The sequence below is a fragment of the Diospyros lotus genome, chromosome 7, assembly GCF_014633365.1.
Source record: "Diospyros lotus cultivar Yz01 chromosome 7, ASM1463336v1, whole genome shotgun sequence".
Classification (NCBI taxonomy): domain Eukaryota; kingdom Viridiplantae; phylum Streptophyta; class Magnoliopsida; order Ericales; family Ebenaceae; genus Diospyros; species Diospyros lotus.
Window position 1 is genome coordinate 15,361,726 of NC_068344.1, and position 72,089 is coordinate 15,433,814.

At 40.2% G+C, this 72,089-nt stretch overlaps 1 long non-coding RNA gene across 1 annotated transcript; it reads right to left on the bottom strand.

Moving 5' to 3' along the window:
• Positions 1–40,866: 40,866 nt before the first annotated feature.
• On the bottom strand, positions 40,867–41,817 carry LOC127806952 (uncharacterized). Its single transcript, XR_008024543.1, has 3 exons — positions 41,535–41,817; positions 41,162–41,453; positions 40,867–41,072 (listed from the first exon to the last, which is right to left on the bottom strand). It is a non-coding gene; the product is annotated as an uncharacterized LOC127806952 (long non-coding RNA).
• Between the last annotated feature and the right edge of the window lie 30,272 nt (positions 41,818–72,089).

The window sequence follows — 72,089 nt, forward strand, 5'->3', positions numbered from 1 at the left end:
ACTTATAAATTTTGGCCCGAATGCATTCTGTCAATAAATTATTTCATTTATTTGACAGATTAAAAGTTTGGCCTTATCAATTATATAAAAAAATTCAAAAATTCAAATATCACATACTTACTCAAGTTATAATTAACCCCAGTTCACTCCTAAAATATTCAAACTTTTCTCTATCAAGAGGTTTTGTAAAGATATCTGCTACTTGATGATTTGTATCTATGAATTCAAGACTTATGTCTCCTTAGTGCTCCATATAAATCATGCTCAATGCTCATACCACAATGTATGCATGTAATCTCATAGATAAATGCTAATCATGTCATAATCAATTGCTAACATGATATATGATTTTGATCAGCTATATTGAGATACAAAGATTCTGTAATTTCTGAGTATGGGCATGGTATATTGGAGTTTATCATATCTTGGCATAAAAATTCAATATTTAAAGTATTGAATATTTATATTAAATTTAAGACTTGCATTAAGAATTTATTGGAAGCCATTCGGATGATTCAAGAGAGTCATTCGAATGCAAGGAAGGACATTCGAATATCCAGCGCAATACTGGGGGTACATTCGAATGAGGGATGAAGGTCATTCGAATGATATCTGATGATAATCGAGTAACAGCTAAAGCACAAAAGAGGCATTCGAATGAATTTGGCAAGATGCAAACATTTGAACGGGCATAATGGGACACATTTGAATGCAACAATAACCCATTCGAATGAGATGAATGGACTACTCCAGGGTCATTCGAATGATAGAAAACTCATTCGAATGTTATAACAAAGGCTATTCAAAACTTGAAGGACTCATTCGAATGACAAGAAAAGTCATTCAAATGATATGACACTTTTTGAGAACTTATTCGGATATCTCTCAAGACTCATTCGAATACTACTAGACTCATTCGAATGACAAAGGATTTGAATGTAATACCCCGAGAGCCCAGAGAAGTTAGAATATATCGAGGATAGTGTAAGAAAGGAAACAACACCAGCTGGATACCTTTTGGGCTGAATGTTGGCAAAAGAACTCCCAAGTTAAGCGTGCTTGACCTGGGGTAATCCAGGGATGGGTGACCCCCCTGGGAAGTTCGTGTAGGCCCATCAGGGTAAGTTGTTCCGGTTCTTCCTATCGCTCGATATGGGATGTTACAAATGGTATCAGAGCCGACCCTTGGCGAAAGCGGTCCGATGAGGGCGGGGAGTGGCGCCGGGGCTTGAGGGCCTGTACAAGGAGCGGCTTCTGGCAGGCTTCTAGGATGGCAGCCCCCAAGGGGAGAAGGTCTGGGACCAGTTGTAAGGTCGCATGACGAGGACGTCATGTGCTTAAGGGGGGAGAATGTAATACCCCGAGAGCCCAGAGAAGTTAGAATATATCGAGGATAGTGTAAGAAAGGAAACAACACCAGCTGGATACCTTTTGGGCTGAATGTTGGCAAAAGAACTCCCAAGTTAAGCGTGCTTGACCTGGGGTAATCCAGGGATGGGTGACCCCCCTGGGAAGTTCGTGTAGGCCCATCAGGGTAAGTTGTTCCGGTTCTTCCTATCGCTCGATATGGGATGTTACATTGAATGACTGGAAACTCAAATGAAACAAAGCTTAACGTTTGCCAGCATGTATATGAGCATAACATTGCATTATGCACACGAGGCGGCTTGTCTACGAGGATCCCACCAGTTTTAGTTATAGCTCAATATATGAGTTACTCGCCTAATCTCGACCAGGAGGCTATTGGCATATTGCCCATAGTATGTGCTTACAATTTTTATGGTTCCAAGATTCAGATCAGTCAGGTATGTATTATAGTTATGTGGGCCTATGGCCAAAGTTGCCTTACCTGCATTTTAGTTTACAGATTACGTGCATTGATACTTTATTCATGCATTGTTTAGTGGATATTATTTTCCTTAATATCAGCTCAGTTAGTATTTCCATTCAGTATCGATATTTCTCCATTCAGCTTTAGTTATTATTTCCAGCTTATTACTTGTTGAGCTTTGTAACTCACCTTGTACTCTTCACCATTCCAGGTCCTAGTGAGGGAGTACCAGATGTGGGCCTAGCAGCAGTGGTCAATAGTGTGTGTACGTGGAGCCGCTCAAAACAAAAGATGTATGGGAGTTTGTTAGTTATAGCGTCTTGTCAGTTTAGAATTAGTTTATATTTTAGTTGAGGAATTTTCCCTTCGGTAGTAGATTATGTTTCCTGATTATTTTGGACTCAGAGCTTTTATTTCAGTTGTTTGAGATGTTCATTTGAGTTATTTATGGTATCAGATTCCAATTATGTTGAGTTTTATTCAGTCTTTTCCCAGTAACACCTCTTCTTGGTAGTTCTAGGAGAGGGGGTGTTACAGTATTGGTATCAGTGCAATGTTTTGAGGAGTCTCCAATACACACATAGGATGTTGGGTAGAATTAAAACTTATGTTCGTCAGTTAGATAAGTTGGCCCAATTTATAGTATTCTAACCCTAAGTGATGATGCATGAAGATGAGTAATAGAGGTGGACGACCCTAGACTTGTAATCAGACTGCTTCTACGCCATATGAGGTTCTAATACCCACACCAGGCTCACCAGGGGAGTTTAGTAATGACTTGCGATAGGGTATGGCAGAGATGCAAGGCATGTTGGAGGATTGATGAAGCTAGTCGATACCCTAGTTACAAATCAGGCGAGGCAACCGCAAGTACCCCAAGAAGCAGGAGGCAGTGGAGGCGATCCGCTAATTACTCCAATAGTTCTAGTTGTAAGGGAAAATACCAAGAGCCAATTACTAAAGGATTTTATGGCCTTCAGACCAGTAGCGTTCCATGGAGGCACAGATGCAGTAGCGACAGAGAATTGGAAGTTATCGATAAAGAAGCATCTTCGATCTATTGGATGTTCAGACGACCGAAGGGTGCGACTTAGCACATTCATGTTTAGAGGCGACGCCGAAAGATGGTGGGAGATTGCCCGCCAGAGGTTTGGGAATTTAGAGCCCACATGGATCGAGTTTCAGCAAGTGTTCAATGATGCTTATTGCCCAGCGTGGGTCAAGGAGTAGAAAGTCTATGAGTTTGTTGAGTTGGTGCAAGGTACTAATACAGTGGCCCAGTACGAGTAAGAGTTTATAGCCTTATCTCGTTATGCCCCAGATTTAGTGTCACTGAAGCAAAGAAGGCTGCCAAGTTTCAGCAAGGATTGTGTGCGGATATCTGTCATGCCTTCGGAAGAGCTTTGAGAGTGGATTATGCCACGGTAGTCAAGCGAGCGTATGCTATCAAGCGGGATCGCAACGAGTGGAGAAGAACACAAGCAGATAAGAAGGGATTAGGTACATCTCAGGGTACATCGAATAACAAGAAGAGGAAGTGGACAGCTGGACAAGGAAATAAGATAGAGAATAATCCACAGTATGAGAGGAAGCACGAGGGACCGTGCCTAGCTAGAAAGAGAGTATGTTACAAGTGCGGATAAGAAGGGCATAGGAAGAAGGATTGCCCGAGGACTCAAGCAGCACTCCCTACACTAGAGGTGACTTGTTCCGATGGGGATAAAAAGGACACACAGCTAATCGGTGTACACAACCACCCCAGAATAGAGGCTAACAGGAAAATCAGAGGCCACCAGCAGTCAGGGGGCCAAGAGGAGCACCCATACCAGCACAGCCGGTAGCACAGCATCCACCGCCCATAGAGAGACAAGTGCAGGGTAAAGTTTACACCCTCACTACAATTGAGGCAGAGCAGGGCGACGAAACTATCCAATGTATTTTATCCCTATATGGTCATGATGTGCGTGCATTATTTGATACTGGTTCCACACATTCTTTTATTGCACTACACACAATATGTTATGTTCCCCATTCTCAGATTTCTTTACCGTATCATTTGATTGTTTCTACACTGGGAGATAAGATTATGGTGGCTAGAGAAATGTTTGAGAATTGTGAGATTGAGTCCATGATAAGAAGCTATTGGGAGATTTGGTAGTTCTTGATGTTAGGGATTTTGATTTGATCCTTGGCATGGATTGGGTATCACGACACTATGTAAGAGTTAACTGTTGACGGAAGATTATCGACTTTGAACTACCTCAACAGCCGGTTCTTATATACAGAGGAGTCAAGCCAGTCTACGATTCCTATGATTTCAGTGATGAAAGTTGAGAAGCTGATGCGTGATGAATGTGAAGCTTACCTAGCTTTTGTGACCACGGTCAAGGGAAGCAAAAGAGAGTTATCCGAGGTGCCAGTAGCATGTGATTTTCCATATGTTTTCCCTAATGAGCTACCAGGATTATCTCTTTGGAGAGGAGCAGAGTTTGCTATTGAGTTATTGCATGGTACACAGCCTATTTCTAAGGCTCCATATCAAATGACACCCAATGAATTAAAAGAGTTGAAGGCCCAGTTAGAATAATTAATAGAGAAGGGTTTCATCCGACCTAGTTCATCCTCGTGGGGCACACCAGTATTATTTGTGAGGAAGAAAGATGGATCTTTGAGATTGTGTATTGACTATCGCCAATTGAACCAGGTGACAATAAAGAATAAGTACCCCTTACCACGAGTGGATGACTTATTAGATTAGTTGTGAAGAGCTAAGGTGTTCTCAAAGATAGATTTGAGATCAGGTTACCATTAGGTGCGAGTAAGAGATGATGACATTCAAAAGGATGCTTTCAAGACTCGCTATGGACACTACGAGTTCGTGGTGATGCCATTTGGGTTGACGAATGCCCCATCTATTTTTATGGATCTGATGAATCATGTTTTGCGTGAGTACCTAGATCGATTCATTATTGTCTTCATCGACGATATTCTAGTCTACTCATCTAATGTGGAGGAGCATACAGAGCATCTTACCTTGGTACTACAGAGGTTCAGGGAAGAGCAACTATACCCCAAGTTCAGCAAGTGTGAGTTTTGGCTCACTTAGATTGGATTTCTAGGTCATGTGGTGTCTGGAGACGATATTTCAGTGGATCTAGACAAAACCCAAGCAGTTATGGATTGGCCGAGACCTACGACAATGACAGAGATACGTAGTTTTCTAGGTCTTGTAGGCTATTATAGGCGATTCATTGAGGGATTTGCTCGTCTATCTTCTCCGATGAAAGCTAACAAGAAAATGTGAGAAGTTCGAATGGAATGATGCATGTGAACGTGCTTTCCAGGAATTAAAGTTGAAGTTGACTACCGCACCAGTTTTAGCCATTCCAAGAAGTTGAGAGAAATATTCCATTTACAATGATGCCTCCCATTCAGGTTTGGGTTGCGTATTGATGCAAGAGGGTCGAATTAATGCTTATGATTCAAGACAATTGAAGAAACATGAAGTGAACTACCCTACTCATGATTTGGAGTTGGCAGCGGTAGTATTTGCATTGAAGATATGGCGACACTATTTATATGGTGAGAAAGTTAAAATTTATACAGATCATAAGAGTTTACATTATCTTCTATCCCAGAAAGAATTGAATATGAGGCAGAGACGTTGGGTCAAGTTATTTAAAGACTTCGACTATGAGATTCTATACCAAGGAAGGCTAATGTAGTAATTGATGCTTTGAGTCGACGATGAGCTTTTATGGCTACAATGATGGTTCAAGAATAGAAGTTATTGGGGCAATTGAGTGCTCTATCTATTTCAGCCCCATAGGATAGTATAGTGATGAGTTGCGCTTACATGAGAATACAACCTGAGTTATTTGATTTACTCAAGACCCAGCAATCAAAAGATGAGAAGTTGGCACTGATTGTGGCAAATATTGAAAAAATTTCTCCTTTAGGATATACTCTACGAAGTGATGGTATACTTTTATTTTAGGGACGTATTTGTATACCTGATGATGAAAATCGTAAGCAAGAAATTTTAAATGAAGCACACAAGATTCGTTATACTATTCATCCAGGTGTTATGAAAATGTACCATGACCTAAAGCAACAGTATTGGTGGAGTGGTATGAAAAAAGATGTAGCTAAATATATTGTACAGTGTTTAGTATGCCAACAAGTTAAAACGGAACATCAGAAACTCGAAGGTTTATTACTTCCATTAATTATTCCGGAGTGGAAATGGGATAATGTTGCTATGGATTTTGTGATGGGTTTACCTAGGACGACTAGAGGCTATGATGTTATATGGGTGATTGTGGATCATTTGACTAAATCGTCCCATTTTCTTCCTATCAAGAAGACTTATCCTTTGAACAGATTTGCAAGGATCTATATTGAGGAGATCGTGAAATTGCACGATGTTCCATCCAGTATTGTATCAGATCGAGATCCTCGTTTTACTTCTCACTTTTAGGGAGCTTTGCATGATGCATTAGGATCTCAGTTGAAGTTCAGCACGGCATTTCATCCACAGACTGATGGCCAATCAGAGAAAACTATCAGGACTCTTGAAGACATGTTGAGAGCTTGTGTTCTAGATTTCCAAGGTAGTTGGGATAAGCATCTACCTTTGGTAGAATTTTCTTACAATAATAGTTTACACTCAAGTATTAGAATGTCACCATATGAGGCTTTGTATGGGTGACCGTGTCGATCGCCGATATGTTGGGAAGAAATTGGTGACAATGCTTTATTAGGTCTTGAGACTGTGGAGCAAACGACAAAAAAGATCCAAGTAATCAAAGCAAGAATGAAAACAACCCAAAACAGACAGAAAAGTTATGCAAACAAGTGACGACGAGACCTCGAGTTTGAGGTAGGTGACCATGTTTGGTTGAGAGTCATGCCTATTAAAGGTGTGCGAAGATTTGTCGTAACATGGAAGCTTAGTCCCCGTTACATTAGTCCATTTGAGATTTTGAAACGGATATGGACTTTGGCATATGAGTTAGCTTTGCCACCTCAGTTGTCCCATGTTCATAATGTGTTTCACGTTTCGATGTTGAGGACGTATGTGCCAGATCCTCAACATGTAATTGATTTTTAGAATCTAGAAGTTAGAGAAGACGTTTCTTATGAAGATATGCCTATCAATATTCTAGAACGAAAGGAAAAGACTTTGAGAACCGATCAATTCCTTTTGTGAAAGTGCAATGGCAGCGACACTCATTAGAAAAGGCGACATGGGAATTAAAAGAAGAGATGAGGAGTCTTCACCCCTCGTTATTCGAGTAAACAGGTACGAATTTAGAGGACCAAATTCTTTTAAGGAGGGGAGAAATTGTAACTGTAATACCCCAAAATTTAATATAAAGGTTGGATGATGCAATAAAGTGTTTTAATGGAAGTTTTGGATTTAAGTGCAAATGGAAATGGTTTTAAGGACCTAAATGCAAATATCATAATTGGTAAGAAAGGATAACTTGTCTCCAACAATAAGAATATTTTCAATGATAAATGTTTATTTAAGAAGCTTTGAGTTGGAGAAATGGGATTGGAAGGTTAACCTAAAAGTCTTAAAGTTTTGAGATAACAATAATTACTTTCACCCTTAAAATCAAAAGTAATGAAACTTGGAAGGTTTGCATTGGCTTGCAAAAGAAGAGGATAATGGAGCTTATCCTAAATCCACATGAAGGAGTATTTGGAGGTTTAAGATTGGAAGAAAGGAGAAGCTTCCTTTGGAAGATGGAATCAAAGTAGGAAATATTCAAAGGAAGTAATGATTGATTCTTACCCCAAAAGTCTTAAGTGGCATGAGTTGGAAGGCTATGAGTGGCTTGGAAGAGAAGAGATAAGGGTCTTTGAGTGTTCTTATCATGAAAGCCACCTGAAAGGGAAATTGATTGGAAGGAAGTAAAGGCTTGAAGGAGAAGATGAAATCAAAATCAAAGGATGTCATGATTGATTTTTACCCTAAAGTCTAAACTTGGAGAATTAAGATTGGCTAGGAGTTGCTTGCAAGGAAAGAGGATGGTAAGGGTTATCTTGAAAGTGTAGTTGGAAGCTTAGGATTGGAGGAAGTGGAAGCTTGCTTGAGAAGATTGGAAGAATTTTCAAAGTGTGATGATTACTTGGGTGGAAAATAAGTAACTTGGAGGCCAAGTTAAATCTTGAGAAATTTGGGCATTTAAAGGCTATATAAAGGGAAGGAATTAAGGCCACGAGAAGCTAAGGGAAGAGGAAAGAAAGCAAGTGCAAGGAAAGAACAAAGAAAAAGCAAAGAAGGAAGGAAAGAGAGACCTAGATGGAAAATTTCCAAAACAGAAGGGAATTCGAAGAGCTAAGCTAATTTTCCTTTTTTAGGATCGTAGATCATGAAAATAGGAGTCCGTAGGTTCAAACGGAGAGCAAATCGGAGTTAAAATGAGCAAAATATGGCCGTTTTAATTTTGGGTTGCAAAATAGAGAAGGGGTAGCGCGTGGCCACCCTTTCGGGGGCGTATGAGGGCGCATCCGGGCTCCGATTGGCTTGAAATTTTCACCGTTGTTCTCCTATTTTAATTACCTACAACCCTGTGTAAAAATATTTAAGATTTGGTTCACTGAAATCCGTGATTTCTACAGAAACAGCCCCTAGTGCTCGAAATCGGGCTGTAAACCGTGCTATCGAAGAGAAACGATCAAGGTGAGTGGTTCTCGTGCATGCTTCCTCTTGATCATTCTTGGATTCATTTTTGAGTGGTTCTTGTGCATGTTTTCTCTTGATCCTTCTTGGTTTCATTTATGAGTGATTCTTATTCCTATTGATCACTCTTGGTTTTCACTTGTGGATGGTTTGTTGCTTACATCTTATGTTTTCTTTGTTTCGAGCATATCCTTTCTACTTTGTTGCATCAAGTTTGACCATAACATGTTTCATGCGTGGTTTGTGATCATATTCCTTCTGCTTTGTCATACATCTTGTCATTTGGTGGATGTGGCTAGTTGGTGGCTTGTCGTGTGTGAACTACCACGGCGGCCTGTGTAAGGGGGCTGATCACGTGGGCTTGTGTAAGGGGGCTACCTCGAGCTTGTGTAAGGGGGCCGAGGGGTTCATACATGGCAAGTAAGGAGGATATCTTGTGCCTATGTAAGAGGGCCGAGAGGTTACATCTCACGCGTATGTTGTTTTTAAGCAAATCTTGCCTATTGCACATGCATCTTGGTATTTGTATTTGTGGCTATTTGTTGGGGTATCACAAGGGATCTCGTGCTCTTACGGTGAGCTATGATCTTGGGAGATTTTGTTCTTATTTCTACATGTCTCTTGGTAAAGCTGCATATTACTCTTGCATGCACTATTTCTTTCTTTCTTACCACTCACTTAGATGTAATAATCTAAGTCGGGTGTTTCTTACCCCTGGGGCATTCATCGTCCCAGCTTTATCAGAAGTATCAAGCGTTTCAGGCTCTAGGTTCCAGTGCGAGCAAGGATTTAGAGGTGGTGCTTGGCTAATTTAGAGTTGGATTTATTTGTGTACCTGTGTAATCCCAATATTGTAATGTAAATAGCAGTTAAGATACTTAAGGATGTATTTGTGAAGCTGCTATAATTTTCTGATATGTGGGTACGTGATGGACTTTTATTTAAACTTGAGGAAATCCTAGATATTCAGGTTCGATCCGTGCTTCCGTTGATAAAGGATTTCCAATAACGCCCGTAGGAGATATCTTCTTATATTTCATGTTGTTTTGTATTTGAAAAAGTAGGGCGTTACAGTAATCACCCATTAGAGGGTTTATATTTTATTTAGAAATTATTGAATTTCTCAATTATTTTTGTTTGAGAGATCTTGCCAATTAATTATTTAATATGGCAATTTAGATTTTTAATTGAGAAAATAGCATTTAAGTAGCATTTAATTCTATCTAATTAGTGTGGAAATTAAATGCAAAGATACGAAGGTCATTTAAGAATTTGTAATTAGAATTTAATTATTTAATTAATTAAAGTTATTAAGGAAGTAGGAGTCCATACGTGAGATGGTTTTGGTTTAAAGACTCCAAGTTATAATAGAAGTTCGAGAAAGGCTTAGGGCTGCCTATATATATATGACCATAGCCATAGTTTTTCTCATGCCGCATTGAAGAATAGAAGCTAAGAAGCTATACAAAGAGTTTAAGTTGCAATAGTGATCCTCGTCGGAAGCATTTGATTCGATTAGAGTTAGCATAAGGCAAGTTTCCTCTCCTTGTAATCCTTTATTACGGGAGTATATTAGACTTCGATCTCAGTTATTCCAGATTGATTGCTCTAGTTATCAAGTTGTAGCAGTTTCAGTTTCAGATACGTCATATATATATACGTATACAGTGAGTTTATATCAGTTCATGCATGATTTCTTTACAACGATTCAATTAAATATCATCGTTGAATCATCCCTAAAGTTGTTTCATATCAGTGGGGACTTGTTTTCTCAAGTTTTAATTCGGAATGGTGTACTAATGTTAAGTTTTTTATTCAAGATATGGTCTTAGTTATGATAAGCTTTGTTTCGTTTGAGTTTTTAGTCATTCGAATCCTTTATCATTCGAATGAGTCTAGTAGTATTCGAATGAGTTCCTTGTGTGTCGCATCATTCGAATGAGTCTTGAGAGATATCTGAATAAGTTCTCAGAAAGTATCATATCATTCGAATGAGTCTTCTTTTCATTCGAATGAGGTCTTGAAGTTTCGAATAGCCTTTGTTATAGCATTCAAATGAGTTTTTTGTCATTCAAATGACCCTGGAGTAGTCCATTCATCTCATTTGAATGGGTTACTATTGCATTCAAATGTGTCCCATTATGCCCATTCAAATGTTTACATCTTGCCAAATTCATTCGAATGAATTTGAGAGGCATTCGAATGCCTCTCTTATGCTTTAGTTGTTACCCGATTATCATCAGATATCATTTGAATGACTTTTATCCCTCATTAGAATGTACCCCCAATATTGTGCTGGATATTCGAATGTCCTTCCTTGCATTCGAATGACTCTCTTGAATCATCCGCATGGTTTCTAGTAAATTCTTAATGCAAGTCTTAAATTTAATATAAATATTTAATACTTCAAATATTGAATTTTTATTCCAAAATATGATAAACTCCAATATGCCACGCCCATACTCAGAAATTACAGAATCTTTATATCTCAATATAACTGATGAAAATCATATACCATATTAGCAATTGATTATGACATGATTAGTTAACATTTATCTGTGAGATTACGTGCATACATTGTGGTATGAGCATTGAGCATGATTTATATGGAGCACTACATATTGTGTGTCAGTATGTATATGAGCATAGCATTGCATTATGCGCGCCAGTCGGTTTGTCCGCGGGGATCCCACAACTTTTAGTTATAGCTCAATATATGAGTTGCTCGCCTAATGTCGACTAGGGGGCTAGGGGCATATTCTCATAGTATGTGTAATACCCGGTATTACATGATATTGAAAATAACTAAATTTTGATTATTTTGGCGGGACCTCAGGTGATCCGGGAAGCCCAAGGGTCAATCTCGAGAAGTTAATTAATGAAATTTGTCGAATTGGCGGCTAGGAGTGCCTCGAGACTTGGATCTCCAGGAAAGAGGGCAAGAGATTGGTGAGCGTCTCGAGATGAGGATAATGACGCTGGAAGCGGTCCGATCGGGAATAATTTTTGGAATAAATTTTGTATAAGCCCGAATGAGTGTCAATACCGAATGGTCGTAGAGGACCTCCGGGAAGCTGAGGGGACCCTAAGGGTGGTCTGATTTTGCGAGTAAGGCAATCCTGAAGCGTTTCCGGGTCGAACAGAGGTCCCATGCAGGCGTAGGGACGAAAACGATATTCTCGACTAAATGTCGGTAATTAATATTCGAGGGATTCAAGAATCTAAGTGGCTTGAGAGTAATTAATTTAGATCTTGGAGGCCCAAAGGATATTATTAAATTCCTAAGTGGAATTAAGGGTTCTCTAGTGTAATTAATGAGATATATGAGGGGTTAATATGTAATATATATATTTATATATGTGTATATATATATATATCGTGAGTGAGTGCTGTGAACGTTTCAAAATTTGAAATTAAAAACAGAGAGGGAGAAGAGAGATTGCGAGGGAGTTGAGAGTAGGGAGCCAAGGTTGAGAGAGATCGTGAGAGCGGAGAGAGATTGAGGGAAGAAAGAAGCTGTCCGATTGAAGGCAGCCCAAAGCAAGCAGCCTCGGCCATGGCCGCGGCTTGAAGCAGCCGCAATGGTGGCCATGGCTGAGCGATCAGCAACAGCACAATTAGTGGCCGTGATGGGCAGGGCAGATGCAACGAGCGCAGGGCGGTCAGCGAGAGGGTGAGGAGGCGCTTGGAAGCAATGGGGATGGCCGGAGGTGCGGCCATGGCAGCAGCGAAGCTGCTGTTGCAGCAGCCAGGCTCAGCCATGGCAGCACTTGGCGACTTCAAGCGACGACCCGGCAGCTGGTGGTGATCGAGGGTGATGGGAAGAGGCGGTCGACGAGGGTCGTGGCGTCCAGCGGCAACAGGGAGTGCAGGCGATGGCTGAAGACAGCGCAGTGGCTGCACGCTGGTGCTGCTCTGAGCGTGAGGCTAAGCTTGAGGTGGTGGCGGCTGTTGACGGCGGCGCTGTGCGCGATGGTTGGAGGCTCGGGAGGCCGGCCGAGGCAAGGCCAATGGTGGCCAACGGCGTGAGCAGGTGGCTGGGCTGGCGAGCAGGTGCGGCCGCGCGAGGTAGAAGACGATGAACAGTGCCACGCGGGAAGAAGGAAAAATAAAAGAAATAAAGAAATAAAAGAAAATAAAAGAAAGGGAAATAAAGGAGAAAAAATAAGGAAAAATAGCCGAAAAATCTAAAAAATTGGGGAAAGCCCTGGAAATTAATTTGGGGCTCGAGGAGTGGGTCAGAGGTTCGATATGGGAATTCGAGGGCATTATGGCGGTCCAATAGGCGATGCCAATGTGGGCAATTAGCCTATTTACTCTTTCAGATTAACTGAGGTGAGTTAATTAATTCTTTTCAAAATATTTTCTTTATGTGAGATATTAAATTGTGTAGAGTAATTAATTGTTGGATTACACCCTGGGTTAGGGTTGTTTGGAATTTATTGACAGCTGGTATATGCCGTGTTTAGTGTTGTTTGGAGATAGTGTTGATGGGTGATTTTGCGGTGTAAGCAAAAATGAAGGTGTTGGTTAATGCTTGATATGGTGGGATTTTGCCTATTTGTCTCTAAGTTCGACCGGGAAGGCAGTGATCCTAGAGGAACTTGAGATTCAGGCTGGAATTCGTGTCGAGGCAGAGATGAAGCTTCGAGCCAGGTAAGGGATGACCCCATGTGAAGGTGGCCTTGCGAGTTGGTAAATTTGTCTGATAATATTTTTATGTTGCATTGCATGTTGTGGTTAATATTTGCGTGATGCGAGATCTAGTGGACCTGTGGCCATATGGAGGACTAGTGTTGTGGGGGTTGATAGGTTGATGCCTCAAACCTTGGTAGGTTGTGAGGATGTGTGGGCCTAGCCTCATTTGCATGGATTAGGTATACATAAACATCTTTATATTCATATTTACATGCATTGCACCCTTACTGAGTCTTTGTGACTCGTGAGGTTTTATCTCATGTGTAGATGTTGCAAGTCCAGATGCAAGCAGGGATGGCGCCGGGAGGCTGTTGTGGCAATTAGCCTTGTTGCCTGAGATGTGTTGTTGTGTATTCCCCTGTAATTTTTATATGTATTCATGTAATTGAATGTAAGCGATATTGAGCACTAGATGTATTTAATCGTTGAAATCATCGTAGTGTGATAAATGATTGTGAGATTGTTCGTGGTATATGGCTTAGTTGGAGAAGCCAAGTTTCGGACCGAGTAACCACAGCGAGGTATGTTCTCATAAATCCCCAATACTCAGCGATGTGGTTGTTATGCTAGCTTTGTGCCTGGGTCACCTTTGGCTTGCGATGAGGCGAGCTGGAGAGAGGTGAAGCTCACTCGGGTTTCGGGTCCCGGTCCGCTGAGTTTTCTTATTTTAGTTGGGACTGATTCCTAAGTGGAGCGAAGGGAAGGACGAAGCCTAGTTCCCACCTAGGGCGTTTCTTGTTGAAACATAGTCCAACCCTTCAGTTTTGGTTTGATGGGTGAGTAATCCGGTCGATTATTTACCGGTGGCGCCCGTAAGTGGGAGCGGGTCATTACAGTTGGTATTAGAGCATGGCTAGCTGTATGAGTGGGGAAGGCTAGCGTGCTTGGGTGTTATGTATGATCGGTTAAGTGATTGATGTGAGCAATTACCAGAGTTTTGAGTCGAGGATTATCCGGCATGATTTGAACGTAAGTTAGAATGTCTTAACTGCTGAGTTGGGTCGAGAACAGTTGGTTTGGATGTGAGATTGATTTCATCACCTTGAAAGTTGGACATGTGGTCCGAGGACCCTAAGGGACTGGGTCGAGTCATTGAGGCCTGCAATGGTTTGAATGATATGTTTGGATATTCCTATTTTAGGGATGAGAAAATATTCTGGATTGAGATAACATACCTGTGAGAGGTATACGGGTTGAGCAAAGAAGAACCGAAAACCCAAGTGTGGGTGTCGGTGTCAGGAAAAACCTGAATATTGGAATTTGGGTATATGGTATGTTCTAAGGATGACAACTCCTTGAGATTGAAGTGTTGAGGCTCGTGTGGGGACACGAAGCCGAGGCATGACTAGTCCGAGAAGCGATTAGTGGAGCATCTCTATGTCAGGGATTTGCCGAGCATGTTCGAGGGAATAGAGTTGTCCCTTGGAAGTGGTGCAGTAAGGCTTGTGCACTTGAGATATAGTGAGCTAAAGTAGGATTTAGCTCGGGGCTCAAGGAAATGAGTCATCAGCGGGCTATGTGACGAGCTCCTGGGAGTAAGGTAAATTGCAGTGAGGCTCTATGGGGAGCATGCATGGAAGGCATCTATATGTCATGGCCAGTGAAGGCATGAAGTAAGTAGAATCAGGAAGGACTCTGAGGGGAGTCAGGATGCTAGATATATGTAATGCAAGGTGATTGTATTGTTAGGATGATCTTGGAGGGGATGTGCCTAGGGTATGAGTGGACCCTAGCAGGTTTTTGTATGTGATGGAAATCCTAAGTAGGTCGAACTGGAATCCAGGGGAATCCAGATTTGGGATTAAGAGGTTGGGCATGCGTAGATATGCGCGTGGGAGCCATGGGGTTGGAAGTCCTGGTTGGGAAATGCCAAGAGACCGTTCGTGTGAATGATGGATGAGGGGCCAATCTAAACTCTCATTGACGCTTGGGGTCAGGAGGGATGCCTAAGGTCGGGAGATGAGAGGTGAATAGACCCTCATTATGATGCCTGGGGTCAGGATGATGCCTAAGGTCACGAGACCCTTGATGGGAGACGTGGAGGTCACCCAATGAAGGGCGCGAGCGGTGTGTGGGCTGAGGGTAATAAGTTGTGGCAACAGGACATCCGTGGACTATGCGCGCACAAGAAATGCCCAACTTTGGATGCCAAGTGGGTAGGGGCATGATAAGCAATGTGGAGGCCTCAGAATTTTAGTTCCAAGTCATGGAAGCCCAAGCGAGGCGTGCGGGAAGGCCAGGCCGGGCATAGTGACTGAATGCATACATGGGTGTGCAAGGAGAGACAAGAGGTCTCAATTTACCTAGAGGATAATGGTAGGTGCTCTATGGTTTTGGGTGCCGGAGCTTGAGGTATGATCTCGTGGGGCAAGATCATGAGGCTTTAAGTTGTGAAGTGGTTTGAGAGTCTCTTAAGCGGTAAGAGATGTAGAGTCCTGAGGAGCGGGCTCATGGTATAATCTTGAGGTTATCAAGGCAAGGATAACCAAGCAAAATGGCTTTGGTAAGATGGTAGTGGAACCATCGTGGTTCGGGGAGGCTTTAAGTAGCTTTGATGCTATGGGTGCAAGGCTCGGTGTGACGGATCTGATGCTATGGACCATGTGGCAGAGGACTAATGAGTTGGCTCGCGTTGAGGGCAAGTGGCCATGGGCTTGAGCAATTTAGTGAACTGTAGATGACGGTCAGATGCCGAAGATTTGGAGCAACACCTTAGGAAATTTGGTCAGGTGAGATCGAGAATCTCTTGTAAGGGATAGGACATTTAGAGTAGTTCTAAGGAGGAATCACGAAATGCGGTAATGATCCGATAGATTTTTGCCGAGTAGGAAGCCTAGTAAGGATAGTGGCTGCGAGCGTGGCGAGGTAATCATGGCGGGTTTGATATCAGAGGTAGGACTGGAAGGCTGAAAGTCAAACTACGGGGTGCGAAGCAAATCAGTGATGGACCTGAGCCATGCTGTTGGAAACTGTTGTTGGGCCAGTGTAAGGGAGCAACACGGTAATGATGATTGGGTGTTGACTCTCTAAAGCACAGGGCAACACGATGGGGAACCAGTGTTGGGCTAGTGTATGGCAGTGACACGGTAAAGATGGCCAGGTGTTGGCTCACCTAAAGCATAGGGCAACACAGTGATTATACAGATGGTCGGGGGCTATAGATCTGCGAGAGGCACAGTAGGGGTGTCGAAAGCTGTGGTCGATTCCACAACTCAACTGCGAGTAATAAGAGATGTTAGGGTGTTACACCAAGTAAGGGTTATGCCCTTTATTTCGATAAGTAGTGTCGAAGTGGTTTGGCGAATGTTTGGGTGTTGTAGCGTTTCGAGATGTTTGAGAAAGAAACCCGTGGAAAAGAAACCGGCCTAGCGTGGGAATAACGCTACAGTTGATGCCTACGGTTAACGGGTCTAATGCTAAGGACCACTAGATATAGACAGTTAGTTCACAGGAGGGACTGCAGCCCTCTATGTGGAGTAACCTATCTGCAGTGGAGATGATTAGACGCCGAAGACTTGGGGTATGCTGTAGGTAATGTCTAGGCCAGACCTAAAATTTCGTGACGGTTGAAGTATCGTGGTAGTACCTTTTGTTGTCTTGGCAGTAAGAAGGTTTGTGAATCGAGTGGGTGATATTTTGTAGTGGGAAAACAAGATGCGTGGCGATGCTCCTTGCTAAAGGATACTAACGCAGTTGTGGTTGAATTCGATCAAAGTTGATCGGGTAAATTGGGATGATGGACCCCGTGTGATCTTGCGGAAATGCAGGAAGATGGGTCAATTGGTGGAGTTGGTAAATGGCTCGAGAATGATAAGTAAGTGCCGTGGAGGGCGAGACTTACTAGTTGGAAGCCAACCATGAGACAGGAATGATGAAACGTGTGAAGGTTTTGAGTAAAGGATCTCTAATCCTGTGAGGTGAGTTTAGGTAGGCTGAACATGTGGCTAGGGCACGGTTTGAAATCCATGAAGGCTCGCAACAGTACACTCTAGTGTTAGTCCTAATTGTGTTGATGCGAAAATAAGAAAGTATCCTCATGTAGCACTGGATGGGTTTCCAGTTGTTGACACAGGATTAGTTGCCAGGTAGTAGCACCTGATGGCAATGGTGAGAACGTGAGGCTCGAGGACTATCATGTAAAGCCGTATTGATTTCCGTGTACATAAAAGTTCAGCGGGTCCTGGTGATTAGATCCAACGGATTTTGAGAAAGAGATCCAAGGTTATAAAAGAAGGTTAGGCATGGGGCCATAACAATAGATGGACCTCCTAAGGCACTACAACTCTAACAGGATGGATCACTTGGGAAAAGCCAGTGTGATGGCAAGTACCTGAGTAGGAATGTGAGTCCTACGACGTTGAGTGGAAGTGTGAGTTCCACAGGAGTGGCAGGGGTGATTTCCAGTAGGTGGAATTTAAATCAAAGTCATGGTCGATTTTTGCAAGGGTAATGCCTAGAGGAAGGTGGTGTTGGTTGAGCTGAGCGATCCAGCTAGAGCTAATCGAGTTGGTTAGATGAAAGTTGAGGGCAAATTTAAGATGTCGCCAAGGGATGACGAGAGCTCGAAGGAAGAGCTTGTAGGACGAAATTGGTCCCCAGGAATGGTGTTTAGGTGATAAAATCACCTGATAGCTATGAATGGTACAGCTAGGGGGGAATGCCTCGGAATGTGGGCAATTGATGAGATTTAGTCTCGTGGTTAGAGGCTAATGGTTGTGAAGAAAGTAACTAGTGGAGTCGATTGGTGACCGACTGGGGGTAGCTGATGGCGACCGGAGACTCCGATCGGTGATAGCGGCAGCAGCAATGCAGCGGCTAGCCAGGGCCGTGGGGCGTCGTGAGAGTGGTCGGTCAGTGGTGTAGGTGGCTCCTGAGTCGCAGTTACGGCTGAAGGTGGCGCAAAGCGATGGCGAGAGGTTGTCTTAGCTAATGAGGATGGCATTAGAGCCAACGTGGTCGCTCACTGAGATGTGTGAGCTGATTGAAGCAAAAGTTATAAGAAGTCCGGGAGAAGCCAGACTCTCTCAGGGAATTAGCTAGCTGCTATAAGCATAACAAAGTGATATGAGGAAGGCGGCCTTAGAGTGGGGTTGTGCTGATTGCGATGACCAGTGAGATTCAAGGAGCAGCGAGTCTTTTGAGATGGTATGGTGGTATCATCGTCGTTGTCAGGGAAAAGATGTTGTCAGGAAGGTCAAAGGTAACCATTGTGCATGGTAGGACCTCGAAGCCGAGTATGAATGGCCAGTTCTAGTGTTGTCTTGGTTGAGGAGGACAAGGAGAACCATTGGGCATGGTTTAAGTTAGGTGTCTAATGCTAATTGAGTATGAACCTGATTTAAGTTAGCCGAAAGTTTTGTGCCTCTAGAATATAAGGCTCTGTCGAGAAGTGGCGGGATTTGAAAAGTCCCAATAAAAGTGAAGCTGGGCGAGTAAATTTGGCTAGAAGGCCGCTACAAGAGTGGGGGTGTAATCATGTTAGCTTGTTGTGGTGCGGACCAAAGGCACGAGTCATCCTACAGGTGCGATGCAATAAGTGATTGTGCATATGGTAACAAGCCAGTCACTTGTGTCATGCACCGTGGGTGATGATGAGGGCCGATTAATGGTTTGGCAACCTTAAGCGCAATGGTAGGATCCTTAACTCGCGGTAGGGTTTAATAGCCAAGGTATGGCCTAGCATAAGGCATGATTGTGAAAGCTGGAATGAGGTGAAGAATTGAAAGGGGTTGCTCAGTGAAGAGTTCCCTGGTATGGGTATGAGACCCCTACTAGCGTGTGATATCGGCTAGTAAGTATCTTTGTGTGCTTAGTGCGAAGAACTCCTAGTTGGGAGAAGGTTGTGGCCCGAGCATGGTTAAGCTCGAGGTGAGAATGTGATGGTGTGTGCATCGCCAAGCTTGAGGTGGACTCGAGTAGTGCACGTATGATTGAAATGTGAAATTACCTGGCATGGTGTTGGGTATGTCGATCATGCATAATCGTATTGATAAATGAGGATCGGATGGTCAAGTAAAAGACCATGTATGAAATGGTTGAAGTTGGCTGGGTGGGCCAAATGGTTACTTCCCAGGTAGTGCTAGCATGGTAAGTTAATCGGTAACGAGAAGTTTCCATGAGGATCGACTCAAGCTATGCATGTGTGTGATTAATGGCGGTATGCCATGGTGGAATGGGTGTCCAAGTGTCTAGTGGGCACTAGAAGTGACATTGCGGTGTGTGGTCAGTGCTAAGACGTTGCTGGTTGGACCAGCGTAAAATCGTGGCCATGTGTGATTGGCAGTGAGAAACGTTGCTGTGTGTGATCGACGTAAAATCGTAGTAGACTGATCAATGATGCAATGTTAGCGTATGTTGGTTTCGACTAATGGGAAAATAGGAAATGGACTGCAAGGCGATGCTTCGAGGCAGGGAAAATCCATCCGGAGATGGATGTCGTTGCAGTAAGCATGACTAGCAACCAGTGGTGCGATTTAGCTGGAGGCCAAGACGGTATTCGGTTGGTGAATGTCCTCGATGAAGGATCATGAACGAGGATACAAAAGCATGCAACGGAAGCGGTTTAAAATCAAAACCGTTCCTCGTATTGATTAGAATCTAGGAGACTTACTTTTACGACGGATTACCGGTCGGAATGGAGCGACAGGAGCAGGATGAGCGGGAGCTACGGCGCGTGGTGGAGACGTCGGCTGTCCTGCGATCCTTCGGCTCCTTCGCATCAGAACTTCGAGGCTCTCTTTCTATCTTCCGGAGTATGACTCGAACTCGTGGCCTCTCTTCGGTGAAGAAGAATGAAAAACGACTTGGATGAAAAAACAAATAATGAGAGAATATATAGGGAGAACCCTAGGGTTAAAACCCTAGTGGGCCAAACCCTAATGGGCCAAGATCATTTAATTAATTTTCTAATTGGGTTAGCCCAATTAATTAATTAAAAACCCTAATGAACTATTATTTTATTCTAGCCCAATTAATTATGGACCATTCTGAATAAAATAATTCTCTCTCAATATAATTCATCCAACAAGCCAAATGTATTAAAAAATACATGAGTTACATCGAGCTACCCCGGGGACCAAAAGACAAATTATTCACGGCTACTAAAATGACCAAAATATCCCTGCTACCTAGTAGCTATATTTTGTCATTCTAAGTGTTCCAACTATCACCATATGGTAACACTGACCCCACGAATAATTCTGCATATGCCATGTCTTTGACCTACTAGTGTAATGACGAAAATACCCCTCTGCGTAACACCCATCATTTAGAAAGGAATAATGTACTAACACCTTTCTAAATGATTTCTACCATCCTTAGATCACTAGTCCAATAATCCGTGACTACTCGAATGTACTTGCTTATCACTGGGAGCTACCCAGAAGCACACACTCTTAAGTCACGTTCCCAGGGCCCTGGATTATTCAATTATTCTTGGACAATCACAAGGGGGTGAATCACAGAAACTATCTTGTATTAGTCTGTCTTAGCTAATTAGAAACCATACTCCCAACTCAAAAGGATATTGATCTTTGACAGACCTCACCTACAATGAATCTAAGAATATAGCTCTAGGTTCACTAGACCACCAACTAATACTCAAGTATTAGAGTACTCGTCCACGTAGTAGCAGTGATAGACTAGCTCCATGATGATTAGTACTTTGTCATTAGCTTCTATCACAGGTCCACTCTACGCATTCCAAATGCGCTTGTACAATTAGAGTAAACGGACTGTTTACTGGCTAAGGCAAGCCATCCTCCATTAGGATCTATTGTACAATGATCTTATCATGATAGAATGCCCAGTTCTATCAAAAGATCAAGAGTAATATTTTCTTGCTTATTAAGTACCCATGATTCATGCCTAACTGTGAAGAACGACCCATCACATGAATCACTTACTTAATAGCATGGACACTTTTCCAACAATTAAATGCAAATAATATATGTGCCATAAACTGAATAAAAGAAACATCATTACCATAAATTAAACAAAACGTGTCTTTAGGGCATACATTTCCAACACTCGAGAGGCGGAGGACCAAATGCCTAAGTAAAGCCTTGAGGTGGGAATAACCCAAGGTAAAGGTGGAGAAATGGTTCGGCTACAAGATTCTCGAGCAGGGGATTCAGAGAGTAGCTTGAGAATGTGATTGCTTTGGGCAGGAAAGTATGGTAAAGTGAATTTCGATGACGAAATTCTTTAAGGGGGGTGGAATGTAATACCCAGTATTACATGGTATTGAAAATAACTAAATTTTGATTGTTTTGGCGAGACCTCGGGTGATCCGGGAAGCCCAAGGGTCAATCTCGAGAAGTTAATTAATGAAATTTGCCGACTTGGCAGCTGGGAGTGCCTCGGGACTTGGATGTCCAGGAAAGAGGGCAAGAGATTGGTGAGCGTCTCGAGATGAGGATAATGACGCTGGAAGCGGTTCGACCGGGAATAATTTTTGCAATAAATTTTGTATAAGCCCGAATGAGTGTCAATACCGAATGCTCGTAAGGGACCTCCGGGAAGCTGAGGGGACCCTAAGGGTGGTCTGATTTTGCAAGTAAGGCAATCCTGAAGCGTTTTCGGGTCGAATAGAGGTCTCATGTAAGCGTAGGGACAAAAATGATATTCCCGACTAAATGTCGGTAATTAATTTTCGAGGGATTCAAGAATCTAAGTGGCTTGAGAGTAATTAATTTAGATCTTGGAGGGCCCAAAGGATATTATTAAATTCCTAAGTGGAATTAAGGGTTCTCTAGTGTAATTAATGAGATATATGGGAGGTTAATATGTAATATATATATATATTTATATAAGTGTATATATATATATCGTGAGTGAGTGCTGTGAACGTTTCAAAATTTGAAATTAAGAACAGAGAGGGAGAAGAGAGATTGCGAGGGAGTTGAGAGTAGGGAGCCAAGGTTGAGAGAGATCGTGAGAGCGAAGAGAGATTGAGGGAAGAAAAAAGTTGTCTGATTGAAGGCAGCCCAAAGCAAGCAGCCTCAGCCATGGCCGCTGGTTGAAGCAGTCGCAATGGTGGCCATGGCCGAGCGATCAGCAGCAGCGCGATTAGTGGCCGTGATGGGTATGGTAGATGCAGCGAGCGCGAGGCGGTCGGCGAGAGCGTGAGGAGGTGCTCGGAAACAATAGGGATGGCTGGAGGTGCGGCCATGGCAGCTGCGAATCTGCTGTTGCAGTAGCCAGGCGCAGCCATGGCAGCACTTGGCGACTTCAAGCGACGACCCGACAACTAGTGGTGATCGAGGGTGATGGGAAGAGGCGATCGACGAGGGTCGCGGCATCTAGCGGCAACAGGGAGTGCAGGCGATGGCTAAAGACAGCGCGGTGGCCGCGCGCTGGTGCTGCTCTGAGCATGAGGCCGAGCTTGAGGTGGTGGCGGTTGTTGACGGCGGCGCTGTGCGCGATGGTTGGAGGCGCGGGAGGCCGACGGAGGCAAGGCCAGTGGTGGCCAGCGGGGTGAGCAGGTGCGGCCGCGCAAGGTAGAAGATGATGAACAGTGCTGCGCGGGAAGAAGAAAACAGGGAAGAAGGAAAAATAAAAGAAAAAAAGAAATAAAAGAAAATAAAAGAAAAGGAAATAAGGGAGAAAAAATAAGGAAAAATAGCCGAAAAATCTAAAAAATTGGGGAAAGCCCTGGAAATTAATTTGGGGCTCGAGGAGTGGGCCGGAGGTTCGATATGGGAATCCGAGGGCATTATGGCGGTCCAATAGGCGATGCCAATGTGGGCGATTAGCCGATTTTCTCTTCCAAATTAATTGAGGTGAGTTAATTAATTCTTTTCAAAATATTTCATTTATGTGAGATATTAAATTATGTAGAGTACTTAATTGTTGGATTAAACCCTAGGTCGGGGTTGTTTGGAATTTATTGACGGCTGGTGTATGCCGTGTTTAGTGTTGTTTGGAGATAGTGTTGATGGATGATTTTGCAGTGTAAGCAAAAACGAAGGTGTTGGTTAATGCTTGATATGGTGGGATTTTGCCTATTTGTCTCTAGGTTCGACCGGGAAGGCATTGATCCTATAAGAACTTGAGATTCAGACTGGAATTCGTGCCGAGACAGAGATAAAGCTTCGAGCTAGGTAAGGGATGGCCCCATGTGGAGGTGGCCTTGCGAGTTGATAAATATGTCTGATAATATTTTTATGTTGCATTGCATGTTGTGGTTAATACTTGCGTGATGTGAGATCTAGTCGACCTGTGGCCATATGGAGGACCAGTGTTGTGGGGGCTGATAGGTTGATGCCTCAAACCTTAGTAGGTTGTGATGATGTGTGGGCCTAGCCTCATTTGCATGCATTGGGCATACATAGACATCTTTATATTCATATTTACATGCATTGCACCCTTATTGAGTCTTTGTGACTCATGAGGTTTTACCTCATGTGTAGATGTTGCAAGTCCAAATGCAGGCATGGATGGCGCCGGGAGGCTGTTGTGGTAATTAGCCTTATTACCTGAGATGTGTTGTTGTGTATTCCCCTATAATTTTTATATGTATTCATGTAATTGAATGTAAGCGATATTGAGCACTAGATGTATTTAATTGTTGAAATCATTGTAGTGTGATAAATGATTGTGAGATTGTTCGTGGTATATGGCTTAGTTTGAGAAGCCAAGTTTCGGACCGAGTAACCACAGCGAGGTATGTTCTCATAAATCCCCAATACTCAGCGATGTGGTTGTTATGCTAGCTTTGTGCTTGGGTCACCTTTGGCTTGCGATGAGGCGAGCTGGAGAGAGGTGAAGCTCACTTGGGTTTCGGGTCCCGGTCCGCTGAGTTTTCTTATTTGAGTTGGGATCGATTCCTGAGTGGAGCGAAGGGAAGGACGAAGCCTAGTTCCCACTTAGGGCGTTTTCTGTTGAAACATAGTCTAACCCTTTAGTTGTGGTTCGATGGGTGAGTAATCTGGTCGATTATTTCCCGGTGGCGCCCGTAAGTGGGAGCGGGTCGTTACAGTATGTGCTTACAGTTTTTATGGTTCCAAGATTCAGATCAGTCAGGTATGTATTACAGTTATGTGGGCCTATGGCCAAAGTTACCTTACTTGCATTTTAGTTTACATATTACATGCATTGATACTTTATTCATGCATCGTTCAGTGGATATTATTTTCCTCAATATCAGCTTAGTTAGTATTTCCATTCAGTATCGATATTTCTCCATTCAGCTTTAGTTATTCTTTCCAGCTTATTACTTGCTGAGATTTGTAGCTCACCTTGTACTCTTCACTATTCCAGGTCCTAATGGGGGAGTAGCAGATGTGGGGCTTAGCAATAGTGGTTAATAGTGTGTGTACGTGGAGCCACTCAAGACAAAAGATGTTTGGGAGTTTGTTAGTTATAGCGTCTTGTCAGTTTAGAATTAGTTAAGGAATTTTCCCTTCGGTAGTAGATTATGTTTCCTGATTATTTTGGACTCAGAGCTTTTATTTCAATTGTTTGAGATGTTCATTTGAGTTATTTATGGTATCAGATTCTAGTTATGTTGAGTTTTATTCAGTCTTTTCCCAGTAACACCTCTTCTCGACAATTCTAGGAGAGGGGGTGTTATATTTAGAACTTGAAATACCCCTTCTAGACTCTAATCCCCTTGATTTCAACTCTCCCATTTAATAGCAAACTAAAGAAAAATGAAGAGGGTAAGCCACCATTCAAAAAGAATAAAGGAAGGAAAGCTTTACAACCCATTTCAAGAAAGAACTCTTACCTTTCCTTTTCTTCTCCCATTTCCTCCTCAAGCTTATGGGAGACTTCTTCCATATCTCCAACTCCCTCTCTTGAGTTTTCCCTTCTTTCTCTCTTTTTTTATTTCCTTAAGAGATTTTTCCTTTATCTTGATATCTCAAACTCAAGACTAAATCCTAACCCTTAATCTTTCTTTAGGAGAGTAAATCGCAACCCTTGGAAGAAAACACAATCCATGCCACTTGATCTCTTTAAATCTCAACTCTTGGATCACTTTACCTTTTCCAAGACTTAATCTCAACCACTCAAAGAAAGTACAATCCATGTGTTTAACCAAGATTAAATCTCAACCATTCATTACTTTAATACTTGCCAATCCATGTCATTTCCTTTCTTTAAATCTCAACCCTTTATTGAGATTGGAGATTAAATCTCCACCTTTCAAAGAAGCACAAGCCATGCCACTTGGAGACTTTTAATACAAGCCTTTGATCTTTTACCATCTCATAATCAAGACAAATTCTCCATCCTTGGATCAAGTCTTAATTTTTCCTAAAAATCTCTCATTTCTCATTTAAATAAAACTTGACAATTTTCACTCATCACTTTAGTGACCACTTGAGAGACATAAATTCATTTCTTTTCCATTTAAACAATTATTCCATTTTTAAAGCATTAATGAGAGACTAATGTCCATTTCATTTTGAATTTCTTTATTCCAACATAATAATGACCCTCATTAATTGCAAGAGTGACCATTTTCTATTTTTTTTATTTTTATTTTAATCTCTCATTTCTCTTGGATATTAGCTTACCAAGTATCACTCTTAGACACCATCATTGCCTTCCAAGCTTTGATCCAACCCATCCATGTGGCTCCACCACATTTATTCTCAATTTTAGTGAAAATAGATTTCTCCTCACATACTAAGAAACTATAATTAATTTCCCTCTTTAATAATTTAATTCCATCATAGAATTATACTCCAAATTACCAAAATGTCCTTAGGAATTCACAATCCCATCAATCTCCACACAATTGCACAAATGAGAATAATTCCCAACGTATTCTCATTCCAACAAGGGAATAATTTTAAAAATTTTCAATTAGCCTTCATTAGATCTCGCTACCCAATTTACCAAAATGCCCCTCCCTGAGGGCACCATTATTTCCATCGATCCACTTATCTCAAGGCACTTTTCGAAAGTTTCTATCAACTTTCCATATTTTCTAATACCAATAACATCGGGTGTTACAAAAATCAAGTAAATTCGCCACTAAACAAATGAATTGCTTAGATAAGAATTATGGTAAAATTCTCTTTGCAGTTTCTTCATAAAAATATTCATCCCAAAATATTACAAGATCACATGTATAAAATATTAGTCTTGGAACATCCTTCCAAGCATGGGTGACTTGATAATTAAAGCAAAAATGTAAATTCAAATGCTGAAGACAGAATAATCAAAGAAAAAATGTTCAAAGTCAAAGTCATAAATATGCCCAAAAAAAGTCTTCACCCATTGAGTACTGACCACTAAACTTGAACGATCATAAAATATAACTGGAAAGTCGAAAAGGCACACATGAATATAGAAAGTTGTAGTTGAGATCTTGAGTATTCCGTTGACATATGACACGCCTCATAATTCCAACCTATTTAAAAGTTATGTGGTTCAAAAATTACCCCTCTGATCAGTTTCATGACTAACCTTCCAAGTAAGTGAGCAATGTGATTAATTTGGATTCTAACTTCTTCACTTTGAGCTCTAACTCCTTCAAATGGGATAGAGTCTTCCCATTAAATAACTCAAGTTCCTTTTGAAATTGTTTAGCCCTTGAACGAGTAATTGGACCAAGAGTTAGAATTATATGCTCTTAAACAGCCATTGCCTTCTCATCTTCATCGTTCACATCAACATGTCTCCTTAAATCCTTTCCAGGAGCTTGGCTCAACCAAGTGGGAACCTAAACATATGGGTCTAGGAAGCTAGTCTCGAATGGATGGTGCTTCCTCAAGGGAATTCACTCCATCCCCTGGGGAAACCCTTCTGAAAGGATGGCTTCTTTGAGAGGACTCTCTCTTGGAGTACTCACTAAGCATCTTCCAATTTGCTACATTCCTTTTTAGCCTAGTGGGTGGAATAACCAATACCATTAATCGAACTCTATTAACCCTATTCTCAAGTTTCCAATCAAGTGCTCTCCTCAAGTGAACGAGTCATTTGCTCCTTAAAGCACCCTGAGATGAGATAGGGTGTCATAGAATCCCTTCCTGTTTAAACTTAAGCACAATAATGTTCGAAATGTGTAGAGTTTCTTCTGTAGTGAGCACATCTTGAATCTTATTTAGCCAAACATTTTTGCCATACGTAGTTTTAAAAGTCATTAGCATTAAAAGAAATGTTGAGATATTTTTAGGCACATGTTATACTTGAAGATAATCAAATAAAAAAATATTTACCATGCACAATAAGATCAAGGAATCGCCAAGTTCATTATTATCATTCATTAGTCTCGTATTCTAACTTAATTAGCTTTCTAGAACAAATTCACATAGCTTAGATATTTTAATAAACCCACTAAAAATTATAAATAGTCTTACAAACACATTTATCATGAATAATGAACGTAAAACAAAATAGCATTCATGCTTCTAGAACTTAATTCACAAAAAATTAAAATTAATTAGCCACAGTTATACAAGTTTCAAAAACGATTCACACACACAGGCGAAAGATTCATACTTGTAGACAAATATAACTCACAAAGAATTGTAATTAATTAAAGATATGTTCAAGAAGATAAAAAACACACATAAGTGAGGCATACTTTTAGAATGTTGAAATATAATTCTTAAAGAATTATAATATATTCAAGAAGATAATTCACACCCATAGGTGAAACATAGTTTTAGAATGTTGAAATATAATTCATAATTAATTAATTATACTAAGAATTTGAATTTATACTTGGGGGATCGGCCCACATGACCCAAATGATAAAGCACAAAAAAACTGGCCTAACTTCAGACCCAAGGGAATTAAAATTCAACAAAATCTCTTTTCAAAGTTGATTTCAAGATGATTTTTTACGTTAAAAAATAAAAAATAAAATGACCTGCGAATGATTTTCGACATTTAAGCACACAGGGATGAAGGAAAGAAGGATCTTCACTCGCCGGCGATGCCCCGGGATGGGTTCCAACGGCTTGTAAAGAAGACAACCTAATCTCACTAGAGAGCAATGTTGTGTTTGCTGCTGCTACAGATCTCATCGAAGAAGGAAACTTCGCTAATTTGCAAATCACCATTATCATTGAGTAGAGGAGATGGCGATTTGATTCAGGCACTAAAGTTTTTTTTTTATTTATTTGTGGAGCTATTATGTTTGATTGGAGACGAACAATAAAAACTTATGCCTTGATTTGTTACCCCTGCACCTGCACTAAGAAAGAGTCCCCTTCCCTTCCCTTCCCTTCCCTTCCCGTGGGTCACTGCTGTCTGAAGGGAGGAGGCCCCCTGTTGTTAAGGAACATCGCAAAAGATGTTCACTGCTAATTTGGAGAGGGGAGCACTGTCAAGAGCATACTAGCAGTCGTTGTGTAGTTCAGATAAAAAAATTTTAAAACAGGGAAAAGACTTGTTCTCGTGATGCTGTTTCCCCTATAAGTTACCGTCAGCGACCCACCAAGGAAGAGGAGGAGGAGAGAGAGAGACAATTGATAGGAGAAAAAGTCTTGAAAGTTAGACAGCCTTATCGACGGATTATCGAATGGAGGTAAAAAGATAAAATTGCCCTCGCCCACTGCCCTCTCCTCTCCCCTCACATGGTCGCCGCTGCTTCGACTCACCGCCATGCTGCCACACCTCACTGCCATGTCGTCGTCGTCTCGTTGCGCTCACCTCATCTCCGTCGCCTCACCTTGCCGATCGTCGTTGCATGCAACAAGGCGACGGAGACGAGGCGGGGGTTGCATGGCAATGACACACAGCGACAAGGCGAAGGTAACGACGACCATGTGAAGGGAGAGGAGAAGGCAGTGGCCCACTTTGCAAATTTGCAAAGTGGGTGAGGGCAATTTTATCTTTTTGCACTCATTCAGTAAACCTGTCTCTCACCCTCTCTGACTCTCTAGAAGAACCTTTGATGAAAACCCATGCCGTGGGTTTTGCTGATTGTAACCTATCTTCTGTAGCTATGCATACTTTTTAAATTTAGGTTGAAGTAACGCGTAGGGGTGTTTGACCAAATTGATAAATTACAAAAACTTTGAAAGACATTTTTAAATTATAAGGATATTTCTATATAAATAACCCAAATCATTGAGGTCTAAGCAAAAAAGTAAATATATTCAACTGATTAATGCGTACAAATTAATATACTTATTAAAAGTAATACATAAAATATTATGCGCATGGAATTATAAACAAAAATACAATATAAAGATAAATCTAAATAAACTAATCTTGATTTAAACTCTTAAAAGAATATAAATAAATAAAAGAGAGAAGCCATATCATAATTCCTTTAACAATACTAAAAATAACCTTTTGGCTTAATCTTTTCATCAAATTTATAGTTATAGATGGTGCGTGCCTTATTCAACTTGGTTTCTTAGAAGGTATCCAATTTGGATTCCTTCCCCTCATGACAGCCCTTGTCTAACAGAAGAGTTAGTTCCGCACGGTAAGTGAAGAAGACGCCTAATAAGGCTCCCCACTTCCAGCATTTCCACTCCATTGACGTAGCATTTTGGTTTTTTTTCCAAACTGACTGACTACGACGATTGCTCGAGATTGTTGATACACTAAAAAATAATTAAAAAATTATTAATGACAAAAGACTAACGACAATATAAATTTTAGTAGTTAATGTAGTATTATTAACAACTAAGATAAATTTTAATTACATGCTAAATAAGTCGTCGTTAATATACTATTTTTTCATTGCTATTGACTAAAATTTTTAATTCTAACTATTACGGGTATTTCTCGTTCTACTCCTTATGGGTTGGGTTCGACCCAACAGGACGACCCAATCGCATAAAGCCTAGTAGACCCCGAACTGAGTTCATCGAAACAAGCTTGCACATCGCTGGAACCCGAGCTCAGATCGCAGGACCAAGAGGGCTTTATATGAGCAAGCTCCCAGCGACTCTTGCAGTTTGCCAGCCTAACCAATCAACTCGCATAATGAGAATATCACATGTTAGAGAATATTAATGGGCTAAGGGTTATCCTAGCTGGGCCATTGAAGCCCAACCTAGCCCCGTCCTCTCGGCCCATTTGATCGGCCAATGTCGGTCCCATCCTAGCCCCTTGCAACAACATCATTATAGTCAGTTCTGGATTTCCACACGCCCACCTTAGATTCCATCCTCATTAATCACGGATCCCATCCACATTAATAAGGGTCCCGTCTACTCCTTGCCGCTACATGGGAGCCTCAACCAGTGTCGGATATTCTGTCCCATCACTTGCAGATGTACAACACATGCAGGAGAACATCTCCTGCTCCTATATATTAGCCAGCTCTCCCCAGAGCCATGGTATGCTTTTTCTTGTCAACTTGCTGATACTCTGCATTTCCTTACTCGCTTACTTACTTGAGCATCAGAGTATTTTGCAGAGGCCGACCGGCCAGCGGGTCAACAAACCAAACTAGTACCCTTTCTCCCTCTCGAATTCATTACACCAGTGCGAGCCAACGAATCACGGTCGACCAATTTCGAATGTTAACATTTTGGCCCTGGAATGAAGGCTCACTCTGGTCAATATCATTGTCGAAAAGGAGAAATACAAAAGGTTCCGAAGTGATGACCAACCAACCTGCGAACCATGCTAACCAATTGCCGAAAATTCCACAAGTTGGGGGCATGGTTGCATCCGCTTCGATGCCCCCCTCCAATTAGATCCATCCCTAGTGTCCCCGCATGGTGTCCCTGCCCACCTATGGCCCCTACCTCTGGGATAGAGGCGACACAGGCCTGGTAGTAGCGTTAAGAAGCATTGGAGAATACCATCATGCAGCTCGCTGATGCGGTTAAGGCGTTGGCCCAAATGTAAGTCTAGGCAGCACAAATGCTAGCGGGGGTCATGCCACCCGTGGCAGCCCCTCGACCTCTAGGTGGAAGGTTATCTCCAGACGAAAGAAAAGCCATAAGAGATCTGCGGTGAGTTGGATTGGTTCGCTCCTCAAACCTACACTCTCGAAGGACGGAAGAACGACGACGCTATGATGATGAACCGGAGGTGCATCCCACTAAACGAAGGGCAGGTGTGAGTCCTTACAGAGATCACCGTGAAGACGTTTATGAAGGGAGTCAACAACGTGGGGATCCACGCCAGGGGGATAGCTCAGTCGGAGTCAACCCAAGTTGTGCTACCCATCGTAACTCTCCAAGTCGTGAGATGAGGAGGCGACCTCTTCCGTGGGATCGCCATTCCCCAGGGAAAGGCCCTGGACGGGAGAAACAATCCCTCATGGGGTGATCTGCGAATCAAGGCCCCGTAGTAGAGGAATTACTATAGAGGATCCAATAGCTGGAGCCAAGAGATGGGCACATAATCGAAGAGAAGGCCGCAAAGAGAGGACTTTATTCTCCAAGGAAATCGAGCTGGAGCCTCTTCCCCGTAGATTCAAGATCCCCAGTATCCCTTAGTATAATGGGGATAACGACCCATATGACCACTTAGATGCTTTCAACGTCCAAATGGACCTGCAGACTTCTAGCCCATTAGCAAAATGACGAGATTTCTCCCGACCTTAGGAGACATACCTCGGGCATGGTTAAGAAGGCTCCATCCTCGTAGTATCTACAGTTGAGAGGAGTGTTGAAAGAGATTTATCGACCAGTACAAGTCGCTTCGAAGGCAGCTCACCCCGACATGTCACCTCGCTACGGTGTTTCAACGGTTCGGCAAATCTTTGAAAGAATATATAGAGAGGTTTAAGAGGGAGGTGAATAACGTGGAAAGCCCCTCGGATGAGAGTATCTTGACCGCGATCTCCGCTAGACTTTGAAAGGATGAGAAGCTCTACGAAATCATCTACAAGTCCCCTGTAAGAGACCTAGGCGAATTCTATGAGCGAGCTAAGAAAGAGGTCTAATGGGAGGAAGGTTTTGGCTTGAAAAAACAAGTGATCAGAAGAAAGGGGCAAAAAACGCCAGCCAAAACAAGAAGAGAGGTAATGGTGATACCCAAAAAGAAGACCAAGGGTAGAGTACCAATGATCAGACTGCTAAAAAGGCAAGGTATGAGCAAAGAGTGGAGCGACCTCCACACCAAGGTCGGTATGAAAGTTATAATGTCCTGTCTGACTCTCAGGACAGGATCTTTGCCACTGAATGGAACAAGGAAGGCTTTGGGAGGCCTAGCCCTATAAGGAATTTCGACAAATACAGAAACAAAAATAAGTTATGTGCTTATTACAATGAAACAAAACACATCACCTGTGAATGTTAGGCGCTAAAGGACGCGATTGAAGAGTTAATTAGGAGGGGTCGCCTGCATGATTATGTGGTGCCCCCAAGAGATCAGCAGTCCTAGTAGCCAGCCCAAACAAGTCCTTGTCAAGCTCCCGAATCGGACCAAACACCTGCGATAAGAACCATTTTTACCATTCATGGAGGGCCTCATATTGCGAGGACTTCTAACAAATCCCACGAACGGTATGTTCGGGAAGCCGGTTACCTTTTGCTCGTTGGGAATAGCGGCCAAGAAGGGTCATCCAAGAGAGCCAAAGTGGTTTCAGACGATATTGCTTTCACCAAGGATGATTCTAAAGATGTGCACTAGCCACACAACGATGCCCTTGTGGTTCAAGCCTGGATTAGCAACATGAAAGTGCAGAGGATTATGGTGGATACGAGCAGTTCGGGTAAACGTCATGTATAGGGGGTGCTTTGACCAGATGGGACTAGGGTCAGACCAGCTGATAGCATCCCCAGAACTATTGTATGGTTTCACCGTCAATACAGTAATTCTGAAAGGACGCATAAGACTTCAATTCACGGTTGGGGAATCAGATCTTCAGGTCATAGTAATGGTGGATTTCCTTGTCATCGATAGCCCCTCTGCATATAACGTCGTCATGGGAAGGCTTGCCATGAAAGATCTGAATCTAGTTGTCTCAACCAAAGCCCTAGCAATCAAGTTCCCGACTCCAAATGGGACCGGGTGCATAAGAGGAGAGCAGTATTCGGCAAGACGTTGTTATGAGGAAGCACTGAAAATAGGGCTCAAAGGAAAAAAGATCAATATGGTCTCTGGAGGGGAAGCGCGAGTCATCGGTAGCAAAGGAGTCAGTTATGATCTGGACCCGCGTGAAGTGGATTGCAATCGAGCTGCCAGCCTAACAGACGAACTGGAAGACATTGTAGTTAGTGACATCGATGCTAAAAGGTGCCTCAAGCTAGACAAAGGCCTCTCCCTCGAGGTAAAGTCTCAACTGATTGATTTTCTTAAAACAAATTTGGATGTATTCGCATGGAACCATGAAGATATGGTAGGAATAAACCCAAACATAATGCTTCATCGACTCAATATTTATCCCAACCATAAGCCAGTTCGCCAGAAGAGGAGACCCATGACTGTTGAGCGTTACCCGATCTTGAAAGAAGAGGTAGACAAACTCTTAGCCAACAAATTTATCAGGAAGGCCCATTACCCGGCCTAGGTGGCGAACTCGGTCCTAGTGAAGAAAAAGAATGAAAAGTGGAGGACCTGCGTCGACTTCACAGATTTGAACAAAGCCTGCCCAAAAGATAGTTTCCCTCTACCCAGAATTAACCAGCTCGTGGATGCAATAGCTGGCCACCAACTTCTCAGCTTCATGGATGCCTATTCGGGGTACAACCAGATTCCTATGAACCCCGACGAGGAGGAGCATACATCATTTGTCACGATTTAGGGGCTATACTGTTATAAGGTAATGCCCTTTGGACTAAGGAATATAGGAGTAGCATACCAACGACTAGTTAATATGATGTTCGAAGATCTGATCAAAAAAATCATGGAGGTATACGTAGATGATATGCTAGTAAAATCCAGGCAGGTTGCCAACCACATCAGCGACCTAAAAGAGGCATTCCAAGTTCTAAGAAAGTACCAGATGAAATTGAATCTACTCAAATGCTCATTCGGTGTGGCTTCTGGAAAATTTTTGGGATTCATGGTGAATGAAAGAGGGATCGAGGCCAACCCCGAGAAAATCCAAGCTTTGCTTGACATACGATAACCTACCAAGATGAAGGAAATGCAAAGCCTTAATGGCTAGATCATTGCCATCAGCAGGTTTGTCTCCAAAGCATTTGATAAGTCCATTCCATTCTTTAATGTCTTGAAGTAGGCAAAGAACTTCCTGTGGATGGAGGAATGTGAAAACTCTTTCCAGCAATTGAAGGAATATATAGGACGGACTCCCCTCATCTCAAAACCAAAGGAAGCAGAGGAGTTGATCATTTGCTTGGGAGTGTCCAAGTATGCTATCAGCGTAGCACTAGTGCTAGAAGAAGACCGGGTGTAGTACCCAGTGTATTATGTGAGCCACACACTACTTGATGCTAAACAAGGTACACCCCAATGGAGAACCTCGTATATTCCTTAGTGGTCGCGTCAAGGAAGCTACACCCCTATTTCCAAGCCCATCAGATTGACATATTAACCAAACACTCATTGAAGCAGATCTTACAGAAGCTCGACTCATCCAACCGTCTACTCAAGGGGGCCATTGAGCTCACCTAATTCAACATAGAGTACAAACCAAGGTCGGTCGTCAAAGGGAAAGTACTGGCAGATTTTGTTGCAGAATTCACAGGCTCGGTGGAGGAGCCCATTTCTTCAGTATTTCCAATCTGGGAGTTATTTGTGGATGGTTCTTCCAGCGAGCATGGATCTGGAGCTGGTGTGCTCTTGATAAGCCCGGAGGGACACAAGATTCCTTATGCGTTGAGGTTTGGGCTCAAATCAACCAACAATGAAGCCGAGTACGAAGCATTGTTGGCAGGTCTACACTTGGTAAGAGAAGTCAAGGCATAACGGTTAGCAATTTTTAGTGACTTACAGCTCGTAGTCTGTCAAATACAGGGGGAATATCAAGAAAAAAGGCTTAAAGATGGTAGCCTACCTCCAGAAAGTTCAGGAACTAATTCGCTTCTTCGAGGAGTGCAAGTTGAATCAAGTGCCAAGGAGCCAGAACTCTCACGCTGATGCCCTCGCTCGCTTGGCGTCAGTAGGAGATGTTAGCGATTGAGCTGAGGTTGGATTCATGGATGAGACCCATCGTTGAATATCTGCAAGAAGAAAAGTTACCAGGTGACAAGTTAGAAGCACGGCGTACGCGAGCTCAGGCAGCCAGATACTATAACCACAACAATATGTTGTACAAAATGGGGGTTTCAGCCCCATTACTGAGATGCATCGCTAAGCCTGATTGCCAGTTAGTTCTCATAGAAATCCGTGCCGATCACTGCGGCAATCATGCTAAGGGAGTATCCTTGGCCCAAAAGACACTCCACCAAGGGTTTTACTAGCCTACCATGAAGCAAGATGCTATAAAGCTGGTGAAGAGGTGTGATACGTGCCAAAGATTTTCAAAACTGTCGCGAGCTCCCCCCACCTATCTGCAACAGATGAGTAGCCCGTGGCCCATCACTATATGGGGTATCGACCTGATCAGGCCACTTCCAACAGCTCGCGGTGAATGCAAGCATGCTATAGTGGCTATTAATTACTTCACCAAGTGAGCAGAAGCAAAAGGAGCTTGCACAGATATCCACTACAAAGGTAAAAAAGTTTGTATAGAGCAATATCATCTACAGATTCGGAGTTCCTCAACAGATAGTCACGGATAATGGAATCCAGTTCACCAGCTAGCAGTTCATCCAATTTTGTGAATCACTAGGGATCAAGAAGAGCTTCACAGTCGTGGACCATCCGTAAGCCAATAGACAAGTTGAAGTTGTCAACAAAATAATCGAGCAGATATTAAAGACCAAGTTGGAGGCCAGAAAGAGAGCTTGGGTGGATGAGCTGCAAACCATGCTCTGGGCCTACCAGACCACAGCTCGCACCACCACTGGAGAAACTCCCTTCTCTATGGTATATGGGTCTGAGGCGATGATCCCGGTGGAAAATGAAGTGATCAGTCAACATAGAGCCACCTTCGATCTAGAGAACAACGACCAACTGCTGGCCACAAACCTTGATTTACTTGAGGAAGCAAGGGAGCTAGCTCTCATGAGAGTAGCGACCTACCAACAGCGCATGGTGAGATACTGTAATCGGAGGGTTTGGGTCCGGTACTACAATGTCGGAGACCTCGTGTTGCACCTTGTTCTCCCCGGAGCTCGTAAGAGTAGCGATGGGACATTGGGACCAAACTGGGAAGGCCCTTATACTATAAAAGAAAGCCTCAGCAATTAAGCATATCACTTGGCCGACATGGATGGAGTCGTTCTCCCACGAGCTTGGAATGCAGAGCATCTTAGGCCATACTTCCAATAAGCAAACATTTCTCTTTCACATGATATTAGCTATCAATTGACATCTCATTTTTGCCAATATTGCTTTGTTAAATTGAGCATTTGATTTATGCGATATTAATGTGTCTTTTTTTTGCCGAATCTTATTACATTCGCATTTTTTGTTGTTAAAAATAAAAATCAGAAGATAGTCTGGGGTATGGGGGCTATGGTCTACGAGCTAGGTCCCATTCACCTGAGCATTCACCATAGTCCTCACCTTAGACCAGGCTTCAAAAAAAAAAAAAAATCCAATCATCTTGATTGAATGTCATGGTTTGGAATCTACCGAGCAGCCACTTCCATTAAATAATTTCAAGTCAAAAGTTCACTAGCTAGGGTCCTTTCATCTTGACACAAGTCATAGTCTGTGACTTACTTGAGTGTTCCCTCTCGATTACATTATTTTTATTGATACTCGATTGAATATCTTTAAATTTGTGAGCTGAGACCCATTCCTCTTGACTTAATGTCAAGATTTGGCACCTACTGAGCAACCACTCCCATTATTTAACTAAGGGTTCGTTAGTTGGAGTCCTTTCATCTTAACTCAAGTCACGTTCTACGACCTTCTTAGGTGTTCCCTCTTAGCTTATTAAAAATCGTAATAAACCATGGTGTGTCGGCTGAGATCAGCCCATGATCCACCTAGACATATATCTTGGCAAGCTTCTCATTGTGACTTACATGATATTTTAATGGGACGTGTTAGCTGAGGTTTACCTTAATTTTCCCAAGAATGGTTATTTGCGACCTACCAGACACTCATCTTGTTCTTCAATTATTATGTTCATAAATCACAAGCTATTCAGCTGTGGCATATTAGCTGAGATCGCAAGACGATCTGCTCGGATGTACATCTCGGCAAGGTTTTCAATATGATCTTGTTAAAGACATGCTAAATCTAAAAGGTTACCCCAATTGGCCTAATGTAATTACCCCAACTGCCTGAGAAGAGGTGCTACGGGAAAAATAAAATAAACTAACTGACAAACTAAAATCTCATACCAACTGAACATCTCAATCAACTGAAATAAAATTTTGAGTCAACATCAATTGAAAACCATAAACTACATCTAAGGGGGAAAATCTCTAAACTGGAATATAAAATAAACCTAAACTGATAAAAACACCAACTAATAAACTCCCAGACATCTTTGGTCTTGAGCGGCTCCACGTACACACACTACTGGACACTACTGCTAGGCCCCACATCTGGTACTCCCCCACTAGAACCTGGAATGGTGAAGAGTACAAGGTGAGCTACAAAACTCAGCAAGTAATAAACTGAAGAGAATAACTGAAGTTGAATCGAAGAATATCGATACTGATAAAAATACTTATTGAACTTGTACTGAGAGATATAATAATCACTGGATGGCATTTATAAGATGTAATGCACATAAACTGTAACTAAATGCAGGTATGCAACTTTGGCACGTAGGCCCACATAACTGTAATACATACCTGACTGATCTGAGTCCTACAAACATAAAAACTGTAAGCACATACAATGGGCAATATGCCCCTAGCCCCCTGGTCGACAACAGGCGAGCGACTCATAACTAAGATATAACTAAACTAATACTAGTAGGATCCCCGCGGACAAGCCGCCTAGCGCACATAATGCAATGCTCATATAAGTGCTGGCACACGATATGTAATGCTCCATATAAAGTCATGCTCAATGCTCATACAAATGTGTATGCACATAATCTCACAAAATAATGCTTATCATGTCATAATTAACTACTAAACATGGTAAATGATTTTTTTACCAGCCATATTGAGATACAAATATTTTGAAATTTCTGAGTATAGGCAAGGCATATTGGATTTTATCATATCTTGGCATAAAAAATTCAATATTTGAATATTTAAATATTTATATTAAATTTAAGACTTGCATTAAGAATTTATTGGAAGCCATTCGGATGCCATATGATACTATTTAGATGATTGAGGAAGCATAAGGAAGCAATTTGAATGAAACAGCAGCCCATTTGAATGACAAAAATGGACTACAGCAAGCTCATTCGAATGGCAGAAACTCATTCGAATGAGCCTCTGATAGATGATATATAACAAAGGCTATTCGGATCTGATCAAGGACTCATTCGAATAACTCATAAATTCATTTGAATGAATTTTGACAACTTCCAACTTTTGAACTGGCCAAAAAGTGACTCATTCGAATGCAACAGTACCCTCATTTGAATGAATTTATGGGGTACTCACGGGTCATTCGAATGCTAGACTATACAAAGCAACAACTTATTCAAATTTTCAAGGGCTCATTCGAATGACAAGAAAACTCATTCGAATGACAGTCTCAAAACCTCAAAAATACATACGAATGATACGATAACACATGACTCATTCGAATGACAAAGGACTCATTCGAATGACTGATACATTATAAGGGGAAAACTTATGATAACACTGAAAACTCATTCGAATACCACTGAACTCATTCGAATGACAAGGAGGCTCATTCGAATGACTGGAAACTTATACAAAATGAAGCTTACAATAACAGAGACCATCTCTCGAATCAAAACTTAGCATCACTACACCATTCCAAAAGAAATCTTCAGAGAACAATCCCAATTGATATAAAATAATATCAAGATGCATTAAATCAATCGCTTATGAAAGAAAACGCTGTAAAGGATTATGCATAGCTTAACCTAACTCACTGGGTAATAATATATCGCATGAGAATATATATATGCATGAACATTCTGACTGATTAAACTGGAAACCCAACACAAGAGTCTTGGTATTCTGAGATCACTGTTAATATGATTTGAAGATCATATTTAAAAGATTCACTATAAAGAATCCCACATACTTCCTCATGCACTCACTGCTCTACGCATATATATATATATACTGGAATTGATATAAATCTGAGAACTCAAAGAAGCGATGGAATAAACTGAGAACAAACTAACTTGAATCTGTAATGAAAGGAATTACAGATAGGATACTGGCCTTATGCTAACTCTGATCGGATCGAGCGATTGCAATGGAGAATCTAAACACTGTAGTGCTTCTCAAACTCTCTGTTCTTCACAAACTTCTTCTCTTTACGCGGCGTGAGAAAATTGTGACTTATGAAACTACTAGGGATAACCCGTGCCTGAAGGCACAGTATAACCAAAAAAAATCAAATATTAAATTTGAACGCGAAATAATCAAGCACTGAATTCAGATTCGCACCCTCCACCGTAAAGAGCACTGCCGTCTGCCATTGGCCCACCACCATCGTTCCCGATTCGCACCTTTCAGGCCGGTTGCCCCTACCCGTCGACCCCCTGCCATTCGCACCACCTATTGTCGCCCACCGCCGCCGCACCACCAGACCAGATCCGCCATCACGCTTATCTCTCATCTCTTTCGCCATCCCCTATTCTCTCTCTCTCTCTCCCACACTCTCCGTCTAAAACAACCCACCGCCCAAAGAGCACCATTCACCGACCGTCGCTCCCCTCGCCCCACCGCCGCCGCGAGCATCCGTTGTCGCCCCCCCGCCATTCGCACCACCTATTGTCGCCCACCACCGCCGCACCACCAGACCAGATCCGCCATCGCGCTTATCTCTCATCTCCTTCGCCATCCCCTATTCTCTCTCTCTCTCTCTCTCTCCCACACTCTCCGTCTAAAACAACCCACCGCCCAAAGAGCACCATTCACCGACCGTCGCTTCCCTCGCCCCATCGCCGCCGCGAGCATCCGTTGTCGCCCCCCCCCCCCCCCCGCTGCGAGCACCAGCCCATTCGCCCTGCCACTACTGCTAGCATCATCTCGATCGTCAACCGCCCCATCCCCGTTCGCACCCCTTCCTCTGCTATCGTCCCCCCATCCGGTCTCCCCCACTTTTCGTCCCCCTACCTACTATTGCCTCCGCAGGTTGCCCACTGTCGGCATGGGTGGGTGAGTCTGAGAAAGAGAGAGAAAAGGGCACTAAGTGAAAGGTGGGTTTGTGAGAGAGTAAAAGACACAGGGAGAGAGAGAGAGAGAGAGACAAAGAGAGTGAATCGGCAGAAAGATCCACTCATTTCAACCAATCTCAACCATTTATATATATTAAAAATTAATCTTAGCCATTGAAATCAAATATAATAATATTCACTAATAATTTAAAAAAATCATCTTGCTTTATTATATAAATTTTATTTTATTTTTATTTTATGAAGAGACTATTTTTACTTGTTTACAATTAAGAGCTCAGCATATAAATTTAATTAAAAATAATTAAAATTAAATTTAATTAAGAACATCAACACCAATTAAAACTAAAGCTATATTACATTAAAATTATAAATTAAATATAAAAAGTTTAACACCTCTGTCAATAATAGCTCATTCTACTTACTTACACACAAAACATTATAATAATATTTAATTAATAAAAAAATAATCCATACAAAAATTTAATTGAGTTTACTATGATCTCTCAAATAACATGATAAACAATATCAATAAAATATTAGAATTATACAAACACAATCTTTGAAGTCGGTTGGCGCCCCAAGCCAACAATTCACGGATGCAATCAAGAGAACCCCCTCTAGCGGCCAAATGGAGAAGAGTGCTTCCCGGGAAGCTGCAGAAATCAAATTAATTCATCAAAACAAAGGCACAATTGATATCCAAAGGCTGGAACAACAATGAAGAGCTTAAGCCAATTTTTACCCATAACAACCAATTGAAGCACAGACCAGACCTCCATTGTCTAAGAGAATATGGACGCATTCCGATCGTCTTTGTCGAGCCGCCAAGTGCAAAGGTGTTGCTCCTTTATCATCTCTAATATTTACAAACCGGGCATAATCCCTGAAATCCAATACAATAGAACGACCCACCAAGAGGCAACAATACGGGAAGAACAGGAAGCAGAGAGAATGGCCTGTAGGCAATCAGAATGGCCATAATAAGCAGCATAGTGCAAACAGGTCCTCCCATGGCTTGAATCAAACATCAAAATCTGGGAAAACAGTTGATAAAATATAAGAATGAAAAACATAATCACACAACTTCTGATAAAATATCAGGGAATCTGACAAACATTTGCCCCAGCTTCAATAAGCTTTTGAAAGAGAGAGAGAGAAGGGGAGGTGAGAGAGAAAACCCATTTACATATATACACACACCCATTTATATATATACACATACACAGAACACACACATACACCCATTTACATATATATACGCATACCCATTTACACAACACACACATACATATATTACGTATACACAGAACACACACACACCCATTTACATATATATACACACACCCATTTACACAGAACACACACATACATATATTACGTATACATAGAACACACACACACACACCCATTTACATATACACAGAACACACGAACACACACACCCATTTACATATACACATAACACACACGCACATACATACGGTGGAAGCGAGGAGGATACGATGGAGCTGGAGGCGATGGCGGCGTAGATGCAGCTTGAGGCGCCGGAGCTTGAGGGAGTGGGAAAGAGAGAAAGAGACGGTGAAGGCTGTGCGTTGGGGGCGATGGCGATTGAGCGGCTGCCGATGGGGTGACAGGGGGGGCGGCGATGGCGTGGGTGGGTGGGTGACTGTGAGAGAGAGAAAGAGAGAGAGAGAGAGGGGGAGAGAGAGCGGGTGGGCAGAGATGGAGTGTGAGAGGGAAACAGGGGATGTGATGGTTTTTGGGGGGGAAAGTTACATCCTCAAAACTGATCTCAGCCATTGATTTTCCTAAAAACTCATCTTAACCATTCAAAAAATGTCCCCCTCACATTTGTGTTATACATTTCAAAAACCATCCTCTCTTATTATATAGATATATATACACTGATCTAAGAAGCCCTAACGCCATTACTCATTCTCCTATTATAATTAGGAGACTTCACCAACCCAAAACCTTCTCACGCTCGGATACCTCAATCCGTTAAGAATAATAACTCTAATTAATTAATTAAATTCTAATCACAAATTGCTAAATGACTCTCATGTCCTTGCATTTAATTTCCATAATAAGTAAATATAATTAAATGCTATTTAATTGATATTTAAATATTATTTCCTCAATTAAAATCTCTAAATTGCCACATTAACAATTAATTGTAAAAAAATCCTCCAAACAAAACTAATTAAGAAATTCAATAATTTTTAAATAAAATCTAAACCCTCTAATGGGTCGTTACAATTTCTCCCCTCCTTAAAAGAATTTGGTACTCCAAATTCGTAACTGATTACTCGAACAATGAGGGGTAAAGATGCCTCATCTCTTCTTCCAGCTTCCACGTCGTCTCTTCTTATGAGTGTTGTTGCCATTATACTTTCACAAGAGGAATTGATCGATTCCTCAAGGTTTTCTCTTTTCGCTCTAGAATGCTGGTAGGCGTCTCTTCATAAGACACATCTTCTCCAACTTCAAGATTTTGAAAATCAATGACATGCTGAGGATCTGGCACATACTTTCTTAACATCGAAACATGGAACACATTGTGAACATGGGACAACTGAGGTGGCAAAGCTAACTCATATGCCAAAGTCCCTATCCGTCTCAAAATTTCAAATGGACCAATGTAACGGGGACTAAGCTTCCCTGCTACGCCAAATCTCCGCACACCTTTAATAGGCATGACTCTCAACCAAACATGGTCGTCTACGTCAAACTCGAGGCCTCGCCGTCGCTTGTCTGCATAGCTCTTCTGTCTGTCTTGTGCTATCTTCTTCTTGCTTTGATAACTCGAATCTTTTCTGTCGTCTGTTCCATAATTTCAAGACCCAATAAAGTCCTATCTCCCATCTCTTCCCAACATATTGGGGATCGACATGGTCGCCCATACAAAGCCTCATAAGGTGACATTCCAATACTTGAATGGAAACTATTGTTGTAAGCAAATTCCACTAAAGGTAAATGCTCATCCCAACTACCTTGGAAATCTAGAACACAAGCTCTCAACATATCCTCGAGAGTCCTAATAGTCCTCTCTGACTGGCCATCTGTCTGTGGATGAAATGTCGTACTAAACTTCAGCTGAGATCCCAATGCCTCGTGCAAAGCTCCCCAAAAATAAGAAGTAAAATGAGGATCTCGATCTGATACAATGCTGGATGGAACACCGTGTAACTTCACGATCTCTTTAATATAAATTCTGGCAAATCTATTTAATGGATAAGTCTTCTTAATAGGCAAAAAATGGGCTGATTTAGTCAAACGGTCAACAATCACCCATATAGCATCATAGCCTTTAGTAGTCCTGGGTAAACCCATCACAAAATCCATAGCAATATTATCCCACTTCCACTCCGGAATAGGTAATGGAAGCAATAAACCTGAGGGTTTCTGATGTTCCGCTTTAACTTGTTGGCATACTACACACTGTGAAATATATCTGACTACATCTTTCTTCATACCACTCCACCAATACTGTCGCTTAAGGACGTGGTACATTTTCGCAACACCTGGATGAATAGTCTAGCAACTCTTGTGTGCTTCATTCAAAATCTCTTGTTTAAGTTTTCCACCATCGGGTATACAAATACGTCCTTGATATAAGAGTATACCATCACTCCGTAGAGTATATCCCAAAGGAGAAAATTTCTCGATATCAGCCAAAATTCGTGCTAACTTTTCATCTTTTAATTACTAGTCTTTGATTAAATCAAATAACTCAGGTTGCACCCTCATATAAGCACAACTCATCACTGTACTATCCTCTGAGACTGAAATAGATAGAGCACTCAATTGCTCTAATATCCTCCATTCTTGAACCATCATCGTAGCCATAGAAGCTCATCGTCGACTCAAAGCATCGACTACTACATTAGCCTTTCCTGGATGGTATAGAATCTCACAGTCGAAGTCTTTAAATAACTCGACCCAACGTCTCTGCCTCATGTTCAGTTCCTTCTGGGATAAAAGATAATGTAGGCTCTTATGATCTGTATAAATTTCAACTTTCTCACCATACAAATAGTGTCGCCATATCTTCAATGCAAATACTACTGTTGCCAACTCTAAATCATGAGTGGGGTAGTTCACTTCGTGTTTCTTCAATTGTCTGGATGCATAAGCATTAACTCGACCCTCTTGCATCAATACACAACCCAAACCTGAACGGGATGCATCGTTGTAAATGGAATATTTCTCTCCACTTCTTGGAATTGCTAAAACTGGTGCGGTAGTCAACTTTAACTTTAATTCTTGGAAAGCACGTTCACACGCGTCATTCCATTCAAACTTCTCTCCTTTTCTTGTTAGCTTAGTCATAGGGGAAGATAAACGAGCAAACCCCTCAATGAATCGTCTATAATATCCTGCAAGACCTAGGAAACTACGTATCTCTGTCACTGTCATCGGCCTCGGCCAATCCATAACTGCTTTAGTCTTGTTTGGATCCACTGAAATACCGTCTCCAGAAACGACATGACCTAAAAATCCAATCTGAGTAAGCCAGAACTCACACTTGCTGAACTTGGCTTATAGTTGCTCCTCTTTAAGCCTCCGCAATACTAGTGTAAGATGCTCCATATGCTCCTCCACATTAGGTGAGTAGACTAGAATATCGTCGATGAAGACAATAATGAATCGATTTAGGTACTCACGTAGAACTCGATTCATCAAATCCATGAAAACAGCTGGGGCATTCGTCAACCCAAATGGCATCACCACAAACTCGTAGTGTCCATAGTGAGTCCTGAAAGCAGTCTTCTGAATATCCTCATCTCTAACTCACACTTGGTGGTAGCCTGATCTCAAATCTATTTTTGAGAACACCTTAGCTCCTCGCAATTGATCTAACAAGTCATCCACTCGAGGTAAGGGACACTGTCACTTGGTTCAATTGGCGACAATCAATACATAATCTCAAAGATCCATCTTTCTTCCTCACGAACAATACTGGTGCACCCCACAGGGATGAACTGGGTCAAATAAAACCCTTCTCTATTAATTCTTCTAACTAGGCCTTCAACTCCTTTAGCTCATTAGGTGCCATCCGATATGGAGCCTTAGAGATAGGCTGCGTACCGGGTAATAACTCAATAGTAAACTCCGATCCTCTCCGAGGAGGTAATCCTGGTAGCTCATCTAGGAAAACTTCTTGGAAATCTCGTACTACTGGTAACTCGGATAACTTCCTCTTGCTTCCCTCGTCAGTGGTTACAAAGGCTAGATAAGCCTCGCATCCATCACACATTAGCTTCTTAACTTTCATCATTGAAATCATAGGAATCATAGCCATAGGCTTAACTCCTCTATAAATGAGAACCGGTTGTTGAGGTAGTTCGAAGTCAATAATCTTTCGCCGATAGTCAACTCTTGCATAATGCCGTGACAACCAATCCATGCCAAGGATCAAATCAAAATCCTTAACATCGAGAATTACCAAATCTCCCAATAACTTCTTGTCATGGACCTCGATCTCACAATTTTCAAACATTTCTCTAGCCACCATAATCCTATCTCCCGGTGTAGACACAATCAAGTAGTACGGCAAAGAAATCCGGGAATGGGGAACATAACATACTGTGCGCAGTGCAATAAAAGAATGTGTAGAACCAGTATCAAATAATGGACGCACATCATGACCATATAGGGATAGAATACCTTGGATAGTCCCGTCGCCCTGCTCTGCCTTAGTTGTGGTAAGGGCATAAACTCTACCCTGCACATGTCTATCTGCGGGCGGTGGATGCTGAGCTACTAGTAGTGCTGGTATAGGTGCCCATGGCCCTCTAGCTGCTGGTGGCCTCTGATTCGCCTGCTGGCCTCTATTCTGGGGCGGTTGAATACACCGATTGGCTGTGTGTCCTTTTTGTCTGCACCTGAAACAAGTGACCTCTAGTGTGGGGAGTGCTGCTTGATTCCTTGGGCAATCTTTCTTTCTATGCCCCTCTTGTCCACACTTGAAACAAACGTTATTCCCAGCTAGGCATAGTCCTCCGTGCTTCCTTCCACACTAACCACATTGTGGATTGTTCTCTGCCTTATTTCCTTGTCCAGTTGTCCACTTCCTCTTCTTGTTGTTGGATGAGCCCTGAGTTGTATTGGCTCCCTTCTTAGTTGCTTGTGTCGCTCTCCATTCATTGCGATCCCGCTCGATAGCATACGCTCGCTGAACTACCGTGGCATAATCCACGCTTAGAGCTCCTCCAAAAGCATGTCAGATATCTGCACGCAATTCTCTCTGGAATTTGGTGGCCTTCTTTGCTTCAGTGGACACCAACTCCGGAGCATATCGTGATAATGCTGTAAACTCTACCTCATACTGAGCCACCGTTTTAGTACCTTGCACCAACTCAATGAACTCATAGACTTTCTGCTCCTTGACCCATGCTGGGCAATAAGCGTCGTTGAACACTTGTTGAAACTCGACCCATGTGGGCTCTCGATCACCAAACCTCTGGCGAGCAGTCTCCCACCATCTTTCGGCGTCGCCTCGGAACATGAACGTGCTAAGTCGTACTCGTCGGTCATCCGTACAACCAATAGATCGGAGATGCTTCTCTATCGATAGCATCCAATTCTCTGCCGCTACTGCATCTGTGCCTCCATGAAATGTAGGTGATCGGAAAGCCATGAAATCCTTTAGTAATTGGCTTCCGGTATCCATCTCTACAATTGGAACTGTTGGAGTAATTGGTGGATCGCCTCCACTGCCTCCTGCTTCTTGTGGTTGCCTCAGCTGATTAGGAGTTAGGGTATCAACCACCCTCATCAAGCCTGCTATCATACCATTCATCTCGGTCATCTCTCGTCGTAAGTCACTACCAGACTCCACTGGTGAGCCTGGTGTGGGAACTAGAACCTCGCCTGGCCTAGAAGTAGCCTGGCTACGAGTACGGGGTCGTCCACTTTGATTACTTATCTTCCTGCATCACCACTCAGGGTTAGAATACTATAAATTGGGCCAATCTTATCTAACTGACGGACATAAGTCCTAACTCTACACAACATCCTATGTGTGTACTGGAGACTCCTCAAAACACTGATCTGATACCAATACTGTAACACCCCCTTTCCTAGAACTGCCTGAGAAGAGGTGCTACGGAAAAAATAAAATAAACTAACTGACAAACTGAAATCTCATACCAACTGAACATCTCAATCAATTGAAAACCATAAACTACATCTAAGGGGGAAAATCTCTAAACTAGAATATAAAATAAACCTAAACTGATAAAAACACCAACTAATAAACTCCCAGACATCTTTGGTCTTGAGCGGCTCCATGTACACACACTACTTGACACTCCTGCTAGGCCCCACATCTGGTACTCCCCCACTAGGACCTAGAATGGTGAAGAGTACAAGGTGAGCTACAAAGCTCAGCAAGTAATAAACTGAAGAGAATAACTAAAGCTGAATCGAAGAATATTGATACTGATAAAAATACTTACTGAACTTGTACTGAGAGATATAATAATCACTGGATGGCATTTATAAGATGTAATGCACATAAACTGTAACTAAATGTAGGTGTGCAACTTTGGCACGTAGGCCCACATAACTGTAATACATACCTGACTGATCTGAGTCCTGCAAACATAAAAAATATAAGCACATACTGTGGGCAATATACCCCTAGCCCCCTGGTCGATAATAGGCGAGCGACTCATAACTGAGATATAACTAAACTGATACTAGTGGGATCCCCACGGATAAGCCGCCTGGCGCGCATAATGCAATGCTCATATAGGTGCTGGCACACGATATGCAATGCTCCATATAAAGTCATGCTCAATGCTCATACAAATGTTTATGCACATAATCTCACAAAATAATGCTTATCATGTCATAATTAACAACTAAACATGGTATATAATTTTTTTACCAACCATATTGAGATACAAATATTTTGAAATTTCTAAGTATAGGCAAGGCATATTGGATTTTATCATATCTTGGCATAAAAAATTCAATATTCGAATAATTGAATATTTATATTAAATTTAAGACTTGCATTAAGAATTTATTGGAAGCCATTCGAATGCCATATGATACTATTTATATGATTGAGGAAGCATAAGGAAGCAATTCGAATGAAACAGCAGCCCATTCTAATGAAAAAAATGGACTACAGCAAGCTCATTCGAATGGCAGAAACTCATTCGAATGACAGATGCTCATTCGAATGATAGATGATATATAACAAAGGCTATTCGGATTTGATCAAGGACTCATTCGAATGACTCACAAATTCATTCGAATGAATTTTGACAACTTCCAACTTTTGAACTGGCAAAAAGTGACTCATTCAAATGCAACAGTACCCTCATTCGAATGAATTTATGGGGTACTCACGGGTTATTCGAATGCTAGACTATACAAAGCAACAACTTATTCAAATTTTCAAGGGTTCATTCGAATGACAAGAAAACTCATTCGAATGACAGTCTCAAAACCTCAAAAATACATACGAATGATACGATAACACATAACTCATTCAAATGACAAAGGACTCATTCGAATGACTGATACATTATAAGGGAAAAACTTAAGATAACACTGAAAACTCATTCGGATACCACTAAACTCATTCGAATGACAAGGAGGCTCATTCGAATGACTGGAAACTTATACAAAATGAAGCTTACGATAACAAAGACCATCTCTCGAATCAAAACTTAGCATCACTACACCATTCCAAAAGAAATCTTCGGAGAACAATACCAATTGATATAAAATAATATCAAGATGCATTAAATCAATCGCTTAGGAAAGAAAACGTTGTAAAGGATTATGCATAGCTTAACCTAACTCACTGGGTAATAATATATCGCATGAGAATATATATATATATGCATGAACATTCTGACTGATTAAACTGGAAACCCAACACAAGAGTCTTGGTATTCTGAGATCACTGCTAATATGATTTAAAGATCATATTTAAAAGATTCACTATAAAGAATCCCACATACTTCCTCATGCACTCACTGCTCTACGCATATATATATATACACTGGAATTGATATAAATCTGAGAACTCAAAGAAGTGATGGAATAAACTGAGAACAAACTAATTTGAATTTGTAATGAAAGGAATTATAGATAGGATACTTGCCTTATGCTAACTCTGATCGGATCGAGCGATTGCAATGGAGAATCTAAACACTACAATGCTTTTCAAACTCTCTGTTCTTCGCAAACTTCTTCTCTTTACGCGGCGTGAGAAAATTGTGACTTATGAAACTATATATATACACTTATCTAAGAAGCCCTAATGCCATAACTCATTCTCCTATTATAACCAGGAGACTTCACCAACCAAAAACCTTCTCACGCTCGGATACCTCAATCCCTTAAGAATAATAACTCTAATTAATTAATTAAATTCTAATCACAAATTGCTAAATGACTCTCATGTCCTTGCATTTAATTTCACAATAAGTAAATATAATTAAATGCTATTTAATTGATATTTAAATACTATTTCCTCAATTAAAATCTCTAAATTGCCACATTAACAATTAATTGGCAAAAATCCTCCAAACAAAACTAATTAAGAAATTCAATAATTTCTAAATAAAATCTAAACTTTCTAATGTGTCGTTACACCTAAAGTATGGGAAATACCTTATCAGACATGCATTTGCGGTTATTACGCTTATAGATTAATGACCTACCTTTAAGCTCGCTAATCTGCGAGCTGGGAATTCTTTGGATCTATCTAGACTTATCATTTTCAAGTAATATTCTTGAAGACTTCCTCCACAGTGAAATTTTTGAGCTTATTCTGATATATAGAAGCTTTCGAAGACTTGTATCAAGTTATATTGAGGAGACAAGTTCAAAAAGTCATTTATTGAGACTTCGGCAAATTTCAATTTTGATTGGCTTGAATCCATGAGAGAAATTCAAAGCAAGAGGTAAAAAGTCAAGAAAAAACTTCCTTTCATTAAGTCAATGCTTGAATTAGAAAATAAAATGAAAAAGAAGAACAGAAAGGAAGCCTAGCTAGGAGGAACGACAGCTTCAACGGGATGGACCTCGATAGGCTAGATCTGGTCAGCTTTAACGGCCTGCACCTCAGCAACTTCGACCGGTTGAACTTCGGAGAGAATAGCTAGCGGGGCAGCCTCAGATGAATCTAACGGAGTGGCAGCTTTGGCCCCGTACCGTTTCACCTTCTCGACGGCTTGTTCCCCAAAAAAGGCAAAATCCATCTCGGGATGGTTCAACCAAAGGGTGTAAAGGAACGTCGAGTAGGTGTCGGACTTGGTTTCCTTGCATGCAAAGTCTATCCGGGCCTCCATTTCCGCTTTGATGTCATCAATGGCCCTATTTGCAATCTGCTCGCACCAGTTAGCTCGATCATTGGCCTCCTGCAGCCTCACCTTGGCCGATTTTAGCTTGTCTTGGGCCTTCTGCAGTTCCTCCCTAGCTTTATTTAGCTTGCCGATGAGCTTGGAGTTGGAAAGCTCCCGCATATCCTTTGCCCGGCGGAGCTCCTTATTGAGGTCTTTATTCCTTTGATATGCTTCCCTTAACCACATCTCCGAACCCCCAGCCTCCTTTTGGGCAGCAAGAACCTCGACATGTTCAGTCTTTTTTCTCCTCCTTGAGCTTCTTTATTTCTTCTTTGTAGGCAACCTTCATTGCTCGGAGCTACCCTTTAAAATCCTGCCGCTGTTTTTTGGCCTTCATGGCAGCAAGAGAGGTCTGAAAGAACACGAAGGTTTAGCTCGAAGATATAAAAAAAAAAATCGACGCTTACTAAGAAGCTATGGCGAGCTATGTAGCCACCGAGCACCACCCCACTCACCTCGTCCTTATCCAAGGACTTGGCAGACGTGCCTACGATTTGGGACATCTCGTCCATGAGGGCGTGAAAGTATGCTGACCCAGGCATCGGCTCTTGAGCAGACTCTTGGTTTCCCCTTTCCTCGAGGACTCTGGCCCTTGAGCTGCTGGTCCGATCCTCTTTTTGACCCAACAACGGGAGTGTTGAAAATATCCTTCACAACCTCTTTCCTGTGAGCTCCGCTAGGACCTTGGTCATGGGAAACAAGAGCTCTTTGCTCTTGTCTTGGTTAGTGATGCTCCTGCTACTAGGGCTTCTATTATTGTTGTTGTTGTTGGGGACGAGATTGTGGCTATGGCTGCTCCGACCTTCCACCCCGCAAGCTTGAGCTCGGAGTCCCGGAGGCAACAGTACCTAACCTGTTGCTTGACTGTCCGACCTATGGCACAACGAGGTAGAGTTCCACCATATCTTCGACCTGACTATCTTCCCCCCTGTTGCTGCTTGACTCAAGGACTTGGAAGGTGGATGGGAGGACTTTCGCACCCTTGACTCAACAAGGTAGAGCTCGCAAGCTCGTTTTCTCTAAGCAACTCGTCTGTAAGCTCAAGATCTTATGAACCTAACCCCACAGCGATAAGCTAGTCGAGGATGTTGATCTCGTCGGTTGACAAAATTGGCCTCCTGTTCCCAAAATCTGCATCACATTTAAGGACGTCAAGGCACATATATGAAAAGTAAAAGAGCCCCGTGCGAGTTGATACGCTCTTACTAGGGGTTAATGTGAAGCTGAAGCTTTTGAGTGACGATAGCGGAGGGCAAGAAGCAAAGAACCAACTGGACTTATAGTCACCCACATTGGATTTCCCCTTCGCTCTGCCCTATGGAAGGATGGCCTTGTTTTAAGAAAGATGAGCTGCCAGGTAATACAGCCTGTCCTTGGCATTTTTAAAAGAAAAGAGAAATTTTACTAGTTTTGGTAATGGGGGAGGAAGTTTGTTCCTAAGAAATAAGATGGTCAGGGAAGTAAGTTGGGTATACGAATTTGGTGTCAATTTAAAAGGTGCGAGTTTAACCTAGTTCAAAAGGTCAATGAGGTATGGAGTTACAAGGAACCTGAACCTAGACTCAAGGTGCTGAGGGCTAATAATGGCTATGAAGCCAGGAGGAGCATAGGCTACGTGAGAGCTCGAGGTGAGGATATGTACTCGGCAGTTCTTCGGGAAACGAAACTCCCGACTACAAGTCCCCATCTTAGGGAACTTGGCTTTAGAGGGAAATCTTTTAAAAACCTCATGCCCTATCCTTCCTTCAGTGACCTGCTCGTGGACCTGTAGGTTGGCATCGAAAGACGTCACATCAACGACCTCCCTATCTCACCAGCTTGTCCCCTCAGAGTTATGCATCTCTATCGTAAGGCAATCTTTGGAGTTCGAGGTATCGTCTTCTCCTATGATATGGTTGCAGCGATTTTGACCTGAGTTCCGTTGAACACAATCGGACATCTACAAACAAAGAGAAAGAACATTCAGGTCACAGGTCACGAACCAGACCACTGGAAAAGCCCTAAAAATATTCCCTATTTCATAGGCCATGCGCTTTGCAACAGGGTGTCACCTAAGGTGGAGGGGCTGCAACTACGAGCCCGGTATTCCACAAGAGACTAATCCTAAGGTCATTAAGCCTGAAAGCTTGGTGAACACCTGAACTAACCGATTCGAATCGGTTTCCCAAGAAGGCAGAGGTAACACCGATAGAATCGAAAAAAGCCAATGAACCATCGATGGCTAACCGATGATGGACGGCCTTACAAAAGAAAGGGATGGAGGTCACAACAAACTTACCAAAGCACTGAGTCTCTCGCCGATGTGAGAACTTGAAGCAAGCCTCGGGCAGGAATGGCCGATGCTTGAACGATTGAGGATGGAAGATCTGGTCGCCGTGAATGTCTCGTGAGCAGAAGAAAAGCGAAGAAAGAGAAAGCAAAAGCAAGAAAATTCGAAATGGCGTGAAGAGGGAAATAGTAAGGGTTTCCTTGCTATTTATACCTTTTAGCTTAATTAACCTCAGCCATCAGATCATTGCGACTTATGGAATGCTCTGCATCCGTCGGCTGCACGATAGCCTATGGGTCCCACAAGCATAATCATGCGCAGTAATAGGGAACGTGCGCACTAAATGCACCGCAGACAAGACGTGCTGCATGAAACGATGTGATTTGAAGCGATTGGGAAGAAAGCTAAAAGGTGGATTAACAGCTGGAATAGCTGGCATGCATCAACTCCCAGTTCGAAGATCGCATTACAAGCTAGGAGGCTTAATGTTACAGGTATTTCCCACCCTACTCCTTATGGGTTGGGCTCGACCCAGCAGGTCGACCCAATTGCATAAAGCCCAGTAGACCCCGAACTGAGTTTTTCGAAGCAAGCTCGCACATCGTTGGAGCCCGAGCTCAGATCGTAGGACTAAGCCGGCTTTATACGAGCTAGCTCCCAACTACACTTCAAACGAGCTCCCAGCGACTCTTACAGTTCGCCAGCCCAACTAATCAGCTCACATAAAGAGAAGATCACATGCTAGAGAATATTAATGGGATAGGGGTCGTCCTAGCTGGGCTATTCAGGCCCAACCTGGCCCCATCCTTTCGACCCATTTGATTGGCCCATGTTGGTCTCATCCTGGCCCCTTGCAACATCATTACACCCACTTTTAGATTTTTGCGTGCCCACCTTAAATCCCATCCTCATTAATGACGGATCTCATCCACATTAATGAGGGTCCCGTCGGCACCTTGCCGCTGCATAAGGGCCTCCTCTGGTGCCGGATATTCTGTCCCATCACCTGTAGAGGTACAACACATGCAGGAGGACATCTCCTCCTCCTATATATTAGCCAGTTCTCCACAAAGCCATGGTATGCTTTTTCTTGCCAACTTGCTGATACTTTGCATTTCCTTACTCGTTACTTACTTGAGCATCGGAGTATTTTGCAGGGGCCAACCGGTCGGCGGGTCAACAAACCAAACCAGATAACCCTTTTCTCCCCCTTGGATTCATTACACCAGTGCGGGCCAATGAATCACAGCCGACCAATTCTGAACGTTGACATTTGGGGGGGGGGGAAGGGGGTCGATTGGCCCCTAGGCATGAATCCCACATCAGATTACCCAGAGGGCAACCACTGAGGGGCTCATAAGTACGGTGGGGATCTTGCCCGTTGAAGGGCAACAGCTACAGCTAAGAGCTGACCTGTAGCTGTTAGCCCCATGATGATGACATAATGTGTGTAATACCCCAAGAGCCCAGAGAATGGTAGTATATATCGAGAATAAGTAAGGAAGGAAATAACACCAACTAGATACATTTTGGACTGAATGTAGGCAAAGAACTCCAGGATTAAGCATGCTTGACCTAGGGAAGCCCAAGGATGGGTGACCCCCTTGGGAATTTCGTGTAGGCCCATCAGGTTAAGTTGTTCCGAACCTTCTTATCGCTCAATGCGGGGTGCTACAAAAATGTGTGTCAACATTTGGCGTCGTCTGTGGGAACCCTTCGAGGGGACCACCCATCACCCTCCCGCACTGGGGGGGCCAGGGGGGCGATTCGCCCCTAGGCATGAATCCCACATCAGGTTGCCCAGAGAGCAACCACTGAGAGGCTCATAAGTGCGGTGGGGCTCCTGGTCGTTGAAGGGCGAGAGCTAAGAGCTAACCCGCATCTGTGGGCCCCATGATGATGACACGATGTGTGTAATACCCCAAGAGCCCAGAGAATGGTAGTATAACCCCAAGAGCCCAAGGATGGGTGACTCTATTGGAAAAATCGCATAGGCTCATCAGGGTAAGTTGTCCCGAACCTTCCTATCGCTCGATGCGGGGTGTTATAAAAATGTGTGTCAACACTAACCGTGAAGTACTAAAAAAAGGTTATTAAGATTTAACTAACACTTATATAATAAGCAATTCTTAATATAATTATATTTTTCTGCAAATGCACAAATATAATTATTAAACTAATATAATTGAGCATTAATTATTTATTGATAATACAATATATTAAAAAATTATGAACATAATAAAAAGAATGAAATATATTAAACTAATTTATCATAACTATAGATTTATAATATAATTACATCTTTAAATAATTATTAATTTGATGCAATAATTTAAATTATTTTATTATCATATTTCAAATTATTATCATAAATTATTATTTAAATTATTTAATAATTTTCATAATTTAAATTATTTTATTAGTTATCATAATAATAAATTATTTTATTTTTATCAATTAAATCATTATTAATATTATTTTCATAAATTATTATATCTTTATTTAACAACTAAATTTTTCAACAAAAAAGTAAAAAAAAAACACAAAAAATAATGGCAGGAGATGCCCCACCTCTTTCCCTTTAGCAAATCCCGATTCCCTTCATTTTCTGCCCCTCTCTCTCATACTCCTGCCTTCGCCGCCTCTACCGCCACCTATAGCTCCATTACGGCCTCTTTGCTGTCTCTGTTAGTGTATTCCCTACAGGTTAAGTGTTAAGTTGTACTTGATACATTAAGATGTGATATATTTGTTGAGCAATATGTCTAGTTCTTTCATGTTCATGTTATTTATTGGCAAATTTTGTCTTTTGTATTTATTTATTTATTCATTGATTACTTAAATACATTAATTTTGAAAATGTTGAATGATATAAATGATGATTATGACGCTTTTTCAAATGAAGAGTTGTTAAATGCTTTCAATGAGTTATATGTCAACTTTGAAAAACTATGGTTGAAAAACAAAACTCTTCAAGATCAATTAGACTTGTTGTCAAATGAATTGGAAGCTTTAAAATCTAAAAATGAATATTTGCTTGCTTCCAATAATGAACTTTCAATGAAAAATGATTTAAAAGAAAATCAATTGAAATCTCCTAATGTTGCTTTAAATGAGAAACCTATTTTAAATAGGAAGATTTCAAATTCTTATGATCATGTCAGAGGTGTTCAAGTTTTTCATAGTCAAAGAGCTAATATCAAAAGCTCATCTTCACACACCTCTTGTGATGTTAAATGTTTTCATTGTAACAAGTTAGGCCACATTGCATTTTATTGTCCTTCTAAAAGGAAACCATCTAGTGGTCCTAAAATGAAATGGATTCCTAAGGGAACTAAAGTATCTAATATTTCTCATATTAAACCCCAAGGATCCAAGAATGTTTTGAAACCTAGAAATGATCATTTTAAGACGAATGTGCATAAGGATAAAAGGAAAACAAATTTCAAACGAAAACCCTTTGCTTCACATTCTAATCATTGGAATCATTTTAAACATAAAGGTTTCATAACAAAACATCCACATAAGCTTAAACAAATTTGGGTTCCTAAGGAGGAGCTCTATGCTAACATTGGTGAACCTAAAGTGGTTTGGGCACCAAAAGCTTGTGGATAGTTGTTTGTGTAGGTTTGCTTGACATCCAAATGAACTTCAAGGAGAAATCCTTATGAATGTGTCAAGCATGAAGGAAAAGGGGATGAAAAAGAGATTCAACCCCAAAAGATGTATTACCATCCAAGAGTAAGATTTTAAACAAAATCTTGGTGGTATGTTTCTATCCCTTAACTCCCTATGCTTATTAGTTTTGATGGTAATGAATTATGAGTTTTCACTTTATGATATTATTTGAAAACTTGTAGTGATTTCTGAAAATCAAGGGAGAATTATAATGTTTTGGTATATGCTCTAAATAAAGGGAAGAATAAAGTTTATCGATATATGCTAGAAATGCTTTCTTGATAAATGCTCCTATGCATGACCTAACTAGCATAAGTCAATTATGTGATAAGAGATATAAGTATGCTTTAATGCTAATTCATGTGAAGTATCTTATCACAAATAAAATGAAATAAAGATCATAGAAAATAGGATAGAATTTGTGCATAGACTTATTCTTATCTTGTTCAAAAGAAATGCCTAGTATCAATCATCTCTCAAATATTTATTTATGGCATAATGGACTAAATCATGAAAATATGAATATGCTTCTGTAAACTATCCAAACATGATCTTGTTGAGAAATTGCCTAAAGCTTAAATATGAAAAATATTTGTGAGGCATGCTTGAAAGGCTAAGAAATAAGTATATCACTTAAGCCTTCAAGTAAAATCTCAACCTCTAGGTCTCTAATCTTAATCTATTTAGATCTCTTTGGACCTATGAGAACCCAAAAGCCTAAAGTGAAAAACATTATATCCTTGTCATTGTCGATGACAATTCTAGGTAATCTTGGGAAATGTCTTGTATCTAAAAGTGTCATTTAAAGTCATTTGAAATATCTTGTGAGAGAATTCAAAAAGACAAACATATAAGCATTTTCAAAAATTAGAGGTGATCATGAAGGGAATTTTGAAACGAGCAAATCAAGCACTATAGTGAGGAAAATGATTTTAATCATAATGTTTCTAGTGCTAAAACATCTCTAACAAAGTGAGGTGGTTGAAAAGAGAAATACATCTTTATAAGAAATGGCTAGAATTATATTATGTAAATCCTTTGGTCCAAGCCATTAATAGGGATTCCATAAAGTCTATCTTAAAGAAAACCCTATGAGTTATACAAAGAAAAGGAGTCAAACCTATCAAAGGTTAATATGCTTAATGAAAAAAACATAGCCCATAAAGAGATAGAACCATTCATTCCAAGAGAGAAAATATGTAGAGAAATAATATGATTGGAGATCCTTTCAAAGGTTTTAGGACAAGGGCATCCATTAGAAATGAGTATCATTTGCAAAAAGGGATTGTCTTTACACGGTTGATACCTCATCGTGTCATTTCAAGGTCTTGAGGTTTAACAAAGCCGTAGCCTTCACCGGTGACATCCTTTTCATTTTTGAAAAACTATTTAAAAATGGGAAAATCTTTTATTTTTCCAAATTCACCCCCCTCTCGTGGAACTTAGTTCCAAAACCTAAAGATCACCGAACCATATGAACCAAATGGGTGCTTAGAATCAAAATGGATAAAAGAGGAATAGAGTTAAATTAGTAGCTTAAGGGTATATCCAAAAAGAAGGAAAAGATCATGATGAAACTTAGGCTCCCATAGCAAGTCTAGAAACCATAAGAATGCTGTTGGCATTAGCATGCCACAAATCCTTTAAACTCATCAAGAGAATGTCAAGAGTGTCTTGAAATGATTATATAAATGAGGAAATGTATGTGGAACAAACTCCCAATCTTAAGAATCCTCAATATGAGAATCATGTGCTCAAACTCATCAAGGCACTATATTTGCTTAAAACAAGCCCTAAGTCATGGTATGAATGTCCTAGCAAGTTTAGTTTAGAAGAAGAATCTCAAAGAAGTCAAATAGATATAACATTGTTTATAAGCCTTATAACAAGGACATTTTATGAATCTACAAATAATCTATGTAGATAACATTTTATTCAAATCCTCAAATAAATCCCTATGGAATCAATTTTTCAATCTAATGCAAAGGGAAATTTGAAATGAGCATAATGGGAAAGTTAAAAACTTTTCTAAGATTGCAATCTAGGTAAGAAGATAAATGAATTTATGTATATCTATTCAAAAATACATCTTCTTAAGAAATTCAATATTCTTGAAAGGAAATCAATAGCCTCTCAAATGAGTAGTTCATCAAGCCTAGTCATTTATGGGAAAGCCAAATGGTGGAAAATGAGCTATGTAGAAATATGATTGGACCATTGCTATATTTGGTAGCTACTAGGACAAACATTGTGTTTAGTGTTTGCCTATATACTAGACTTCAATCCAATCCTAAGAATTCCATCTTGGAGCCAAACTAGCTAAAAAGAACACTAGCGATCCATGTCAAGTTATAAGAAATTTCCTAGTGTCTTTGTTTAGAAGGAAGTTAAATTCCATTCCATTCTCTTTCACTAAAAGTGACTATGTAGTTGCTCAAATCCTATGGATGGAACATCAAAGACTATGGCATAAATCCCTAAAATATTCCAAATCAAATGTGCCAATACAAATGCTATAGCCCTATCAAAATTTCGGATTTCATGACTCAATATATTGAAATCAAACTTCATTTCATAAGGGATCTTACTCAAAAAGAAAATATCAATTGGTATCATATCCAAATCTATTGAAATTCAAACTCTAGATAAATCCCTATCAATCTTTGAGTTCAAGTGTTTTTATCTGAAGAAGTTTTGAAACATCTATATTAGATTTCGAAACATGTCATTCCCAAAAACATCTTGTTTCGAAACATCATGCTTTCTATTTTGAAACATAAATTCCAGAATGTTATATTTCGAAACATATTGTTCTAAGTTTTGAAACCTTTGATTTCAAAGAAAGTTCAACCTTACATCTCTCTCAAATCTATCATTGGTTGAATCAAAGAACTACCTCATCAGTCTCTTAGTTGAAAAATGATATATTCTTGATGGCATATGGTATTCATATCTCGAATCATTCAATGCTCAAAATAGATTGTTTATCTTTGCATGTCAAATGAATACTTAAGTATGAAATTGTGCTTTATTTTATTAAAGGATCATCTTGCTTCTTGAAGTAATCTATATGTATTGATCCTATGTGATTACAAGTATGGCTAAGATTATCAAAAGACAAATGTATGTTCTTAAAGCCTATCCTTAATATATCTTGCATTAAAACTGCCATAACTTGTTTAGATTTATGTTTTTGAATGACCACTTATTCTTTGAATATATATATGAGTGCATGTGGTTCATTCCTTCAATCTATAGCCATTGATATGTTTTACTCTTGCGAAAATCATTTGAAGTGAGACAAACTATTTCTATTTTGAAAAAATGTCTCTATGGCCAAAACCTCCCGTATAAGTTTAAGGGAGAGTTTTTCAAAGAGAATCTTTCTATTTGCTTGAAATGATATATTTCACTCTTATATCGATCATTTAGTGTATATGCCTCTTATATGATGAATGGCTATGCATTTGATCTAATGCTTTGATTGTTTAAATATGAGTGATTATTTGAAAAGATATAGACCGGCTCTGATGTGATCATGTGTATGCCATAAGATATGAAAATTTTTAAATTTTGGCATCTCATGAAAAAGGTTTTTATATATATATGACATGTGCTCAAAAATTCTTTTATGATATTAATCATGTCATCTTAAAGGGGAGTTATCTCTAGTTTTTAAAACTATCTTTTCTTTGTAGTATTATCTCCAACTTATTTCTATTGAAAAGATTTTGGTTTAAGGGGGAGATTATTTATTTTAAGATATGAGAAATCATTTGAAATATAGCAAGTTAAAAAGGGGGAGAGAGATTTTTTTTTTTTCAAAGAGGAGTTTATTTTTCAAAAGACTTACCTTTTTGAATTTTTGACAAAAAGGGGGAGAGAGATATTAAATCAAAATTGTTTAGAAAAAGGGAGAGAGATATATATGATTTTAGGGAAAAAGATATGTGAAATTGATTTAAGATTTTGTCATCATCAAAAAGGGGGAGATTGTTGTTGTACTTTTTGTACATCAGTTTTAATGATGAAAAACATCTATTGGTTTAATCCCTAAGTCATGAGTCAAGTGTATGGTTTTAAACATACATCAATTTCAATATCATGTATTTCTTTGTGAAAATGAAAACCAAAAGCATTTCAAGTATCAAGATTTCAAAATCTTGTTTTTGACTAAGTCTGGAAGGTTAGCACCTTATAAGGAGACATATATGAAAATGTTTTCATTTTGGAAAACTATCTCCCGGTATTTTGATATCTAACATTCATTAGTGCTAAAATAATTTTTAATGAATTTTTCATTAAATAGAAAGTATGTATTTTGGAGGTGGTAATATTGCTAAATCTTGAGTTTGTACTAAAACCCAAAATCTACATTTTTATTAATTTGGATTTTGATTTTCTAGATATTTTATTGAATCCAAATAAGGGGTACTTCGTTATTTACATTTATGTATTAACGTAAATTGAAAGTAAAATATAAATAAAATAAAATGAATAGCAGGTTTTGGACCATGTTTTGGAAGGTAAAATGTAAATAAGTTGTGATGCATACATGCTGTCGATTATGTTATCAGGCAAATGTTTCTGAAACTCTGTCATGTTTCTATGCATGTTTCGAAACCCCTTTGAAAAGGTTTTCAATGTTTTTAATGTATGCTATTTCGAAACATATATGCTATGTATGTGTTTTCAATCAGGTTTTAAACCATGTTTTGAAACCTATTATGTTATGTTTAAAAAATCTCATTTCCAGAGAGGTATGTTTCGAAACCTATCATGTCATGTTTCAAAACCTCTAACATTCTGTTAGCAAATTATTTAAAAATCGAGATGCTTTTGCTTTGCATTTCTTTATCTATCTAAATGCTTCTCATCATGTTTTTTAAATGCATTCTCCATGCTATGAGATTCAAATTCAAATTTGAATGTGTGAGTTTTTAAAATATTCAAAGTAGGCATAAGTTTTTATCTCCCACTATTTGCTGTCTCTAAGTGCTTTGTCCAGCTGGAAGCTTGTATGTTTCGAAACCTTGGTCTATTTCTGTTATGTTTTGAAACACACTTTGTATGTTTCTAAACCTACTTTTCTGTCTTGTCTCTAACGGCTATAAATGGCCAGATTTCTATCTCTTGGTATAAATAACAGGTATTGAAGACAAGAAGAGATTGATAGAGAGACAACAAGAAAGAACAAGTGAGCACACACTAGAGACACACACTCAAGCACAAGAGGTGATTAAAATGTTTGATTGAGCTTTCAAGAAGATCTACACACATCTTATTCTTGTGCATTTCAAGTGTGAAAAGGAGAAGCAAGATGAAATCCAAAGTATCATCCTTCCAGCTCTCCTCACCTTAAGCTAAGAGGTTTGTACAGCCATTTGGTAAGGCATTCTATTGCTATACATTTGTTGGGATGTAAAGATAAACTTCATTTATCTTATTGATTGTTGTAAGGTTAGAGTTGAGCCTAAAACTCATTGTGGTGTAAAGGTTTGAGTTGAGCCTTAAAACTCACTTGGTGTAAGGTTTGAGTTAAGCCCGTAAAAACTCACTTGGTGCTAGGTTTGAGTTGAGCCCGTAAGTAAGGTTTTAAGGTGAACCATGGTAAAACCCTTGTTGTGGTGATCACTAGTAAAAGGGGATTGGGATTCAAAATCCTTCAAGTGGGTAAGCTTGAAGGTAGTGGACTAGGCGGGGTGCCGAACCACTATACATCTTGTGTGCAAGCGTTCTTTAGCTTTCATTTATCATTATTGCCTATTGCACATGCTTTCATAAGTTTTGTTATCGAAGTCTAAAACAGTTTTCTTGAGGTTAATTGTATACATACATACTAACATATCTTTGATATACAAACATCTTAGGTATACTCTTATTTATGTATATTATCTTTGCCAAAGACCAATAGTTTGAAATACAAGCCAAAAGATTTGGAAACAAGCAAAACAATAAGTAGTATTTCGAAACAACCTCATAGATTTCGAAACAAGCTAAATCAGTAAAGTGTATTTCGAAACATATATAGTAGGTTTCAAAACCTACTTAACAGAAAGGTTTATTTCGAAACATATAGTCTATATTTTGTTGTATCATATTTTTTGGTATATGAGAAAAAGAGTTTTGATGCAAAATCTATCTTTGAGATAATCATGTTTCGAAATAGGTTTTCATATTTTGAAACAATGCATAAGTAGTTTTTAGGTGTGCTAGCTTAAATGTTTGAAAGAATCCAAATGCATGTATGATGTTTCGAAACTAAGTGTTTATGTTTCGAAACACTGTTCTTGTATGTTTCCATACATGTTTCGAAATGGTCTTGGTCTAGGTTTCATTGTTTGCTAAATCTGCATATCATATTTTGAAACCCATATTGAATTCAAGAAGTATGTTTCGAAACCCACCCTCTCTTGTTTCAAAACTTATGTCTCTGTCTGTAGAGCATTCAAGTGTTTGTTTTGAGTTGCATATGTTTTGAAAGAAGTTTTCGGAGTATGTTTCGAAACCTCATATCTATGTTTCGAAACTTCTGACTTTGTGTCAGCGGAATATTTTCAAAACCAGGTAGCATGGGAACTGAATGTTTGTTTAATCAAAAAACATTTAAATATCCTTTTAAAGTAATCTCTCCATGCCCTGCAATCTCATTTGTTAAATGTCTAAGTGGAGACTGTTTTTATATCCTATTGTCCATAAGATTCCTCAAGGACATTGTCCCCCACTTGTCTATGTCTCTAAGTGCTTTGTTCAGCTGGAAGCTATGATGTTACGAAACCTAAGGTTCATGTTTTGAAACCTTGGTCTAGTTCTATGATGTTTCGAAACCTACTTTTCTAATCTTATCCCTAACGGCTATTTTCAGTCAGAACTTTGTTTCTCAATATATATAGCAGGTCTTTAAAGATGTAAAGAATACACAACACACAAGACAAGAGAAAGCAAGCACTTATTCATCTATACTCTCAAGAGACACAAGTTACACTCACAAGCACATGTGAACGAAAACAGTTGAGAAAGGTTTCAACGAAGATCCTTTGTATCCATCTTCAAGTGTGATGTGTGAAGTGAAAAAGGAGAAGCAAGCTAAAGCATTCTTTCATCTGTGCTCTCCAACTTTCAAACCAAAGAGGTTTGTACAGCCGTGTTTTGGTAAGTCATTTTCATTACGTAAATCCAATTAGGCTGCTGAATGAAGAGCTGGTCACTTATCTGATGATGAGGACAACTAGCACACAACTTCTTGAATCTCTCCTAATACTCATGCAAGCTTTCTCCATCTATCTGTCAGATGCCACAAATGTCCTTCCGAATGGCTTCTGTTCTGGAAGCAGGGAAGAACTTCTCCAGAAATATTCTCCTCAGGCCATCCCAATTGGTAATGGCAGCAGGTGGCAAGTAATACAGCCAGTCCTTGGCAGTTCCATCAAGAGAGAAAGGGAATGCCCTTAGCTTTATTTGTTCTTCATCAACCCCTTGTGGCCTCATGGTGGAGCATACCACATGAAACTCCTTCAAATGCTTGTGTGGATCTTCACCTGCAAGACCATGAAACTTAGGCAGCAAATGTATCAATCCATATTTCAGTTCAAAGTTTGCCTCCAATTGAGGATACTGAATGCACAAGGGTTGATAATGCACATCAGGGGCAGCCAATTCTCTAATAGTTCTGTTAGCATTATTCCCATTATTCCTATTCTCATTGCCATTGTTTTCATTGGCGGCGGCCATATTGATCAGTTTAGGTTGGAACTCAAACACAGTATCAGAAACAATGGGAAAGACACTAGTAGTCACTGCCCTATCTTGAGATCTAAGTTCTCTTGCTTGTTGCCTAAGGGTTCTATCAATTTCTGGATCTAAATCAATTAGGTCACCCTTAGATGATCTGGTCATGCATTAAATATCAACAAGAACAAAAACAAAACAAAACACACAAGGAAAAATCAAATAAACACACCAAGAAAACACAAAATGGCCCAAAAAGTGGTCTAAACGTTGGAATTTAGCCAAAATGCGCCCCCTCACTGCAAAGCAGTGACTATTTCTCCCCACACCCCCATTCCTTTAGACACCAAAAATCAGGGCATTCCGAGATAGTCGTCGACGGCGAACAGTGTTGGTTATGGCAAAAAGAGAAAACAAGAAAACCGAGAACAGAAAAGAAGAGAAGAACAAAGAAAATCGAAAAGGATGAACAAATAAATAAGAGAACAGATAAACAAAAGAAGAAAAAACAAAGAACAGAAAAGAAATCGACAAAAAAAAAGAACACAGAAAACAGAAAAGAAGAAAATCGAAAAGAAAAACACAAAGAAGCAACAAAGAAACAAAAGAAAAGAGAAACCAAAGAGCAAGACACAAAGAAGCAACAAAAGAAAGTAACAAAGAATGAAAGAGAATTAAAAAGAAACCAAAGACAGAAAACAAATCTTGTTATGGCAGAACAGATTGACGGTTCTTAGAAGAAAATCAGTGAAGGAAAAAAAAAGAAAAAGGGTTAGAAATTAGTATCCTGTTATGACAGAAATAGTTTTGACGGCTCCCCGGCAACGGCGCTAAAATCTGATCGGGCTGTCAAACACCGATAGATTAGATGAATAATGATTTTGATTTGCAGCAAGGGTGTAACCCAAAGTCGTCTCCCAACGAACCTCAAACGGATCTGTCAAAACAAGACTAAACGGGGGGGGGGTTGGTGAAAAACAAAAAACAAAATAAACATAAAGACAGTAATTCCGAGGTGCAACCAGTTGCAACCTTTCCTCCCTACCCGGGTATCATCATCCACCATATAAAGAACCTATTTATCTTTAATCCCCAGATCAAACAAACATGCTTGACAATCGTCGAAGACTAAATCGAAACTAATATAAAAATCACAGAAGATCTTCTTGATCAATATACAAGTTTCAATTTCTTTTAGCACACGGATCTGAACCGACATGAACAATCGCCCACTAAGTTTATTTTATTTCTTGCAACCAATATCCTAATCGAGCCTATTAGTCAAATCTCCCCAAGCATCATGCATGCATTCATACGATCGCATAAAATACATACACACTTGAGAAGAAGCAAAGAAACAAAACTATAAGATTAAAGATGAAAACAGATATACAAAGAAAAACGTCCAAAGATTCAAACCAAGTAAGGAGTATGGCATGCAACTGGTTACAAAATTCTTAGCCCTCCATCTTGACAAGAACAATGGAGAAAAAGGGAAATCGGCTATTGTTCACGTGAGAAAAGAAAAATTGATCCCTAATGGCCTTTTAATGTGCTTAAATAGAGCTTAGGGAGGAAACCCTAGGTTACCGAAACTTAACAGGAAGAGTAGATGAATTTGGGCTTTTTAATCACTTGATTTGGATATCGGAAGCCCAAGTTATGGCCTTTTAAAGAATCAGTGTCTGTGCAGCTTTCCTAATTTAACCCAACTATCTGGTCCCGACTTTGAAGCGATGTTTGGAGGCCCAAACAAACTCGGATTTGGACAAATCATACCATTCCAGAAATCCTAAGAAGTCCTCTGAAATATCTCTGAAGACATCATTCATGTTATGAGATTATAACTTGGCCAAAAATTTGAAAGAAGCACAGAAGGTCAAATCTGTCAGCACATTGTCTCCAATCTACTTGTTTCTCTTCTGCCCAAAATAAAATAAAATAGTGTGAAGCCCAATTCCTATAAAATGAAATAAAACAAAATCAAGATAAATAAAATGACACAACTAACGTGCAAAAAGACTAAATATGAGGGATAAATAATATGAAAATATGCGCTCTACCAGCTGCAAGAGGTAAACTTTATTTATCTCGTTTAAAGTTGTAAGGTTTGAGTTAAGCCTAAAACTCACAAGTTGTAAGTTTCGAGTTTATCCTGAAAAAGCTCATTGTGGTAAAGGTTTGAGTTAAGCCATAAAAACTCACCGTGTAAGGTTTTAGGCTGAACCGTGGTAAAACCCTTGGTGTGTTAATCACTAAATGAAAAGTGATTGTGGTTGAAAATCCTTCAAGTGGGTAAGCTTGAAGGTAATGGAGTAGGCGGGTGCCGAACCACTATAAATCTCGTGTGCTCATGTCTTGATTACATCATTTGTTTATTGGTGTTATCTGTGTATTCAAAAGAATCATTTTTTCAAAAGTAAAAGAAGTTTCGAAATAAGCTAACCGGAGAACAAGGTTTCGAAACATACTACAGTTGGTTTCGAAACATACTTAACAGAGAGGTCAGTTTCGAAACATACTCCTTCAGGTTTCGAAACCTAGTATCCTGATTAGCTAAAGTTCATCAAGTTTCTTAAAATCACCCAAATCCGAATTCACCCCCCCCTTGGGATATATTTGCCATTATATAAAATTAACATATTTCGAAACCTAGTGTTCTGCCATCCATCAATGTTTTAAATTATCAAAAAGTTATACAAATCCCAATTCACCCCCCTCTTGGGATATATTTTCCATCATTAGGAACCAACATTGGTGTGCAGAATTTGCTAATGAGTCAAACTATCAATTGGGAGGTGGAAATGTTTATCTGTGTGATTCCGCATTGTTGATATATCGAGACAGGTGTTGAGAATAAGATTTTTTTCCCATCTCAGTATTTGATGGAGTGGATATTTTGTGTGATCTAGTATTGATGTGACGGGACTGTCCCTAGTCAGGGCACATTGCAAGTCAAGAAAGGTATTTCCTGAGATGTCATCTAGTCACATTAATGAGGTCTAACAGATAGTTACTAAATTTGTGAGTTTATCGCTCCATGACTCTCACTCAGTTAGGATGTTATGTGATGGAAAGATTATAGCACACGATAATCATCAACTGTAATAGGTTCACCTGAAGTGAGACTTCACTGCCACCTAAAATGTCCCAAACCGCTACTAGGTGCTATTCAGAAACTTTCGGAACATCATCAGGATTTGGTGAAGTTCCAGCGATGGGTTAAAGGGTTAACTGATACTGAAAAGGGTTTTGATGTTATCTAATTGCTAGTGGGTAGTAGTAATACCCCATATTTTCGTAAGGTTGACACGAATTTTAAGTGAGTTTACAATATCAAAAAATGGGCTTGAAAGGGTAATTAGTTACCAAATCAGCTGCAGGGAGTTCCCTAGAGCCTAGATGTTTAAGGAAAATGATGTGACATCGTCAAGCATCTCAAGGTATGATTTATGGCACCAAAAGAAATTAGATCGGGAACAGTTTCTGGTACAGCTAAAAATGCAGTTGTGATTTAGGCTGAAATATCAAATTATCGTAGGGGGCATCCGAGAAGTCAACCAAACCCCGAGGAAGTTCATATTTGGTATGTAGAGAAACCCTTTAGTGATTTTTGGAAGAAACAAAAGGGTTTGTAGCCAAAATGAAGATTCGGCCCTAAATGCAGTTTTTCGAAATTGACAAAAGGAGGTCGAAACAATGTTTTTTCAGAATCTTCAAGGGTCAAATGAAAGTTTTGGGACATTTCAAAGGGTTATAAAGGTCTTGAGGGAGAAGTTTAGTTTTTGAGTCAGGGGCAAAATTATAATTTTTGAGGTTCAGGTAAAAGTGTAATTTACTTAAAAACTAGGGCTATTAACGTAATTAGTCATTTCTTTGAGAACTAAAATGCAATTAAAAATTGGCCTAAGGACCAAGTTAAAAAGGGTCTAAGTGCAATTACCTGAAAAGTTTAGGCCAAAGTGTAATTTTTGAAACCTTTTACCTAGGGGCATTTGGAAGATTAATGATAAAGTATCATGATGACTTTAGAGATAAGATTAAAGCTCATGATGACATATTTGATAAGATTTGTTAAGATTTGATTGGATGCGATTTGATTTGGATAAGATTTGATTGGATTTGATTTGATTTGAATAAGATTTGAGAAGATCTTATTTGGATAAGATTTGATTCGGATAAGAATGATTGCAGAAAATCTAAGAAGATTTGGAATGATTAGAGAATATCTTAGAAGATTTGGAATGATTAAAGAATATTTTAGAAGATTTGAAATGATTGGAATATCTTGGAAGATTTAGAAAAGATTTGAAATGATTGTGACTTACTTGGTGGCCAAGTTTCCAAGCCTATAAATAGAGTGCTCATGGCCAAGGGTTTCCTCATTCTAAGTTGTGATAAATTCGTGTTAGACGAGAGTGCTTCGAGCTTAGTGGATAAAAGACTTTTGTTCCTAGAGAAGAAAAAGCACTTGCTCAACCTGTGAGGGTGTATGAAGAGGTGGTTTGGTTAGAAGAATTGAGGATTTGCACAAATTTTGAGGAACCCCGAAATTAAGTCAAGGTAAGACTCCTATACTCCAAATCCTATTTTTGTTCTCTTATGTGAGACTACTATTACATGAAACGTGTTTTGTGTAACGTTTTTGTACGCAAAATCATATTTTTCTCTTACATGAAATCATGTTGCATATATGAAATGTAATTTCTTGAAAAATATATGTTGTTGGTTTTCAACTAATGCATTTATAAAATCCGTGTGGCCATACTGTTGTACCTATTTGTTGTTGTTTGAGGGCAAAAGTTGGGATATCCCCCGAGAGGCGTTGTGCGTACGCCATCGAGAAAGCTCTTGTGGGGAAGACCATGAGTCTAAGGGACAAGGATGTGGTGTTTGAATGAGTTCTAGGAGGTCGGGCCGAGGTGACATGGTTAGGGACCTCCCGAGAGGCGTTATGCGTGCGCCACTGAGAAAGCTCTCGTTAAAGGAGGCTGACATGTTCATGAGGCACTTCGGAGTAGTCCTCGTTGTTTTCTCATACGTTTTGTATCTATTCATGTATGTATATAAACTATTTTGGAGTTCTCACTAGAAGGTTCATCTTCTAATTGGACTATGTCCCTAGAATATTCAAACGTTACAGGTTCGACAAGTGGCTCTAAGGGAAAAGAGATGGCTGAAGGATAAGCTTGTTTTGTTGTTTTTAACATGTTCTAGCATATCTTTATGTATGTATGAGAAATTCAGTTAATGCGAACCTTAGTATGATTTGGTTATGTTGAGGCGTTTGGTTATCACTTTCGAGAAATGATATCCATGTAATACGTTTGTAAACGTCTTAAACGATTTCTTATATTATAAATGAAGCATTATGGTTGTGTACCATATCAAGTTCAATCGAGCTTCTGCATTTGTAATGATATCACATGTCTTAGCTATATGATTATCGGGTTTGTTAGGTTGAGAAGATGAAATTAGGATTATTGGGAATTTGTGTGATGTATGTCAATGATTGTGGTATGAAAAGAAATTTATATTCCTGAAATCCTAAGTTATAACATGCCTAGAAAATTTGGGGTGCTATAGTAGTGAACCTAGAAAGTCACACACCAATAGTGTTGCGTTTGGTATCATCATCTTGTGCCCAAAATGTCTCTGAAGATGGTTAGTCAAAAGTTAACCATTAGCCCCCTTGCCAATAGTGCATAGTAATAATACATAGTGCATAGTGCATAATGCATAGTGTGAAATCAATTATTGATTGTATAGTAAAATCAATTATTGATTGCACAGTAGAGGGGGCGACAGATTTGAAAGAAAATTGAAATGGGAGAAGAAGAGAAAAGGGCGGGGAATTCTTTTAATAATAAAGGCTAGGCCTCTGCTTTCCTTTTTGGCACTCCTACGCTACTCTCTTCTTCTTCTAAAAATATTCTACTACCATAAATATTATACATGTAATTGTTACGAGTATAATTTTAAAACACGGGCACTGGTGATATGCAGATCATTTGTGTCTAGCATAGGAAGAAATGACTGGAATGGTACCTTACTGCATACTAGGTGTGGACAAACTAAGACTACCACAATGTAAGGTGAACTATATCTCATTACAGAAATCGATTTTGTATTTTATCCCTTCATCGGATAGCAGGTATGAATTTATTTATATTTAATTGTTGAATATGTGTGTTATTTAAATACCCAAGTTATGTATGGCCTATATATTATATTTCGTTGCGTGTATCTGATACACCGTAAAAATTTAATTTTGCCCATATTGCCATACTAGTGATTCCCTTCAGTGGTATCAGACTCTCAACTTGGTATTTAATGCATATGCTCAGATGTATGTATCAAATATTGCATTTAATCGGCGTGCTAGTTTCAACAGTCAGACAACATGTTCTAATTGCTTCGTTTTTTATGGTTGTGTGATAATTCACATTGGACATTAAAACGAAAATGTAGGTATGCTTGTTTGGATGTCGAATTGTATTATTTGGTATATGCAGGATAAATGTTTTCAAAAATTATTTTGAAATAGTGGAAGCATATGTATGTTCAGGATGAGCATGGGTTTAGTATGAATGAATGAATGAATATTATAGGGTTTTGTTTGATTTTATTTAAATTTATAATAATTAATTCATTCAAGTTTGTACTGAGGCACAAGCCTTTACTAACTTCTTTTAGTCTTTATTTTACAGAAGTTGTAAATGAAAACAGTCAAGGTGTTGATTACAGTAGAAACGATTAAGCAACAATAAATCAAGAAGTTGATGTGTGGCATAGTTTAAACTTTAGAGGCTCGAGTTTATTCTATGAGCAAGCCCATGGTCATCCTAGTTTAATTTATTGTTTATTTTATTATGCAATGGTTGTATGATTGAATGAATGATGATGTATGAGAAGACTTGAAAATAAGAAGCCCAAAAATCTTCCCATCAAAATTAATATTATATCTAAACGGTAAATTTGATTTATCGTGGATTTCCACTATCGTAGGGGTTCATCAGTCTGATTGGGTGTATCCAAAAAACTAAAATGTGAGGGTGAATTTCATGAAAGATTGTTTGATTTCTCCTATTAACTATGATATGGGCGGTGTTCAACGAGTCTCACCTAACCAAGTAATTAAAATGTGAGGGAAGATGATGTTCAACTCAGTAAACTTATCCAAATAGTGGGTGTGATCTAACTAGTCTACCAGTCCAAAAACCATAAATATGAGGTTTATGATGGGTTAGAAGCCAAACGTCAAGCTCCATATATGATGTGGTGGCAAGTGTTACTCAATTATAAGAGTATTCCAAAAAAACTAAAGTTTGAAAGTTTGGATTCTGTATAAGGATCACATTTCTACTGGGAAGTGTAGGATTCAAAAAATTTTGTGAGTTAATCAAAAGTCCTTAATTAAATAGATTTTTACAAAGATACAAGGTAATATATCTATTTATTTTCTACAGATAAAATAATAACTTTAAATCCATTAACTTGTATTCTAGAAATCAATAGGCTCATTGGCCCTAATTTTTCTGAATGGTTTCAAAGTCTAAAAATAGTGCTCAATATGAAAAAGACAGATGACTCTTTGTCCTATATACCACCTACTG